Source organism: Quercus suber, unplaced genomic scaffold (assembly GCF_002906115.3).
Source record: "Quercus suber isolate HL8 unplaced genomic scaffold, Cork oak 2.0 scaffold_707, whole genome shotgun sequence".
NCBI lineage: Eukaryota > Viridiplantae > Streptophyta > Magnoliopsida > Fagales > Fagaceae > Quercus > Quercus suber.
The window spans coordinates 221,002-293,090 of NW_027070148.1; the positions used below are offsets into that span (position 1 = coordinate 221,002).

At 33.8% G+C, this 72,089-nt stretch overlaps 3 protein-coding genes and 2 pseudogenes across 5 annotated transcripts; 2 read left to right on the forward strand and 3 right to left on the reverse strand.

The window, feature by feature from the left end:
• Positions 1-3,858: 3,858 nt before the first annotated feature.
• Positions 3,859-5,144, forward strand: LOC136064563 (uncharacterized). Its single transcript, XM_065766464.1, has 3 exons — positions 3,859-4,265; positions 4,433-4,670; positions 4,854-5,144. Exons 1-3 carry the CDS (start codon positions 3,859-3,861, stop codon positions 5,142-5,144), a joined length of 936 nt encoding a protein of 311 aa, XP_065622536.1.
• Positions 5,145-22,713: 17,569 nt separating this feature from the next.
• LOC112004890 (uncharacterized) lies at positions 22,714-26,959 on the reverse strand. Of its 3 annotated transcripts, none has more exons than XR_002882149.2 (5): positions 26,473-26,959; positions 25,880-25,958; positions 25,214-25,282; positions 23,172-23,333; positions 22,714-23,054 (listed from the first exon to the last, which is right to left on the reverse strand). XR_002882149.2 is itself a non-coding variant. In XM_024037128.2 (4 exons), exons 1-4 carry the CDS (start codon positions 26,805-26,807, stop codon positions 23,226-23,228), a joined length of 591 nt encoding a protein of 196 aa, XP_023892896.1. In that variant the 5' UTR covers positions 26,808-26,958; the 3' UTR covers positions 22,714-23,225. The 3 variants fall into 3 exon arrangements, 1 of the variants encoding a protein (XP_023892896.1); XR_002882148.2 differs by having other exon boundaries at positions 22,714-23,075; XM_024037128.2 differs by having other exon boundaries at positions 22,714-23,333; positions 26,473-26,958.
• A 15,576-nt stretch (positions 26,960-42,535) lies between these two features.
• On the reverse strand, positions 42,536-44,373 carry LOC136064564 (7-deoxyloganetin glucosyltransferase-like). Its single transcript, XM_065766467.1, has 2 exons — positions 43,773-44,373; positions 42,536-43,672 (listed from the first exon to the last, which is right to left on the reverse strand). Exons 1-2 carry the CDS (start codon positions 44,356-44,358, stop codon positions 42,732-42,734), a joined length of 1,527 nt encoding a protein of 508 aa, XP_065622539.1. The 5' UTR covers positions 44,359-44,373; the 3' UTR covers positions 42,536-42,731.
• Positions 44,374-57,666: 13,293 nt separating this feature from the next.
• On the forward strand, positions 57,667-59,938 carry LOC112028290 (7-deoxyloganetin glucosyltransferase-like; annotated as a pseudogene).
• A 9,547-nt stretch (positions 59,939-69,485) lies between these two features.
• The window catches only part of LOC111986356 ((R)-mandelonitrile beta-glucosyltransferase-like), a 13,821-nt pseudogene continuing 11,217 nt past the window's right edge, over positions 69,486-72,089 (reverse strand).

A 72,089-nucleotide genomic window follows, 5' to 3' on the forward strand; every position in this document is an offset into this window, starting at 1 on the left:
GTGATAGTTAACCACATACAATCTGCCACGTTAGAATTGTGGTAAAAAAGTTGTGGAATAATTTATAGTCCTATAATTGCTCGATAAAGAATGTCCTTCCCCTTATGGAAATGGGGAAATTATTGTGTACTCCCAGAGTATCATAAATGCGTATTCTCTCCTCTCACATGAATGGTGGGACTACCATTCATATGAGAGAAGGGAGTACGAATTTATGATACTTTGGGAGTACCTAATAATTTTTCATGGAAATTAATAATCTATATACATCTAAAGGTTAAAGTGTAGCATTTATTGTTACTATGCTCCTGTTGAACCACCTTAGTGACCATATTATCCACTTATTTTCTATCTTTTCATTTCTCTTTTTAAAATTTTCTTCTCCCTATTCTCCAAAAAAAAAAAAAAAAAAACTCTTCTTCTCCCTATTAGTTCACATATGTTGTTACACTTCTTCCAACTTTTCCCCTCCCTTTTTCCTTTTTATCTTTCTACTACTTTCTACTTTACTGTTACACTTCATCCTTTTATCTTTCTTATATTATGACTCTTCTTATTCTTTTTATATTTTGACACTTCTTCTCCCTATTTTATTCTATATAAATTTGATGTCATTTTTTTCCATTCAATTCATATTTTTTCCACAGAAAAATTGTGAGTACTCTCTCTCTCTCTCTCTTTCTACTTTGTTTTGGTAGTTTTTTTTTGTTTTTTTCTTATAACTCTAATTTAGGTTGATGGTTCTTTTGTTTTTTTTTTTTTTTGTTATTTTAAAAAATATGTGTTTTGGCATTTTGTGTGCGTGTGTGCGTGTGTTTTAAATTTCCTATTAGAAAGTTTTTTTTTTTTTTCCTTTTATAACTTTGATTGAATTTTGGTTTGGGTTAATATTTAGTTTGTTTTTTTTTTTGTTGGAAATAGGAATTTGAGATTATATTTGTGGGACAATTTTTGCTTCAAAGGCCAAGGGCTAGACCATGGTTGGAACCTCAGGCAATTTTTGTTGTCCCACATAGGAAAGAAAGCCTCATTCTTTGCACCTTATAAGGCATGAACCAATGGTTGAAGAGTACTACTAGTTTGGTTAATGTGGGGACAATTTTTGCTTTAAAGGCCAAGGGCTAGACCATGGTTGGAACCTTAGACAATTTTTGTTCTCCCACATAGGAAAGAAAGCCTCCCTCTTTGCACCTTATAAGGTATGAACCAATGGTTGAAGAGTATCACTAGTTTGGTTAACCAAACTAGTGGTACTCTTCAACCATTGGTTCATTCTCACATAGGAAAGACAACCTCCCTCCTTGCACCTTATAAGGCATGAACCAATGGTTGAAGAGTACCAAGGTTCCAACCATGGTCTAGCCCTTAGCCTTTGAAGCAAAAATTGTCCCCACAATATCAAAACACAATCTACATGACTATGAATTTGAATATGTCTACCAATTGTTTGAGTAATAAATTATTATAAAGTTTGTTTTTTATTTCTTCAGTTTCATTTTAATTTTGGTTAAGATAACATTGTAAATTTGTAATGAGTTTTGATTAATTATTATAATTTCCTTATTCCTTAAGAGATGAGAAATTTGAATAATAAATTTGAAAATTTTAAAGTTTAGTTGTATATCAGGCAAATATAACACACTACAATCAGTGGTGGAACCAGAAAAGTTTTCTAGGGGGCCAAGTTAAATATAATATGGTTCTAAAGTAAAGAAAAAAAATTGCTAAAATACTGTTTGATAGTAAAGAGAAATCATTAAGAGCAGATGCCATATGTTGAAACTACCTCTAAAAAATAAGTTTGTTTTTCATCTCTAAATATTTTTAATACATTCCAATTTATGTGTTTATGTCAATCTCTACTTATTTTGATTGTGACCAAATTGAGTGATGGTGTGATTTTTTAAATTATCAGACCAATTTATTAAAAAAAAAAATGATATCAAATAATTGGTCACATGCATGATAGAAGCAACCAAAAAAATACCCACAGTTTCTTACTAGCAAAATTGAGATAAAAACATCTGATTATAGGTTTAGTACAAAGAATTGATATAAAACCACTGCATAATTTGATTAGTTTCCTTCATTTATCAATAACACTTTCATGTATTTTTGTTTTATTTGGTCACTTCGAATGAAACTAACGAAAATGTGTTAAGTTCTAAAGATTTAGGTTTAAATGTTTAGAATAATGTTTTTTTATTGTGTTGGCAAACCGAGAATAAAATATGTTTAGTCCAGGTGTTAGGCAATGCTTAAAAGTGTTGATTTCAAGTTTCAAGTTCAGTTGATTGCAAAAAAAGGAAGAAAATTTCTGTTAAGCTCGACTGATCAAGAATTAGGCTTGACCGATTGAAAATCACAAGAATTGAATTAAGCCCAAGCCCGCGAAAATGTTTAGGGTTTCATTCCAACTTCTCTACATATAAAATGGAAACCCTAGCCATGTTTTGGAGACTTTTGGAAGACTTGTGTGTTACTCTTTGTGAGATCTAAGAGGTTTTGTATCTTCTAACTACACAAGAATCTACCAGAGCAAGATCTATAATCAAGCGTAGGTAGAACATAGTTGCTGCATCAAGATCATTACTAATGGTGATCTGAAACCTTTGAGTGGGATCTCAAAGTCATAAGCAAGGCTGCTTATGTTGTTGTAAATCCAAGGAGAGAAGGAGTCTGTGGATTCAAAGCTTGCACATGGTTGTGTCAGTAAGTTATTACTGGCGATAGCAATAGATTTAGGATTAAATTTGATTGTAAAAAGTTTAATTCTCTCTAGTGGATTTACTTTACTTTTGAGGATAGCTAGGTCAAATTCTCTCCAAGTTTTTACATTGAAATGATTTATTTCATTAGTTTTCCTGGGTCATCATGTTGTAGTGTTATTTACTTTTTTGCTGTTATGTATGATATGATTTATTTTTGTTTAACTTAGATCTAAATAATTAACCTAAGTAATCACTTGGCTAATATATTAGGTTAAACAATCTGTTTTAAGGGGTCTAAATGAACAAACAAGTGGTATCAGAGCGGGTTTGCTCTTGTTTATAAGTTTCTTAACCTAGAGTTGATCCTTGACCCCTGCTGTCATGGATTCTTTATCTTGTTTCTTGAAAGCAACTATAATGAGAATTGAAGCTATTTCTTCTTGGACTATGGCTTTTTTAAATGTGCTAATCCTATCCTTGAATATTTATATATAACTACTTCTTACAATAATTATGTTTGTTATACTGCTTTAACTGCCTTAAAGGCACGTGATACTTGTCTTTGGTATTTGGATAGTGATTGTTTCAAGCATATGACAGGTAATAAAGCTTTGTTCAAGACTCTTTTTGAAGGAAAGATAGGTATTGTCACATTTGGAGATGGAAACAAATCAATCATCCGAGGTATTGGAACAATAGACATTCCACGGTTGCCCATGTGTGAAGATGTGTGGTTTGTGGATGGGTTGAAGGCAAACCTGCTGAGCATCAGTCAAATCTGTGACATGAGCTGAATGTGTTGTTCACCAAGTATGAATGTGAGATACTTAATGATGGAAGTGACTGCATATGTGTTGGAATAAGAACAGTTGATAATTGTTACTTTATAACATCAAGTATAAATCATAAGTGTTATAATATAAAAATTAATCAAGTGGATTTGTGGCATCAACAGTTAGGACATGCTAGTCATAAGCAAATAGAAAAAATCTCCAAGTGTAAGGCAATTCTTGGGCTACCAAAGTTTGAAAAGATAGAGAAAAGTATTTGTGGACCATGTTAGATTGGTAAACAAGTGAAAGCTAGGCATCCATCAATCAGTGAAGTTTAGGCATCGAGACTCTTGGAGTTGCTACATATAGAGCTTATGGGTCCTGCCAGAGTTCAAAGCTTAGGTGGAATGAAGTACACCCTTGTTATGGTGGATGATTTTACAAGATATGCTTGGGTGGTTCTTCTGAAAGATAAGTTTGAAGCTATTGACAAGATAATTCATCTGTGCAAGAAGTTGCAAGTAGAGAAGAATATTCTGATTGCTTGGATCATAAGTGATTATATAAAAGAGTTTGAGAATTCTAAACTCATATCTTTCTGCAATGATCAAAGAACAAAGCAAGAAATCTTTGCACCCAAAACACCTCAGCAGAATGGGGTTGTGGAAAGAAAGAATAGAGTAATTCAAGAGATGGCTAGAGTCATGCTAAATAACAAAAGCATGCCAAAATCTTTCTGGGGAGAAGCTGTAAACATTGCATGTCATACATTGAATAGAGTGTACTTTCATCTTGATACTAAGAAGGCACCATATGAACTCTAGAAAGGGAAGAAACTAGTGGTGAAATATTTCAGAGTTTTTGGCAGTGATTGTTACATCCTTTGAGATCGAGAGAATCTAGAAAAATTGATAAATGGTTCTTTCTTGGATATTCTACATTGAGCAGAGCATATAGGGTATACAATCTCAGAACTAAAACTCCGATGCAATCTGCTAACGTGGTGATAAATAATGAACAATGTACTGAAACTCATGCTGAAGAGGCTCAAAGTGTTCAAGAGAGATCTATAGAGAATGAAGATACTCTTCCTAGGGAGTATGCTGAAAAGTCTATCGATGAAGAATTGTTGATTTTGAATGATACTGTTTCAAAACCAACAACACCAGTCAGAGAAACCCCACAAGTACAAGATGAGTCAAGTATGCCATCTAGACAAAAGAGTACAACAATTTTTTTGGTGAAAGGTCCATCTACTAGAGTCAAGCATAATCACCCTTCCACCAATATCTTGGGAAGTTTGAATGACAACATGAGATTGAGATCTAAAGCATTAAATGTCATTACACACTTATGCTAACTTTCTCAGGTGGAACCTAAGAAAGTTGACGAAGCCTTGCAAGATGCTGATTGGATTAATTCAATGCATGAAAAACTCCATCAATTTGTTTGGAATGATGTGTGGAAACTTGTTCCAAGACCTGAAGGAGTCAATGCAATTGGCACTAAATGGATCTTCAAAAACAAGTCTGACGAGCAGGGAACAGTCATTAGAAATAAATCAAGACTTGTTGCACAAGGATACACTCAAGTGGAAGGAGTTGACTTTGCTGAGACATTTGCACCTGTAGCGAGATTTGAGTCTATCCGATACTTTTAGCCATTGCTTGTCACTTGAATTTCAAGCTATATCAAATGGATGTAAAAAATGCTTTCTTGAATGGAATGTTGCAAGAAGAAGTGTATGTAGAGCAGCCCAGCAGATTTGTGGATCCTCATAGGCCTGATGATGTCTATAAACTGAAAAGGGCATTGTATGGTCTTAAACAAGCTTCTCGAGCTTGGTATGATAGACTAACCTCTTATCTCATAGGGAATGTATTCAAGAGAGTAAATGATGATACTACTCTCTTCATTCGGAAGAATAAGAATCATTTCGTTATAACTCAAGTCTATGTTGATAATATTTTTTTTGGCTCTACTAATGATTTTCTTGCTAAATCTTTTGTAGATGAAATGAAGATGTTTGAGATGAGCATGGTATGTGAACTTACCTACTTTTTGGGACTGCAAATAAAGCAAACGAACACAGGAACATATATTAACCAAGCAAAATATGTTAGAAACCTTGTCAAAAGACTTGGACTCAAAAAGACTACACATGCTAGAACACCAATGGCTACCAATACAAAGCTTAGGAATGATCCATCAGGTCAGTCTGTTGATATCACTTTATATAGAAGTATGATTGGTAGTTTGTTGTATTTGACTGCTAGTTGACCTGATATAGCTTTCAGTGTTGGTGTATGTGCTAGACTTCAATCTAATCCAAAAGAATCATATCTTAATGCTGTAAAGAGAATAATCAAATATGTTAGTGGTACTTGTGATTTTGGATTGTTTTCTAGTAAAGAGTCAATTGTATCTCTTGCTAGGTATTCTGATGTGGATTGGGTTAGTAATACTGATGATAGGAAAAGCACCACTAGAGGGTGTTTTTATGTGGGAACCACTCTTGTTGCTTGGATGAGCAAAAAGAAAAATTTGACTCTTTGTCAACTGTAGAAGCAGAATATATTGCTGCTGGAAGTTGTTCTTTGGATGAAGAAGCTTATAGGTGATTATGGTCTATCACAAGAAACTATGGTTGTCTACTTTGATAATTCTAGTGCTATTGACATCTCTAAGAATTTGGTACAACATTCTAAGACTAAACATATAGAGATTAGGTATCACTTCACTAGGAATCTTGTTGAAAGAAAGGTTGTTGCTCTTGAATACATTCTTATTGAGCGTCAGAGTGCTGACATCTTTATCAAACCACTCAATAGAAGTAAGTTTGAGTCTCTTTGTCAAGTGATTGGTGTGAACACATGTCCCTAGTCACCTATGAGTTTCATGGTCCTTGTGTCAATTCTTTCAATCTCTTGCGACCAAAATTGTTTTTCTTTAGGATTTGCATTTACTTAACATTCATACATTGCATTTTAGGTTTTTTTTTTTAAATAAAAAAAGAAGGTTTTTGTATTATACATCTTCAAGATATGTAATTGAGGTAGGCCTATGAATTTTACATTTCATGACTGTGTACCTTATTTAGCTTTGATGAGCTCTTTTTCTGCACTTTGTTAGTTTGTGCTATGTAGTGCTTATATTGTGTGAGTTGTTTATGATTTTTAATCACATGCTCCTGATTTTGAAATCACATTCTTTTGATTGTAAAGACCAAAAAATCCTAGGAGAAATGCATAAATAACCATCTCACCACTGTGAACCTTATTTAGCTTTGATGAGCTATTTTTTTGCACTTTGTTAGTTTGTGCTATGTAGTGCTTATATTGTGTGAGTTGTTTATGGTTTTTAATTGCATGCTCCTGATTTTGAAGTCACATTATTTTGATTGTAAAGGCTAAAAAATTCTAGGAGAAAGACATAAATAACCATCTCACCACTGTTACTTGCCAATCATAAACACCTGTGTGCAAATTATAAAAGCCATGCTCGGTAAGGTGTAGCACTTACACAGCAAAATACTTATTGTGTTACTGTACAATAGATAAAAGAAGCAAAGAACAAAGTGAAAAATAAAGAAAAATATGCTTTAAAAGAAAAAGAAAAAGAAAAAGCAATATTAAAAAAAAAAAATGCATGGTTGTAAGTGTGTTTTTTAGGAGATGTGGAAGTTATATGATGTAATTCTTTAGGTGATAGTCACTTTCAAACTTATGTGATGAATAATATAGAAAGTGTGATTACTTTCTGTCTACATATCACCTTGTGAGTATCTCATACAATTGCTAGTTGCACACATTACAAGCAAATCTTTGTTAAACTTTGTACATATGATTGTGTGTCAAGTTTTGTGGCCTTCCAAAATTTTAACTTCTTGATATGTTTAATGCATTTTAGGGAGCGAGGAAAGAAAAGATTGAAGAAATTTGGTAAAGTTTAAATCTTTGTTAGAATTTTTTTTTGGTAAAACATTTGAAATCATGAACATACATCTCATATCTTGAAAACAATTTTTCAAATGCTTCTGCAGAAAAATTTTCCTGATTTTTCAAAATTTCTGTTTCTTCAGGATTCGACCGATCGAGTCTATTTTTTGACCGATCAAAATGGAAAGAGGAAAAATTAAGTTTTCAGCTTAAAGTCTCGGGTTCCTTTGATTCTTTCTCGATTCCCTTCGATTAGTTGAGCCTGTTTTCAAGTGAATTTCAATTCCTTCCAGATTCCTTTTGACCGATTGGATTTTGTATTTTTAAAACATAAAGGAATCATATCAGCTTTTTTTTTTTTAAAAACTATTCCTTTGTCTTTCTCTCTGATTCCTCTCTCATTCCCTTCTCAATTTTTCTTTTCTTTTTCTTGGTCAAAGATTCAAAGGTTTTCTTCATACACTTAAGGTAAGACTCTTTTGACCTTCATTTTTCATCAAATTACATGTTATCATGCATTTTTCATGCATTTTTTTAGGAATTTTCGCACATTTCAAAATTTGAGGTTTTTGATGTTTATCGGATTTTTTTATCAAAACTGAATCATGGGTTTTTCATCATGCATTATTTAAACATGATTCCCATACTTTAATTTCAAAATTTTCATGATTTATAATTTTTTTTTGAAATTAGGGCTCTTAAGTTCTTGAGAAATTTGGAGATTTTGTTAAATTGGGCAAAATTGAGCAAAATTGGCTTCTGTTGTTGATAGATTAAGTGATTATAACTTGTTTTTATACTTTTGTGTTGTTCAATTGATCAATATAAGGATTTTTTAAAATTAGGTTTTTCAAAATTGGGGATTTTCTAAAATTCTTAATTTCCTTAGTCAATTTTCAAGATTGTGATGAAATTGAACAATTTTAGAGCATTAGAGCATGCATCATATGAATTTAAATGTCATGCATTATATAGGTTTTCAAAATTGCATGTTATCTTGTCTCTAACCCTTCTTAATGCAGCCTGCCCTTGGTTTTGTTGTGTTGTGTTGTTTTTGTCCATAGTTATGGCTCCTAAGGTTGGTAGGAAATTTAATACTAGAGCAAATAGGAACCTTGGTTCATATTCTTCTGGTTCAGCTTATGTTGATAGAGATAGGTTTCTCACTGTTAAGTGTGAAGAGACTTATGAGACCTTGACTAATAGGTCTATCTGGGGTGAAAGGGAGATTATCTTAAGTGAGTTAGAAGCCTCAATCCATTGGGAACTTTGTGTCTAGAATCTGGGTATCTTTGTGTACGGTGTCTGATCCTCCTCCTGCAGCTTTGATTAGAGAGTTTTATTTAAATCTCTCTATCTATTCTAAAATGATAGGTGGTTATTATTTGACTTCTTGGATCAGAGGTTAAAAGTTTACTATAAATAAGAAAACAATTTTTGAAACTTTAGGGGTGCCTATAGTTCGCAAACCCACATACCCGTACATTGATTTTCCCTCTGTTGATGACATGATGTCACTTCTTTGTGGTAGACCTGTTTCTTGGGGCACTGAACCAAAAATCAATTCTTGTGAATTCACTGAGCTTAATTCTTTGTATTTGAGGATTTCTTGTCATAACATCTATCCTATTTCTCATGTTCATATTGTTCCCATAGATAGATGTGCTTTTCTTTATGCTCTTGTTATTGATGGTTCTATGTGTTTTCCATAGACGTTTATTCAAACCCATAGATAGGAGTACTAGTAAAGCTCAAAAGTTTTTTATTTTATTTTATTTTATTTTTTTATTGTACATTTATAGGATTTTGAGGTTTTTAGGGTTGTTTGAGTTTTCACCCTTAGAGTTAGTACACATCACTGCCCCCATATGAGCCACATTTCTTAGACAATGACAGGCATAGATAAAGAGTGCTAAGCCAAGCATAAGGACGTTAAAGAGATCATGAGGAGAAGCTTCTAGTACAACTCCTGCCTCTGGTACTATGCCTGTTGCTGAGGAGACTTTTATGCCTCTGATTGCAGCAGTGGATCCTTTTGGTGGTGCTGATGATATAGACCCTACTATTACCCCTCATTTCTCACTTCGTGCTATGATGCAATCCTTCATGACTACACAAGCAGCTCATGAACAGCTTCTAGATGAGTTGTTGACAAAGGTTGCATCCTTGAGAGTAGATTTTACAGAGAATAGGAGTGCTTTTGCACCTCTTCCACCCTTTGATGACTGACTTTGCCTTTGGCAATTCATAACAAAAAGGGGGAGTAGGTTTTAGGACATTTTGTACGTAAGCGGAATAGAGTTTTGATGTTTAGGGGGAGTTTGATGTATTTTCTTTGGTTTTGTTGTTTATAGTTTAGTTTTTATTTTTTATTATTTTTATTATGGTACTTGTATTTTCCACACATGCGTTTATGGTATGTTTTCAGTGTTTCAGGAATTTACAGGTTAATTCTTTCAACAGCTGCTGTCTATACTAGCAACTAATAGTTAGTAGTTGAGTGAGAATTGTATTAGGGAAATATCTTTTATTTGGGTTGGTATTGAATTTAAGCATTGCATTTTTTGTGTGTTTTGTCATGGATTGCCAAAGAGGGAGATTGTTAGCCTCTAAAGATTTAGGTTCAAGTGTTTAGAATCATGTTTTTATTGTGTTGGCAAACCGAGAACAAAACATGCCTAGTCCAAGTGTTGGGCAATGCTTAAAGTGTTGGTTTCAAGTTTGAAGTTCAATTGATTGCAGAAAAAGGAAGAAAATTTCTGTCAACCTCGACTGATCAAGAATTAGGCTCGACCGATCGAAAATCGCAGGAATAGAATTCTGCAGATTTTTAAATTAGGCCTAAGCCCTTGAAAATGTTTAGGGTTTCATTCCAACTTCTCTACATATAAAAGGGAAACCCTAGCTACGTTGTGGAGACTTTTGGAAGACTTGTGTGTTACTCTTTGTGAGATCTAAGAGATTTTGTACCTTCCAACGACACAAGAATCTACCGGAGCAAGATCTACAATCAAGCGTAAGTAGAACATAATTGCTGCATCAAGATCATTATTGATGGTGATCTGAAACCTTTGAGTGAGATCTCAAAGTCACAAGCAAGGCTGCTTGTGTTGTTGTAAATCCAAAGAGAAAATGAGTCTGTGGATTCGAAGTTTGCACGTAGTCATGTCTGTAAGTTACTACTAGAGGTAGTAATAAATTTAGGGTTAAATCTGATTGTAAAAACTTCAATTATTTATAGTGGATTTACTTTACCTTGAGGATAGCTAGGTTAAATCACCTTCAGGTTTTTACTTTGAAACGGTTCGTTTCATCGGTTTTCTTGAGTCATCATATTGTGGTGTTATTTACTTTTCCGCTAATGTGCATGATATGATTTATTTTTGTTTAACCTAGATCTGAATAATTAACCTAAGTAATTACTTGGCCAATATATTAGGTTAAACAATCTGTTTTAAGGGGTCTAAACGAATAGACAAAAGGTAAACAGTGACATCTCTATTACTTAAAATAAAAATAAAAATCTTATGTCAAGTGTGAGCAAGTTGTAAACCACTAGCCTAAAAGATATAATTTTTTTTTAACCTTTTACTAACTTCTAGAAACAACTATAGAACCAAATCAGATAGGTCAATTAAAAAACTTAACAGTAAGTTGCAGATCCTATTCTCAATAAACACAGTCGCAAAAAGAGGGATTGAGAGAAAAATACCATTGCTTCATGCAACACAACATCATGTCTGGAGGGAGTTAGATGGCGCCACCGGTCATTATCTAGAGCTGATTGTATGGCAAGTGATAGATTTGAATGGACAACAAAGAGGCATAAACAACCAATCAGGGTGTTGAGCTAGGGTTGGAGTAGAGTTGTACATTCCTCCGCATGAGGGGAGATTATTTATTTTTTTTAGTAAAGGAAAGTTATGAGCTATATATGTATATTGAATAGGGATTTGCTTTTGTAGGGTTTTTTTTTTTTTTTCATATGGAAATTTTTTTACGGAATGTACTTGGATGGACTATGGGCACATGCTAATTTTTTTTATTGGATTCTTTGTATCAAAATTTTCTTTTGGGTTTTTTTTTTAATTAATTTTCAAATTTGAGGAAGCCCAAAATGAATTTGGAGAGGAATTATTTTTTCCCAAAATCTTAGGAGGGGTCAGTAAGTAGATTTAAGGCTCATTTATAATTTATTACCTCTGTTAAGGGGAGTTTCAAAAACTCAGGGGAGTGCCCCCTTAGCTTTGATGCTGACTACAATTGAAGTCAAGAAGAATATGGATCACCTTAAAAAAAAATAAAAAAATAAAAATGATATATTTGTAGAGATAAAAAGAAAAAAAAAATACGTGTAGAAATATTTTAAAAAAATAGACAATATTTCACCATTAAAAAAATTTATCAAGCGCAATGCGTGAATTTGCGACTAGTTACATGTAACATGCAATGTGTTCTCTATTGACTTGGAAATGTTCAAATTATGGCAAAGTAACTCAACAACTTATCCAAAAATGTAAAATACTGTTGCGGACCATATGAGTATGCAATCTAAAACTTTTTATTCCATTTATTCTAAATGAATGATATTATACTGTAAAAAATAAGGCAAACTAGGAACACTTTCAAATTGTAGATATGCTATACTTAACCTACTCAATCTATATTTATATATATCTAAAAGCTGAAGCGTAGCATTTATTATTGCTACGCTTCAGTTGAGCTACACCAGTATCCACGTAATTATATTTTTTCTTTCCAATTTTCTTATAATTGTTTTTAACAATTTTTTTTTTTAATATTTACATTTTTCTAACCTTTCTTCTTTCCTTACCTTTTCATCTCCCCACTACTTCTCCAACCTTTCTCCCCTCCCATACCTTTTCATCTCCCTACTACCCTCTACATTAATATCATTCTTCCTATTTCCCTTCATCTTCTTCTATTTTTGTCTTTTCTTATTTACACCCTCTACTATAAATTTGTCACTATCTTTTCCATTTTACGCATAGTTTTCCCTCACAATAAAAAGGCTCTCTCTCTCTCTCTCTCTCTCTCTCTCTCTCTCTCTCTTTTTATTTTTATTATTTTTCTTACATCTCTACTTTAGGTTGATAATTTTTTATATTATTTAAAACTCTACTTTGGGTTAATGCGATTTAGTTTAGTTTTTTAAATTGCTTTTGTTGTTGTTGTTGTTGTTGTTGTTGTTTTTTTTTTTTTTTTTTTTTTTTTTTTTTGGGTTAAATGTTATCCTATTGCATTATAAAGAATTAAATGTAGCATATAAAAACATAGCATGATTTGGATAATTTGGTATTTATCGTAATTTGGTCTTTATTCTATTATATAGCATGATTTTTTATAGTCCTCAATTTAGATGTTAAACTATAAAACTTATCTAATTATTTATTTATTTTTTAATCCTTTGTCGTGGACAAAGTACTCTTAATAGTTGTATTAGAAATACACTATAATACCATTTATTTAGAGAAAAGCAAAAGGTAGTCAAACGAAAATAATAGGATGGGTGACAAATTTTAGCTTTTGCAGTTTTATTTTATTTTTTTATTATTATTATTTTATAACAATGCATATATAGAAATTTCAATTATTAGATTTTGCTAATAATTGTTTATCTAATAATATGTTTGGGTGGATGAAATTAAAATTTCTACAAAAAAATAACTTTAATAGATTATCAACAGCAAATTGTTTTCCTAATTAGTCCAATTAATCATTGTTAAGTTTTATTAATTTTTTTAGTTACGTTTTTCGGTATTTTGGATTGTAGGTAGAAAAAATAAAGTTTGAAAAAGTTTGTTTAAAAGTAAAAGAATAATTTTCAAATTTTATGTTCTTTTTAATGATTTACAAAATGTTATAAATAACTTTTATAAAAAAAATGAATATTTTTGTTAACTTCCCTTTTGAATTTCTAAGAAAATTTTATTGTTTTCATTTTGGCACGACAAAATTTATATTTATAATTTATGATTATTCCTGTAGGGACACAAAAATCAAACAATACAAGTCCACTTCGAATAGCAAGGCTTGTACAGTTCAACCAGGCCCAAATCAATATATTTGTAGGAGAATGGATTGAATAACAAGAGAGAGCTTCGCGAGGACAAGAATGAATGAAAAAAGACTTATTAATGTAGATTATGTATGTGAAAGGCTTGTTATGAGCTTTCTCGAGGAGGCCAATATTACACAAAAAGATACACTGTTCACATTCTTCTCTCAATCTTCTAGTTTCACTCTTCTATTTCTGATACTTTTGTCTGGCCCTTTCTCTCTAGAAACTTTCTTTTTTTATATACTATCCCCCTTTTCACATCTTGACCCCTCATCCTTACCTAACTAGATTCTCATTGTGACACCTCCCCCTTTAAACATCTGATGAAGGTAGTAGAAGGAACTGCTTAGCTGTGAATTACATTGTTTAGGTCATTTCTTCATTAATGCAGCTGATAAAACTATTGCCCACCATTTAATGCGCAGGTAACAGGCTACTTCTTGTTGATAACTTCCCCTACCCTTCATGACTCTCTCTCCTCAACTAGTCCTACCCACCTGAAGCTCCTAAGAATCTTTCGTCTATTCTCCTCTTTTACTCAGATGAATACCCTCCTTAGGTAGGTGGTGCCCCAACACCAACAGTAACGGTTCACCAATCCCTTCCTCAGTCCTCGGGCCCTTACTGTTCCTATATTACATTTATGAGTGTTCCTAATATTACTCTTTATTATATCAGTTTAAATTGTAAAAAAAAAAATAATAATAATAAAACCACCATAAAAATAATTATCACGTGCAACGTGCGGGTTCATGGCTAGTGTATATTATACTCCTTCACAAAATATTTAAATTTTTCTTTGTATTGCACAAGTTTGTGACTAGTATATCATGGGTGTGTCTATTGTGTTGTGTGTGTGCATAATGTGTATCTATGTATGTCAGTAACCATATGAAGACATATTAAAATTTTTTCCCCGTAAATCTGTAAAGTTGTAATTTTCAACTATGTTTTGTTGGCTTTAATTCTGTGTCAAATTTGATTATATTTTGTTAATATTTTCTCTATATGTTTGTGGGATTTAATGTAAGGGTTGAGTGTGAGAGTTTGGTGAAGATTTGTGAAGTTTGCGACTAGCTCGCAACTAGCTCGCAAGTGGACAACCCACTTTTGCAGTTTTATTTTATTTTTTTATTATTATTATTTTATAACAATGCATATATAGAAATTTCAATTATTAGATTTTGCTAATAATTGTTTATCTAATAATATGTTTGGGTGGATGAAATTAAAATTTCTACAAAAAAATAACTTTAATAGATTATCAACAGCAAATTGTTTTCCTAATTAGTCCAATTAATCATTGTTAAGTTTTATTAATTTTTTTAGTTACGTTTTTCGGTATTTTGGATTGTAGGTAGAAAAAATAAAGTTTGAAAAAGTTTGTTTAAAAGTAAAAGAATAATTTTCAAATTTTATGTTCTTTTTAATGATTTACAAAATGTTATAAATAACTTTTATAAAAAAAATGAATATTTTTGTTAACTTCCCTTTTGAATTTCTAAGAAAATTTTATTGTTTTCATTTTGGCACGACAAAATTTATATTTATAATTTATGATTATTCCTGTAGGGACACAAAAATCAAACAATACAAGTCCACTTCGAATAGCAAGGCTTGTACAGTTCAACCAGGCCCAAATCAATATATTTGTAGGAGAATGGATTGAATAACAAGAGAGAGCTTCGCGAGGACAAGAATGAATGAAAAAAGACTTATTAATGTAGATTATGTATGTGAAAGGCTTGTTATGAGCTTTCTCGAGGAGGCCAATATTACACAAAAAGATACACTGTTCACATTCTTCTCTCAATCTTCTAGTTTCACTCTTCTATTTCTGATACTTTTGTCTGGCCCTTTCTCTCTAGAAACTTTCTTTTTTTATATACTATCCCCCTTTTCACATCTTGACCCCTCATCCTTACCTAACTAGATTCTCATTGTGACACCTCCCCCTTTAAACATCTGATGAAGGTAGTAGAAGGAACTGCTTAGCTGTGAATTACATTGTTTAGGTCATTTCTTCATTAATGCAGCTGATAAAACTATTGCCCACCATTTAATGCGCAGGTAACAGGCTACTTCTTGTTGATAACTTCCCCTACCCTTCATGACTCTCTCTCCTCAACTAGTCCTACCCACCTGAAGCTCCTAAGAATCTTTCGTCTATTCTCCTCTTTTACTCAGATGAATACCCTCCTTAGGTAGGTGGTGCCCCAACACCAACAGTAACGGTTCACCAATCCCTTCCTCAGTCCTCGGGCCCTTACTGTTCCTATATTACATTTATGAGTGTTCCTAATATTACTCTTTATTATATCAGTTTAAATTGTAAAAAAAAAAATAATAATAATAAAACCACCATAAAAATAATTATCACGTGCAACGTGCGGGTTCATGGCTAGTATATATTATACTCCTTCACAAAATATTTAAATTTTTCTTTGTATTGCACAAGTTTGTGACTAGTATATCATGGGTGTGTCTATTGTGTTGTGTGTGTGCATAATGTGTATCTATGTATGTCAGTAACCATATGAAGACATATTAAAATTTTTTCCCCGTAAATCTGTAAAGTTGTAATTTTCAACTATGTTTTGTTGGCTTTAATTCTGTGTCAAATTTGATTATATTTTGTTAATATTTTCTCTATATGTTTGTGGGATTTAATGTAAGGGTTGAGTGTGAGAGTTTGGTGAAGATTTGTGAAGTTTGCGACTAGCTCGCAACTAGCTCGCAAGTGGACAACCCACGAAAGGCCACGTGTAAAGCACATGTTGGAAGCTAAATAGTTAAGTGCTAGGAGGCATTTCATAATTGTAAGGATACTTTTTTGAGAGAAAATCCTAGCAATACACTTGAGAGTTAGAGATTGTAAACCACAATCATCTACATAATTTCTCTTAGTTTTCCTCTACTCCTACCTCTCCAATTACAAATTCTTGAGAGGTTCCTAACCCAAACACTTACCTTACCCAATTTGAGTATTGAGAGAAGTTTTGGTGCATGTGGGAAGTATTGGAAGAAGCCATTGATTGACGGATGCAATTTGAAGCTAATTGTGGGATCCAGATAACTAGTGAAGACATGACTTGGTAAAGTCCGTTGGGAGCTAAAACTTGGATGGTTCAAGTACATTGGGTAAATTAAGCTTAAAGGGAATTTTGGTTATCCTTGTACTCCAACTTTATTCACTAGTGGATCATTTCGGCTTGGAGGGCCGCGAAGAGGTTTTCGCCAAGTTTTTCGGTTTCCTCTTCGATTATATGTCTCAATGTTATCTTGTGTTTGCATCCCTCTTCCCTTACCCTTTGTGCTTTACATTTATTGTTTATTGTTTATGTTTATGCACTAGAGAGTTGTTCCGGTTTATTGCACTTTATTTACTCTTATACTGCACTTAGTTAAGTAGAATAATAGCAATTATCCGCTAATTTAAAATTAGAGGTCTAAATAAGTAATAGTGTTTAACACTATTTGAGTTTTCAAAATCAAATCCTGACGGCCCACTTGTTATAATACCCCAAAAAATAAGGTACATAACATTGTAATATTACTAGAACTTTGGGGGAGGTATATATGACCATAATTTACCCAAAAGATAGATAATAAAAAATCTACATTTTGTAGATTCCTTTCTTCAATCAAGTCCAATTGGGGTGCGACATTTTCGATCTTTAGCTAGGAAGGCTCATATCCAATAGCCCTTAGATGATAAATCAGAGATATCATATATATATATATATATATATAAGTCTTGGACTCGAACACAAGACCTCAAGTTATAACACTACTGAAGATTCCCTTGGAGACAAAAACCACAGCCATCACCTAGCCCATCTTTGTAAGCTGAGATGCATTAATTGGCAGTGGAAGCATTAAGTATTTTGTCAACTTTGAATTTCATCCCAATATATATGTTCCTGTATCACCTTATGATTATGATGTTGTAAATGTGCATACATAACGCAATCCAACAACTATAATTATGTACGAGTTGACAAAATTAAAATACTACCTAATTTTCTAAAATAAAATTGCCATGATGTTGTGACTACACAACAATACAGCTTAAAGATGAACATGCACCAATATGAAATGCAATTGATTGCAGTGCACCTAGTTGGATGGATTAGATACGTAACTGAGATGGTTGATGCAGACCTGGACCATAAATGGATTAATGCATGGCCGTAATGATTGATGCATGTTAACTATGTCAAATGGTTTGTATTTTTGGACAGACCAATTCAGGACACTCGAAGAGGGAGGAGAAGAACTAGAAAGAATTTCATTTCTTTGTTGACTAGTGCACCTATACCTCATCCCTCATTTTTAGTAGTAGCAGCAGCAGTAAAAGAAGATATAAGTGAAGGTTTGAGTGGTTCTAATCCTCTTGAAATGGATCATTCTTCAACATTCAAAACAAAATCATTAGGTTTCGAGTGCATATGCACTTCCATAGTCACGTATTCGTCCATTCATATATATGCCATATATTCGTGTTATTACACTCACAGTGTGTCAAACTTTGTTGAGTCTTTTTATCCTTTTTATTATGCAATCACTCCGTCTTTGGTGGTATAACATGACAATGTAATTTCTTTCCTTATGAGTTCAAAGTTTTCCTCTCAATTGGATTGGAGGAATCTCTTCCAACTCATTATGTAATTGTTGATAGGACCGTCCACATGTATTAAATTCTATGATTTATGAAACCATCTAAATCACATGACTATTAAACAATACTTATTATTAGTCATGTGACTAAAAGTACATATAAATACTTATTTTTTTATAGGACATAAATATTTATTTGATTGGCCATATAGAACCTTTACATAATACTAAGCCATACAAGTGAAACCTTAAAAAGGTTATATTATTCTCCAAGAATAAAATGGACAAAATATTTATGTATTGTTGCTATCAAAAAAATTTCTGCACCAAATAATTGCTAGATTAGTGGATCATGATCCAATTGTAGCGAAGCAGTAGCACTTGTATACAGAGGAAACTATTGAATTTGTCAACCATGAATAAGCAGTTTCTGCAACAAATCATGGATTAGGGGATCCTGGAACATGCACTTAATAGCACATGAAATAGGGGTAACGCTACTGATAATTTGAATTCATTAATCATTTATAAGCAATACAAAAAGTCACAGGGAGTTGAGGTTATAAGCAAATTAATAAAAATCTTTTGTCTAAGTTTTTATATTTCACTTTACACTTCATCAATTATAGTACATCATGTGTCTGATTTTTTCCTCCCCATTTTAACTTTGGTTATTTTTATAAGAAAAGATAAAAGACATGTGACATGTTGCAATTGGTGGAGTATAAAATAGAATATAAAGAGTAAAGCAATTCATTTTTATTCTACACCTCATATGTGGACGTGGGTTAGACTTTCCCTCAATTAGTGACACCCAGTACCTGAAATTTTCAACTTTATATGGCAGTAGAAATAGAATGAAGAAAAAAAAAAAAAAAGAACTCAAGACCATAAACGATACATATGTGGTAGAATGAAGAAAGAGTTTAAACTCAAGACCTTCTAGTCTAATACATAATAGACTACCACTTGTCTTAAACCTTAATCAAGCTAATGGAACATGGTGAATTTGTTCACTTTAATCAATATTTTAACAGTGACGAACTGAAGATTCCTTAAGGGAAGAATGTGCTTTCTAGAGAAACAAGATTTAACATCTAATCGGTGGAAATTGAACGAGATAAGTCTAGTATTTCACACATTACCTTTGACAATTTTCCCATCCCTTTGAAAAATAAGAAAATTAAGAAAAAGCTCATTAGCTCAGAACTAGGATCATCGTGAAGATCTAGATGCATACAAAGTCACACATTCACATCGCCATCATCATCATGTTCGTTCATCTCTTCTCAAACTTGGAGATAATTAAAGAGGATGATGGGGTTTCCAGGTCCTCAATATAGCATTTGACTCTTATATATTTGTGTTCAAACTGAGTATAATGAGAGAAATAAAAGGTGCAACAAGGGTAGGGTGGGATTTGGAGATGCCAACCCCCCCTGCTAATGGTCCACCAAGCCACACAAAGCTTATAAATCCATTAGAGAGAGAGAGAGAAAATGGACAATCTACTACAGAGTTGCAATTCTCACGCTTCTATGGGCCCCTAAGCTAAGGTGATGCCACTGAGCAATTTGTGAAAGCCTTATCCATTACCATTTATGCCAACCGTAACAAGGGTCTCATTCCAATGCATCATCACAATGCTAGATGACATGCTTGAATTTGAGATAGCATAAAACGAATAAGGACATGGTGGGGGTAATTATGTGCCACATTGCAGAGCTGAAAGTTACAATGCCCAGTGAAATATAGCAGTACATGTAGACCGTGCCAAGCAAATCATAATTTCAACGTGATAGACAATAAAGCGGCTTGAGGTTTAAACAATGCCAAGTTACCAAGAAAGGGTTTTGTAATTGATAACTTGAGAAAACTTCTTATTATAGTAGTGAGTGAATTCGTATTGTCTGTGCAAATCAAGTGGAAAAATAACAAATTATAGTTAATTTTTGAATGTGAAATAGACATATTCAGCCAAAAAAAAAAACAAGGAAGTGACATAGACATAGAGAATTGAGGTAATTAGCGTTTGGCCTGCTTGGTATTTTGTGAGTCATACCTAAAAGGTTGATCATTTGCCGGCGTGTTGGAAGGGATAGAAGGAGAGACATACTATTGGCAAAATTTGCAAGATATTTCTATTTGTGTATCTTGTGGTGTATACTGTTTTTACAGAGAATGAAACATGAGTACTTTAGGAATGTGAATTGCCCGTGCTAAAATCAAAGTAGTTAATTTTACACACTCTATGATTGGACATTCCTCCCAAGTTGTTTTTCCTATCGAAATTTGTAGTAGTTCTTCAAATTTTTACTATAGAGATTAGATTTAAAAAAAAAAAAAAAAAACTTTATGAGTATTTCTCGTGTACTTCCTCTATAGTCTATACTATATTTGCGTACTCTTATAGCTGTTTTTCCTATTAATGAATTACTTGTTGAAAAAATGTCTTCATTCATGTAAATGTAGCAACTTGTTTGAAATGATGAGAGCAATCGAAATTTCAACACAAACTCAAATCCTCTGGGTTATATGGACATTTAGTCACCCCTTACAATGCCAACATCCTTCCATCTTAAGGGCTTTTTCTTCCTCATCGTTTGATACCGGGTTCTGACCTCTACCATCACGAGTCCACCTGCCATCATTACCAGAAGAGAAAACTCTCTCTCTCTCTCTCATTAACATGCCAACCACAAAAATAAAATAAAACTAGCAATGCAAACCCATCAATATTTATAGGAGCTCGCAACTCACTCTTCTATCAATTTCCACTCATTCACCTCAAACTTCATAATTTTCTACTCCAACAAAATTTAAAACAAAATGTGTACCGGCAACACCGAGAAGAAGATTCCATCTGGTCGAGTCCGTTCTTTTGAAAGAAAGCAAAGATCAAAGCGGTCCAGAGTTGAAGTTCACAGGCATACCAGGTGTGTTTCATAGCATAGAATAGAACCCCAGTATCTCTTATGAAACAATTAATCCTTCTCTGTTCAATGTTTTGATGTCTCTCTTCCATTATGATTGTCCATATTTTACATGAACCTAATGTGTGAACTCTTACAGAAGATGTGAAGAAGAGGAGGAGAAGGATTTGGAACTAAAGAACCTGAAGCTATATTTGGAGAACAAAAGTATAATTGAAGAGAATGAAAAGCTGAGGAGAAAGGCTTGTCTTCTTCACCAAGAGAACTTAGCCTTAATGAATGAGTTTCAGAAGAAATTCCCCCATTGGGAACGTTCCTCCTCCACCCTTATTTCTTCTTCACAAACACTGATATCACACGAAAACAAGTGATACACAGTCTCTCTCTCTCTTTCTCTCTCTTTTTGTGTTATCCTTTAGTTGTTTTCGAATTATGTTATTTCCTTATCGGAGAATAAGGATTAATAAATTGCTAGGGATGATTGTTGTTATAAATTCATGATCAAAGATGAAAAAAATGACTTTCTGTGATATGTTAATGGGCTGCTATAAACAAAATATTGACACAAATGGTACGCTCTGATGAATGTCTCTATTTAGACCAAAAAAGGATTCAATATATCCTTTCAAGGCATAAGTCAGTAGTGTTAAATAATATATTTTTTAAAAAAAATAAATTAAAAATTGATATTTTCATTTTGGGAAATTTGGATTATACATTATTTGATTTCCCGTAGTTTTTTAGCCATCGATGCATAGGGGAACATCAAGCATTTTCCCATGCCTGGTTAATACTCAGGCAGCGATGCTTGGTTGAACCATGAATGCTTTGTTATGTCACCTACGCGGACTTAGGCCTTTTGGAGAAGATGTTAATTGGCCCTTGGCTGCTTATGGGTTGTAAGAATAAACCAAACAATCAAACCTTTTGAAAAGCTACTAGAAATTAAGCAACATTAGTAAAGAGGGTTGAATTTTTTGTGCAATAGAAAGCTACCTACAATGCTGTGGAAGAGTTCATAATTCTGTACGCATTGGAGTAGGTTTCAATTGATACTATTCAAAGAACAGACAGATCAAAAACCGAGAAGTGTTTATTAAGTAAATTATTACAGCTAGGTTTTTCTTTGAACAAGGAAGGTTCACATGTTACGGGACATTAACGAGGCTTCCCTTCTTCTTCTTCTTCTTCTTCTTCCTTTTTTTTTTTTTTTTTTTTTTGGATGGCATTTTCCATTATTAACAATAGAAGATCAACGTTTAAATTCTATCTGTTATTTAGAAGAGAAATATTGCAAATGAAAGTCCACATGGTTTTAGTTATAATCCGGAGTTCTTTTCTCACCATTGTCCTTGAATATTCCCATGTCAAGAGCCCTTGATTGCAATTTTTAAATAGTTGATGTCATTAAAAAAAAAAAAAAAAGAGTTTCTTTTGAGATAGCCGACACCTTTCTCTTACAGCATGTATGCATCCCGCATGCTGTGAGAACTACATCACAGAGTTCACATTCCTGTATGTACCAAGGAAATTTCATGCCAATTTAGGCTGATCAGATGCTTTACTTATCAAAACCCCGCTCCCTCCCAAAAAAGATGCAATACTTATCAGTCAAAGCAGCAATTATCGACACGACAATCATAAAAGTAAACCAGCTTACCCAAAAAACATATATGGTAAAATTTTGAAAGTCTACAGATGCGGCGATTCTATAATGATTAGTTTAGACTTTGAAAAATTTTTAGTATATATATACATGTTAATCCAACGAGAGAGGCTTAGGTCAATCCACTTGGTTGACAAAACTCACCAGGCACAATAGGGAGAACTTACATGATCATAGATTCAACTCCAAAAAATTAGAGATTGGCTGAAAATATGCTGGCCCCGTGAGACTCATTCCAGCTTTGGCAAAACCTCTTATATCCATAATTTTATTTAAGTCAATCTGATCTCATCATGAATGTGGAAGCTTCCGGCATTTTGTGTCCAGTTTCCTGACACACATGCAACACATCCTGAAGAAAACTACTATTACTAATTCTATAGATTGGTCCTATTCTCTTAGCACATCTATTTACCAGATGAATGCCCTTGAAGAAGAGTAATATTACCAACCCAGAAGGCAGAACACAGTGAGAGATTGATTATGTGCAGGTAGAGAGACATCAGAGACTCTTGGAGCTTTTCTCTGATGATTTGTATATGCGGTAGGCAGCAATACACATCGTGGCATTACCTATTACTGTTAGTGCCGCCTGAAGAGCCACTAATACCTGCAAACCAAGGAGAACATCTGAGTCATTCTACAAATTCTATCTCTCATCTCATTCACATCATATTCGAAAAAAGATGGAGGAATGAATTTTGGAATTAATATATTGGTCCAAGACATCAGGAGTTTATGATTATGGTCATTGAATGCTTAAATAAAAATATTGCCTGGCATAATGAACTTATTCGACTAAATAGACAGAGTAACCAAAATGAGAATGGCTCAAGCAGATGCCAAAAACAATAAAAAGAATTTCATTCCAATCTGTGGCATGCATGCACCATGTGTTAATTCAAAGAGGAAGCATTTCTAAGTGAGCTTGCAAAATACACAAACTCACCAAACTCAAACCCATGTGCAAATTTCTTAGGTAGGCTTGGTTATAACATAATTATAAGTGCGGCCATTAAACGAAGTTGGTTATTTCTGAAAGCTCGAATTTGTGTGAAAACACAAGAGCTGTTTAAACTCCCAAATTAAAATTATGGCTTGGTTGATTTTACTCTAACTTAAACCAAGTGCGGAATAGAGTAAATGCGAGCAAATAAACAATATAACTACTCTAAGCCATATTTATCAAATCACAGTAGTAAAATGAAAGTTAAAAGAGTAAGGAAGAAGAATGCAAACACAAGATAAACACGCCAATGTGTTGTCAAAGAGGAAACCGAAGAACTCAGCGAAAAATCTCTCTGCCGCCCTCCAAGAGGTAAATCAATTCACTAGAGAATGAGTTGGAGTACACGAATAACAAAAGACCCTCCAAGTCTAGTTTACCCCATGTATTTGAGTCCTTCAAGCTCCTGCTACCAATTGACTTAACGAAGTCTTGTCTTCTCTAACTCTCCGGATCACATAATTCAGCCCGATTGCATCTACCAAACAAATGGCTTCTTCTAATGCTTCCCAACAGCACTAAAACCTCACTTTACACTCAGGATGGGTGTAGTAAATGTTTGGGCTATCAACCTCTCAAAGATTTGAAAATTGAGAGGTAGGAGTTGAGGAAAACCACATTGGATTGTATAGAGAATTATGGGTATGACAATCTCTCACTCTCAAGGGTAATGGATAGAGTTTTCTCTCTTAAAAGCACTCCTCTCAATATATAGGTAATGTGGGTATATATAATATGGGTAGAGACCTGGTGTAACAGATATGACAATTTGACAAAACAGAATGTTTCGTGGGTATCTCGCAGGGGAAGGCCTTACCTGCGAGACACTCGTGAAAACCAGCAGTACCATCTGTCATGACTTTTTGTATTCCAATCAAGTGCTAGGCATATGCTTCACTTCGCATGAAGGCTTCTTGTGAGCTACCCGCGAAAACATCTTTGATCTTCAATGAGTCTTGAGTCTTCACATTCTCTCTCATACACAACTCTTACAATAAAATCCCACATAACATACAGAGTACAAAAGATTGAACAGAATTGCAATCAAATTTGGCATGAAATTAAAGCCAACACAAATTAGTTATAAATCACAACTTTACAATTTCAAAATTACTTTTAAGTAGGGTTATCTTCACTTCAGGTACAAGTTGCAAATACCTTGCTGGTGCAACAACTTGTGCCAGAACACATATACTCGCAATCTATGTAAGTCACTGCATGTTAGGAATCGGTGATGTGGAAGAGGGAGTGAAATAAACCCACAGAGTGAATCAACAGCTATTCTTAAGCTCACAATATATATCCACAAAAGTTTCACATATTTTTCTATCAGGCTGATGTATGTCTAAGAGTTCAATTCCTGTTCATCAATCATCAGAATCTAAGTATTGCATAACACTAATTCAACAGTAATAATATGTTCCTCAGTTTCAATTATATCCTTTTGTACCTAATAATTGTCAAATTATGTAACCCTTTCTTACCTCAAGAGACTCAGAATTATAAAAGAAATGCCAAGTGCATGCACAAAATGCTCCACCAAGAAGGGGTACCTGAACCAATCAATTGTCAATCGTATAACTAATGAATCTATAAAAGAAACAAGTGTGAGTTAAAATTTGGAAAAAGAAGAAAGATTTGCTTGATGATAATAAAACAAAAAGCATGTTTCATAAGGATAAAGGAGTCACACAGATCAAATCCCTACATTTGATTAGTTATACTAAAATTGGGCCAATTTGGATGTCCTCTGAGTAAAATCATCCCAACTGTGATATGCATATGAATTGGAATCCATCCACTTTGTTCCTCACAGAAACTATTCTAAGTTTAATTCTATTCATGTTATTAGATTAAGACCTTGTTGAGTTGAGCTGAGTACCAAAGCTTCAGCAACAGCAAAAATAACAACAAAACACTCAATGTTATATCCTTCATGACACTAAAATATTAGCATGGCCTTTCATTAAACGCCATCAATATATGTTTGGAATATAAACTGATTGAAAAAAGCACATCATAGATATTATCATCACAATGTCAAACTTCATCAAAGACAAATTGTTCATACAACAAGTACAAAATCACTTAATGTCTATCATAATCTAAGTGGCTACTAAGAATTTGCAAGAATCGGAAGAAAAACTCACCATACCCCAGGAGAGTCCTTTCCAAGACTCATACCCAGATTGCTCCCCATATTGCCACACCAAAGCCATTGCTGTAATCCTTTAAACAAACAAAAAAAGTCTACCATCAGTGAATCTCATCCAAATAAAACACAATTTTCCCAACAACAACAACAACCAACAAGGGTCAGCCACATATATTATTTTCTTCCATTCTATCATATCTAAAGTCACATTTAATATACTGTGTTTTCTTTTTCTTAGCAGGAAAACTTGAAGTAACTTGAAGATAGTTCTTGAATTCAATATCTTAAAATATCAGAATTTTCATAACAAAATTCCCTCCTACAAAAGCCTAAATAGAACTACTTCTGTATCTTAAAATATCAAAATTTTCATTACAAAAAATAAAGCCTAATAGAACTATTTGACTCAGTTAACTCACATTTAGTTCATCTTTAGGAATGAGACCACAAAAAACACAAACCTCAATACATTGAAATAGACTTTCTTTTTTCTTTTCCATCATTTTCTGACCAAACAAGTTCATAGAAATCAAAATTAAGACAAAATCTACGAAATTGAAAGCAACAACACCCAATAATAAAGAGTACCATTCAACCACACTGGACACGTGTATAGCCCAGGTGGGCAAGGACAGAGCATTGGTGGGCTCACTGAGTTGCATAGAAGTAGAACCCAGCAGCAGCAAGGACGGTAACTCCGCAGCTGAGGTGGGTCCCACGAGGGTCAAGGTCAAACCAGCTCCTAACAGAGCAGCGGCCATGGTGGTCTTCGGATTCTGGATGGTACCGTGATTGATGGAATTCCGGGTACGGGTCTGAATTTGGGTTTGGGTCTTTGAATGTGGGGTAGAAGAAGAAACTTGTCTTGTGGGTCTGTGAGGAAAGCTGAGTTTTGGAGGGTAGAATAAGGTGGTGATAGCCATAACTGAGTTTTGAGGATTTATCAGTGACAGTCGCAGACTGTGGTGGTTTGGTCTGTTAACTGTAACTGTAGTCTGATGCTACGAAGGCAGGGTCGTAGACCGGGTAGATTGGTAAATTCATTTAAGATAAGACCCATTTTTGTTTTTTTTTTTTTTTTTTTTTTTGAAATTTACAAAGACCTTCCAAAAATTTATCTGAACTAAGATAAAATACAAAATTCCACCGTTGAGGTTTGGCTTAATATAAGCTACTGTCAAGAATTTGAAAATATCAAATTTAATCCATTTGGAGGTTTCTTCATTCTTGCTTGTTCAAGTCCTTTACTTTGTTTCAACATCTTGTCTTGACTACAAACGTCTCATCATGATAGTGATATGCTTAAAAGAGTTTTTGGGTAGTAAATAATAGATAAGTCATAGCGAGAGATGGAGATCGAAAGAAGGAAAAAAGGGAGAATTTTGAACAAAGTTAAGTGACCTTCATGATAAGAGAGTTAATTGGATATTTTTGAAAAAAAATGGTAGCAACCATCATAGTTGTAATAGCATTGCCAAAGAATGAATTTGGTTCATTTTATCACTTAACCCAAATGAGTTGCCCTTTGTTAGACAACCCTAACCCACCTCTCCCATTTCCATTACAAAATCACCCTTACTATATAACCCAAAAATAGAAATACAATTAGAACAACAAATTCTCTCTCTCTCTCTCTCTCTCTCTCTCTCTCTCTCTCTTATCTTAGACTCCCTAAATCTTCAAACCCAAATCCCTTTACTCTTTATCTCATTCGATTGACACAAAAATAGGATTCCTCTACTGATTGCGAGCAAAAAGATATACACAAGTTGCCAATCTCACGGATCTAACAAGTACAGCACTTTTTCTAGGGTTTATTTGAATAGTTCTTGATGTTGTCCAACAATTTTTGCTATTTAAGTGTCCATGGGTAATGTTTGATGTTTGTACTTAGGGTTTCAGGTTGTTGGATATCTCACCATGTCTTCATCAAGTTTTTACTCGAGTTCCACTCATTGTTTATGTTTTAGTGAGCATTGTCAGTTGCAGACAACTTTAACATTGAGAAATTTTGGGAGGAGGTTTTATGGTTGTTGCTATTATAATGTGGTGAGTAACAATTAGGTTTGTTTAAATTGATCTTGATTTAAAAACTCATAGTATGTTTGAAACGTTTGATTTTGTTTGCAGGATGATGAACCTACTTGTTAATACTTTAAGTAGTTAACAATGAAACTTGTAAGTGTGGGTTTGAAGTTGCACCAATTGTCCATGCAAAATTTAGGAGGTTGGAGAATGAGGCAAAGCATGCGAATGAGAAGAAAAAAATAGCTAATGAGAGAGAAAAAATAGCTACTAAGAAGGAAATAATATCTTGTGCAATTGAAGAAGAAGTAAGGGGGAGGGAACTAGTAGCCAAGCGAAGGGAATAAAAATTTAGGGTAAAAGAAAGGATAGCTCAAGAGAAAGTACACAACTATAGGGTTGCACTTGTTGTGTCATGAGTCCTATTTGCTTTTTCCTTTGTGTTTTCTGGTAGGGTGTGAAAAGTTGGATTGAAGCCATTAAGTCTGCTTTAAAGCAAGATGTTGTCATTGTTGTGTAATTTTGGGTAGTATGTAATGTATGTCATTTTTCTTGGGACAAGCTTTAATGGCTTGGAGATAATATGTAGTGTATGCCATTTATTTAACAATATTTTGTAATTGAATAAAGTATCTCTATTTTGACCATTCACAATCACTTGGCAATATTTTTTGTAATTGATTAGAGTACGCAATATCCAACTTTAAAAAAGCATAAGTTTATGCACATTGAAACAAACAAAGTATATCAACATCAAAAGTATCATTTCATTCATATAGATATTGTTGGTTTAAGATAGATTGACCTTAGTTAATTAATTTAATTACCCAAGTTGATTAATTAGGTCAAATTACATGCAAATCGTGGAGGCACCAACAAATCACCAAATAAACTAAATGCAGTGAAAATTAAATTGACACGGAGATTTGTTGATAAATGGGAAAAACCTTTCGTAAGGCAAAAACCCTATTGGGTGAATTTAAGGTCATCACTCCCAAGAATCCACTAATCAATAATTAAGAGGTTACAAGTATGAGAAATTTTACCACTACATTGGCCTATCCCAAAATACCAACATACAGTTGAACCTTTGCTTCAACACCCAATTGAATTTGATATTGTAGTAGCCTTCTTTCCTTTGTTGCACAAATCTCTAATCTGTGATTAATTCTTTTGCACGAATCCCAATACGTGACTAACTCTAGAAACTTGATTGATTGCTGTTGGCAGCAAAGTTCTTCACTTCTTAAACGATGAAGATCAGGAAGCACTTGGTTACAAAATTCTAAGACGTACAAACATAGTAGCTTCACATAGAGTATATGAGTTCTAGGTTTCTGTTTTTGTGTTTGATGACTTTTAAAATAAGCCTTATATATGACTGGGGTTGTAAGAAAAGAAACCCTAATCATCCAAGTCATCATGGGCCAAATTTCAGATTTGAAAATTTTGAAATCGTAGATCTCAATAAATTGAGCTTGTGTTGAGCTTCTCCATTAAACTTTGATAGCAGCATCTGTTGAGATTTTGTTGAGACTTAATGAAACGGCTTTTTTTCACTTGTTTCTTGGATCAACCTTCATGTATTTAATGATACCACTTGATATGTTTGAACAACATACTTCTTGATATATTAAACCCAACTTAGATTTACCGAACTACAAGTAAAGTGCGTTTTGTCTAAGGATTAACCAATTACATAGAAAATATGACCCTAACAGATACTAGCAACAAAAGTATATCAATATACATAACTATATCTACATCAAAATTGTCTTTTAATTCATACATATAATAGCAACATCACACAATATGTTTGACAAAAGTGGAGACCACTTAATAATAATGACAAATAATGCTTGCATGAGTCCAAAAAAAAAAAAAAAAAAAAGCTTAGGGACTAAATTATTCAANTGGGGGTGGTGGGGGGGGGGGGGGATCCATCCCTATTTATACTTATGAAGGCATTCTTCCCACCATCCACCTATAGGGCGGATATGGAAGTGGAGTGATACTTGTCCCATCCTTTATTTCCCCCTTCTTTTGAGGTAGAGATGGTGGAAAATAGGTTGTCTAGCACTAGTCTTTTGTGTTATTCAACCATAAATGTGGCACTGCTGACAGGTGAGGCGGATTAAATGTGGAGGGGATGGTTGCTTCCTCTAGAAGCTTCATTCTTCAAACTTTTAGTCTTATCTACCTTCTAGCTTGCCTGAATCCTTGTCTGTGTTATGGGCATTGGGTGGATTTCGTAGATTTCATGCATGCCTCCAAGGATGGGATACTCCTCAGATACCTTCAAAGGAACATATCCTCATTGGATTGCTCTTCTCGAAATTCATGATGATTGTTTCTTCCCTTTTAGAATCTCCTCCATTGGAGAAGGCCATTAGGGCTTGCTTTTAGTTAGGCACAATTTGGCAGGCCCAAGGTTTCTCCTTTATTTTGGCCCTTTAGGCCTATAGGCCCAAGCTCGTTTGCCATAGCTGATGTACATTAATAATAGTTTAATTTTGCATATTTATATCATTATTAGAAAGCATTGTCATACTTATTTTGAGTTAATTCATGCATTTTATATTTGGTTTTGGAATATTGTTGAATAATCAATTTTGTGCTTCATTGAATCTTATTGCGTGAATTTGTCTTTTGTAGAAAAATGGAATTAAATAAATTAATTTGTGCAAAGAAAAAAGCTTGTGGACTTTATTTTTACAAGGGCCATGATGAAGTTAAAGAAGTCCAACCCAATTAAATTTAAGTCCAATTGAAGCAAGGAATCAAAGGAAATTTGCACTGAATCCAAGTCAAATTTAGATTAGGATTCTAGCCTACACATCAATTAGTATTTTTGGCATAACTTTCGACTCAAATGTCCAATTGAGATGATTCAAGTTGGGTTGGAAATTTAACTTAAAGGGATACAATTTTGTAATTTACCAAAAGTCCGAATTTTGATGTTAAATGTGCCAAAATTGTATGTTAAGTGAAGCCTAAAAATCTAGGATTTTCTCCAAATGGGAATTCAACTTGTAATAGAATTCCTTGACCTATTTAAAGGCTCTTTAGGGCAAAATTCAGAGGCTGAGGCTAGTGCTAGGGTTGAGATGCTAAACAAAAAATTGGAACAAGTGGCAGTGCCGCATGTGGCTTCTTTGTAGCTTTTCTCTATAATAGCATTGTGACTATTTCTTTCTCTATATTATTTGTTAGTTTAATGTTTAGTATTTTATTCTTGTGTTTTATTTCAATTACCATGAGTAGCTAAATTTATAATTAGGGTTAAGGATGAAACCTTGTTAAGGATTATTAGTAATATTTATGTGATTTGATTTTTCCCACAATAGTTGTTCTTTAATGATTTAAATTGTTCTTACTTCATATCAATTGGCTAAGATGGGATTCTAGATTTGAGTTCAATCATGTTTTTCTCATAATTTAGGATTCATCTTAATTAATTGAATGCTTGGTTTATTATTTCTTGATTATAAAATTGGATATCTTCTGTGATTTATTTGTCAACGGATACAATTGATGATTTGATTTGATGCTTAAGAAGTGAAGAAGAACATGTTTTTGATTTTTAAAACATGGATTTTAATGAGAATATTTTCCATGATAGTAAGATTGATTTCTAGATTATCATGCAGTAGTTAAGAAAAATTAATAATTATAAATATTCACTGATATGAATTAATAAGGCAGATTCCAAAACCTTAATTCATTGCTCTAGATTGTTTGCATCTCTTTACTGCTTTATATTATATCTTTACTTAGTTTAATTATTTTCTTAGTATATTTAATTGCAAACAATCAATTTATATTAAACTAGATTAGGATTAATTTGGTTAAGGTTTAATTAATTTTTCTATATTCATTCAAGTTCCTGTAGGTTCGACTTCGTTCTTGTCAAACTATATTTTGGTATGGTTCGTACACTTGCAAGTACTTTAAAATTTCACAACAATAACTAAATTCTTCTCCCATAATTCCAAATACAAAAAACAAGTATTGTCACTTCTCCAAACTAACCAACACATAATTATTTATGTATGCCACTTATCCAAACCAACCTAATAATAACAAGTGGTTTTTTTCCCCTAAGACACATAAATACACAACATAATAATTATACAACTTTTGTCTATGAAAAGACCAACATGTGCACTGCCACTAGCAGTCATGCACATTGACAAAAAACAATACAAAAAACAAAATCAAATGTTTCATTTTTCAATGACTTTGCCCTTGCCCTGGACCTTACCTTTACCCTTGCCATTGACATTGCCTCAAGTTGAGAATATCACACCCTTTGTGAGAGGCCTTAATCCACCGCTTCCAGTTAGGAACACTTCATTAGCCCTTAGTACCTGTTTTGGAGCTCTATCAGTTTCAGATTGCAAAATATATCCAAAGCTTCATGTTAATGTCATAAGAAAAGTAATAATACAAAAATGGATGTTGCCTAAGTAGATACTTGAGATAATTGTTGTCTTGTGTCTCATGTTTCTTTAGGAGTATGAGAGATAGGTTGGCTACATGAGAATCATTGATAAATTTCAAACTACTGGTAGGCTTAGTTAAAAACGGCCAAACCACAATGTTAACAGCAATTAACCCCAAAAAAAAAAATTAATGGCTTGGAGATACAATGAAGTCGTTTTCCTTATATAATATTTGTCCATACATTTGAGTTACTAAGGGATTACTGCAAATTTGTCTCAAGACACAATTGCGTTCTACAAATAGCAATTTTAGTAAAAACTCAGAGAATATCTTATATTTTTTGATAAATCAATATGTTAATAGTTGGAATTTAAACAATACATATAAACCATGAAAAGTAAAAAAATAAAGTGTTATAATTGTTGGAAAACTATTAGAAACATTTTCCCAACGTTTACAAACAAGTGAATATCAAGTGATGCAACTCTTGGCCATAAATTCTGCAGAAACCACAATTTCACATAATCTCCCTTGAAATTTGGTCGACCTAATTTCAAGTGAAAACAATAAAACTATCAAACGGAAACAAACAAAAACATTAACTACATTCGCTTAACATTCGGATGACCTAATGTGAGGCTAAAATCCAATGAAGTCACAAATACATTTTCCACTTGATTTTTCTATTGCTTATCCCCCTCTCTTCTAAAGAGATAAAACACTCGTCCACTTCCAAAGTGGGATTAAAAAAATATTCTTCCACTACCAAAGTGGGATCAAACTTATATTACAACTTACTATATATATATATATATATTTGCTTTGATAAGATATTACAACTTACTTGGATATACAAAATATTTCAACAATCCCCCACTAGTTACTTGTAATACACACTCTCATTTACAAAGTTAGTTGACACTCTATCATGCATAATTAAAGGAAGGTCTCTGTCAACTTAAACCTCCCTTTAGTATAGTTGCTTCAAGACTTCAAAAGAATTAATGGTGGCTTGCTTCAACATACACATAAGAACGTCCACAACCTTTTATGAAATACACGTTATTAGCACCATTGTCCCCATGTGATTTTCTTGGTTTAGTAATATTCAAAAGAGAAAACTCTTTTACGGGGAACCACTCCTATGTTGATAAAGTTGAAGTCCCTTCTTTAAGTCTCTATTTTTCACAAACATTTACTCGTCTATAATCTTCGTTAAGAGTATTAAACATATCCTACTAAATGTAAGAGATTGCACTAATAATGGTTTTTCTTTTGGAGATTGCCTATCAGTTTTGTACGTTTTTAGACCCCTTAAAACACAACAAGATTAACCTAGTTAATTAGCTAAGTGATTATTTACTCAAATTATCAGATCTAGGTTAACACAAATATATCATACCAACGTAAAGTGCGGAAAATAAAGAACACAAAGATATGATGACCCAGGAAAACCAAACCGGTAAAAAACTTGGGGAAGATTTAACTTAGATATCCTCAAGGTAAATTGAATTCACTATAAAAGAATTGAAGTTTACACAATAGTGACTTAGACCACTAACATCCTATTGCTACCTTGAGTAGGAAACTTACTACCATGACCACGTGATAGCTTCGAGTCTACGAATTACTTCTTTCTTGGATTCCTAGCAAGCACAAGCACTCCTGCTTGTATATCTTTAAGCTCTTGAATCAGCAACTAAAATGATCATTAAGTTCTTGACATAGTCTTGATTCTTGATAACCCTAAGTATGTGTGAAGGAAAACACCTTTAGATCTCACAAAAGATTCACACATAGAGCATAAAGAACAACCTTAAAACGTAGCTAGGGTTTTCCCTTTTATACTTAAGACAAAATCTAAAACCCTACATGGCAAACAGGCTTGGGCTGAGTTGGGAAAATTCTGCTGAAAAACAATTTGCACGACTTTCGATCGATCAAGCCTAATTTTTGATCGATTGAGCCAGACAGATTTGCACAGTAAATCATATAGAACACTCGATTCCAATTTTACATATAAATACACTTTAAGCAAGTCTAAACAAGACTAAAACGTTTTGATCATGGTTTGCCAACATTACAAATTGAAGTTCTAATACATTAGTTCCTAATTCCTTAGAACCTAACAAACTCCCCATTTGGCAATCCGTAACAAAACACAAACTTAAGAAAATGCTCATAGTTTACATAAAAACAGCCCATTACAAAAACATAGCCCAACATAACAAATTCAACCTAACTACTATCTATTAGTTGCAAGTGTATAAAGCAACACAATTGAATCAACATGTATATTTCCTAAAACATTCAACAAATGCATAAACGCATGTGTGGAAAATACAAGTAAAACAAAATAACTTCTTGATTTCACATAATACAAAATAAAGACATATATCATGAATAACCTCATAAATATAAATTAATAAATAATGTGAAACAAGAAACATATACAATCAATGTATCTCCCCCTATCATGAACAACCCAAACAAAATACATCATGAGCCAAAAAGATAAATACAGAATGAAGCAACTAAATACAATCTATAGCTCCACAGCTCCAAAACACAAAAAATCTCCCCCTAACAACAAAATCTCCTTTACAAATGTACTCTCCCTTTTTGTGAAGAATTGCCAAAGGGCAATCAAAACTCATCATCAAAAGGAGGTGGCAGAGGCGACCGTCTAAAATGCTCCAAATCCACTTGCAAAGCGCAAAACTTATCAAGCATGTCTACCAAAATCTAATCATGAGCCGCCTAAACGGTCATGATAGTCTCCAACATACGACGAATGTCTGAATCATCTGAAGTAGAAGCTGGGGGAACAGTAGCAGTGGAAGTAGGATTGACAGATGCCTCAGCAGAAGTATCACCTATAGAAGAGGGATGAGGAGCTGCGACACTGGAAGACTCAATCCTAGGATGTTTAGAGCTCGCTTTCATCTGAGCAGCCTTCTGCCTAAGTAAGGTGGCACTTATGGGAGCAACTATATGGACAGGCTCAGATGTGGGAAAGTGCTCTAATCTTAAATGCAAAAGAATTCGATGAATAAAAACCGGAAAGAAAAGAGCATGAGCAGTAGAACTACTCTTATGAACCTCAATCAAAGAACAAATGAAAAAAATAAGGAAAGCTCATAGGAGCATTAGTAACAAGAGTATATAAAAATGCACGTCTCTATAGGAATGGTATGCAAATGAGAGATGGGCCAGATGGAATGAAAAGAAATCCAAAAAAAAGAGATAATGAGTCTTGGTCAACTCGTGAGAGGTGATCTGAGGATCAGAACCCCACTGGATAGTAGTACTAATAATAAATGACATAATGTCATCAAGGGGTGGAGACTCATCATAAGGATAGACAGGATGCTGGACTAGTGTCACCCCTAGAGCATTAGCTACTACTAAAGGAGTAATAGTGTACTCATCACCCCGCATCCAACTCCTTACAAGAGTGTTGGAATCATAGGCGTGGACAAAGAGGTTCGAGTAGAACTCTCTGATCAAGGTAGCCGGAGGAGGATGATCAATATCCAACAGAAGAAGCCAATCCATACGCTCGAAGTTTCTCCGTATCTCACCATCTAACTCATCTAACAAAACCTTTCTCTCAGCCCAAATATTCTTACGAAGGTTCAACTTTTCATAGGTCTCTTGATGTTTCTCACTCAGAAATCTACCACTCTCAAAGGTAGGAGTAAAGGGTGAGGGGGCAGACCTATTAGCTCTAGTCTTCCTAGGCATGATACTAAGGATCAAAGGGACAGGCACAAAAGAGATAGAGATAAAGAAAAATAGAAAAACCAAAAGTAGACTACAAGATCACAAAATTGGCTTGGGCATAGAGTTTACATTAAAAACCCCCAAATTTGAAAAGCCCATTTTCACAAAAACCAAAAATTGATCAAATGACCATTACACAAGAGAGATAACACATTATAATGATCAATTGAATCAATCTAACAAGCCAATTTCATCAAATTAAGCTCAATTGAACAAAATCCCCAATTCGGGTAGTTTCAAGCCCTAGAAATTTCAAATCTTCCTAAATCAACAAATTGATCAAATTAAGCACCAAGGAATAGTTTAATAACATCCCATAACAAAAACCCAATGACCAATTTTGAAAGAAAAGACCTAAAACAACAAAAATCCCAAATTCCCTTAGGTTTGAAAATATCCCCAAATGCATGACAAAAATGCATGAAAGCTGAAAATAAATGAAAAATGAGGGGCAATAAGGTCTTACCGGCCTTAAATGACAAAAACCTTGTAAAAGATTCGGAGGAAAATGACAAAATTTTGCTTTGACTCCTTGACCGATCGAAGTGAGAGAGAATAGAGTTTGAAAAGTTTTGAAAAAGTGATGAACACGTAAAAACTCAAAGTTTTAAAAAACTCTCTATGCGATTTTCGATTGATCAAAAATTATATTCGATTGATCAAAAATTACATTCGATTGATCCAAAACCAATCAAGCAACGACCAAAACAATCAGATTCAAACCAAAAATTTAATTGCAACTTCGATCGGTCGAAAAACAGATTCGATTGATTGAAAATTTGGAAAACATATATATTTTTTTAAAAAGAGCAATTTTATGTAGAAACTCCTCAAAGCACAGTATTTTATGAATAAAATACATGAGTATGAGATGAAATGCTCTTCAAAAAACACTTGTATTGAACCCAGTTTTCCCAAAAATAAGATTTTCAATCAATTATCTTTAAATTCTCAAACAACAAACATGTTTTGCATAAAACTCAAGGAATTTTCAAACTTGGTTGGCCAAACCAAAATCACATAGAATAACATGTATAAAGTTTAGTAAAGAATAACTTGTATAATATGTACAACTAGCAAAAGCTTGAGATACATATGAGGTGAAATGTGAATATTAATCAACCACAATCTCTACAAAATTCATCACATAAATTTGAAAGAGACTATTACCTAAAGAGTTAAATCATATAACTCCCACATCTCCTAGAATAAAAGCTTGCAATCATATAAGTTTCTTGATTTGCCTCATAATGTACATACCAATTTTATTTAATCAGAAAATTATTAAAGATAGCCAGTATAATGTACACACTAATTTTATTTGATTTAAAGTTATAATAGCCTAATAATGTACACATCAATTTTAGCATTTAAATCAAAGCTACACCTTATGTTCTTTTTGTGCATGTACTACACTTTTTCGAGTACAAAATCTTACGATATGCATTAAGGTGTTTATGATTAGCTAGTAAACAGTGGTGAGATGATTATTTATACTTTTCTCAATAAGTTCAAGTCTGTCAATCAAATGTATGTGACTTCAAGATCAAGATCATGTGATTAAAAACTATAAATAACTCCCACACAACATGCACTACAAAGCTCAAACTAGTAAAGTGCAAGAAATAAGCTTATCAAAGCTAAAAAAAAGTACATAAACATGTTATGTAAAAATAAATTGGCCAACCTTGATTTCAAAACCAAGAAAAATATTGCAAAAAACATTTTGCTACCTACCTTTTTTTTTTCTTTTTTTTTTTTAAAACAAAAAGAAAAACAATCCTAGAATGAAATGTATGAATGTTATGCAATACAAATCCTAGAAGAACAAAGGAAACAAAAACAACAAAGAACAATGGTTACAAAGAGTAGAGTGATGAAGCACAAAGATCATGTCAGAAAAACTCAATTAGATTAGTCTTTTGCATCCAAAATTTTTTAGATGCAACTCTAGTATTGGAGTTATTATTCACATTAGAATTCTAAGCAACTCTAGAATTGGAATAAAAATTTAAAGCTTTTACCAACTCATCAATAAGTACCATAAGATCTTATGCTTGAGGTACAAGTACTTTTGGCTTATTCGCTCGCTTAGCAGCTTGCAACTTAAAATAGTTTGGACGAATGTGTCCAAGCTTTCTACAAAAATAACAAACACATGCAGGCTTATCATGTAACTTGCCCTTAGGAGGGTTAGAAGCCTTAGGTTTAGACTCTTGAAGATCAGCCCTAATCTTCCTAAGAGGTGTAACTTTTACAAATTTAGCAGCCTCACTCATAGAGGGTTTAACAACCTCACTCATAGGGGGTTCAGAAGAAGGAACAAAATTTGTGGAACTAGTTTCAGGCACAGAAGTTTGGAGCTTGTAGACCTATTAGATTGTTCTCTAGCAACAGTTAATTCAAGTTCCAAATTCTTAATTTTATCAAGTAAAAGCATGTTCTCAGTTTTCACATTATTCAACAATTTATTAGTATCAAACAGTTTCACAAGCAAATTTTTCTTTTCAAGTTCAAGAGATGCAATTTTCTTTAAGCCTAAATTAACAATCATAGCATCCTTTGCAGCAACTTTGTAAAGTTTATTGTAGGCTTCTTGTAAATCTGCATCCTCAGAGAGTTCCCCATCAGAAGGGTTCTCTTTAATAGTAACACTTTCATTAATTACAGAAATAGCAGTGAAAGTAATGAAATTTCCATTCTCATCACTGCCAGACTCATTGTCAAAAACTTCATCATCACTAAGGGTTACAGCCATAGTTTTATCCTTAGACCTCAAGAATATTAGGCATTCAGATCTCACATGACCATACCCTTGACACCGAAAACATTGTTGACTCATAGAATTATTGGAAGGTTGACTTACTTTCTTTTTAGCCTTTTCAGCGTTGTTCACCTTAGTGGGATCATTCCTCCTAAAATTTCTAGGTTCAACATTGTTCTTACCTCTTACTCTTCTGTTGTTGTTCCTAAGAAAATTTCTAAAGTTCTTAACAAGATAGACAATCGTTGTAACAGAGAGCTCATCATCAAATCTATTCACATCAACATCATCAACAGACTTAAGAGCCATTAATTTGGATTTGCTAGTCTTAGGTAGGTCCAACTCATAGGACTAAAGAGATCCTACAAGTTCATCAACAAGGATGGAGTCCACATCCTTGTTTTCTATGATGGCAGTCACTTTGGGTCTAAAATCTTCAGTCAAAGATCAAAGAATCTTCCTAAAAATTTTAGGTTGATCATAGATTTTACCTAAATTATATGCAGAATTAACAACGCCATTAAGTTTAGCATAGAATTCATCAAAAGATTCATCATCAGACATACTAATACTTTCAAATCTAGTTTTTAATTGCTGCAACTTATTGATTTTAACTGCCTTTGTGCCTTCATGCACAGTGTGAAGGATATTCCAAGCAATATGAGCAAACTCAACATTAGAGATTCTCTTAAATTCCTCCATAGAAACAGCATTAAAGATAGCATTCATAGCCTTGCTATTAAAAGCAGTTGCTTCTTTCTGAGAAGTTTGCCACTCACTCACAGGAGTAATGAGCTTCTTCCATCCATATTCAACGGAGTTCCCAACTTTCTCATCAATAGATTTCAAGAATGCTTTCATCCTTACTTATCCTTACTTTCTAATAAGTATAATTATTCCCATCATAGTGAGGTGTAATAACAAGAGAGTGTCCGTGTTCCATGACAACTAGGGTGACAACTAGGGTCAAGGATCTACTCTTAGATCAAAAGATTTACAACAAGAGAGCTACCTGCTCTGATACCACTTGTACGTTTTTAGACCCTTTAAAACACAACCAGATTAACCTAGTTAATTAGCCAAGTGATTACTTATTCAAATTATCAGATCTAGGTTAACACATATATATATCATATCAATGTAAAGTGCAAAAAAATAAAGAACACAAAGATATGATGACCTAGGAAAACCAAACTAATAAAAAACATGGGGAGGATTTATATAGCTATCCTCAAGGTAAACTGAATCTACTATGAAAGAATTAAAATTTACACAATAGCGACTTAGACCACTAACATCCTATTGCTACCTTGAGTAGGAAACTTACTATCACAACCACGTGATAGCTTTGAATCCACAGACTACTTCTTTCTTGGATTCCCAACAAGCACAAGCACTCCTGCTTGTATATCTTTAAGCTCTTGAATCAACAACTGAAACGATCATCAAGTTCTTGACATAGTCTTGGTTCATGATAACCCTAAGTATGTGTGAAGGCAAACACCTTTAGATCTCACAAAAGATTCACACACACAGCATAAAGAACAACCTCAAAACGCGGTTAGAATTTTCTCTTTTATACTTAAGACAAAACCTAAAACCTTACATGTCAAACGGGCTTGGGCTGAGTTGGAAAAATTTTGCAGAAAAACAATCTGCACCACTTTCAATTGATCGAGCCTAATTTTCGATCGATCGAGCTAGACATATTTATATAGTAAATCTTGTAGAACACTCGATTCCAACTTTACATATAAATACACTTTAAGCAAGTCTAAATAAGACTAAAACGTTTTGATCATGATTTGCCAACATTACAAATTGAAGTTCTAATACATTAGTTCTTAATTCCTTATAACCTAACAAGTTTTTCAGTTCATCACTATATTCTGTGTTAATTACTATATGGTTTATTGCTTTTTATATTGTGACATGCTTGTGATAATTAACCCATGATTATATTGAATAATAATATATTAATTGGATCAAATTAATTAATTCACTTAAAATCAACCAAAGACTTTAATGGTCAATTTGGATTAAGGGCAACTCAATTCTACTCTACTCTCTATCCCTTCCTCTCAATCCAAACTAACCATAAAGTTTATGTTCATCGGTATTTGGAGATACCCAAGTTGAAATTTAGTGGTTGTAAGTGAATTTCAAATTCTAGGTTATTTATTTGACATGGTTTCAACTTTCAAGCACTGATTCCATGATAAAGCAAGGCCACATATTTTAGAGATATCTCCCTTAAAATAATTTTAGAAATTTTTCTTTAATTATTTTAAGAAACTAGAAACGTGATCAATTCAATTTAGTGCTCTTAGGACAAATTTGAGTAAAATCTTAATCCCATCATTGTCTCATGGTAAACTATAACTTTGGATGTATAATAAGTGTTCTAATAGTAGGTTTCAGATAGTTCAACTAGTAAAATTTTTTGTCATTGAATAAATAAATATGGAGTTCAAAACCTTGCTTGTACAAAAAATCGATTGGTGTCTTGCCTTGATAATAAAATACAACTATCATGTAAAGAACATCATATATTAAAATTCTATCGTATCTATATATATTTTTTAAAAAAGTGTCATGATTCATTTTAATTTAATTGTGTTTTTTGGGTAAATTATATTTTTAGTTCTTGAAATATATGGTAAATTCAATTTTAGCCCTTAAAAAGATTGGTCTTAAAAAGATTTAAAAGGTAATAATTTAGTCAATTCGTTAATATATTTTTTTTTTAATTTTTTTTTTATAACAACATGGTAAATGAACTGCTGATGCAACATCTTATATGACCTAATATACCATTCTTTAGTTGAGGTGACACCATTAAACATCATTTCTTTCTCCTTCTCTCTCTTTTTTCTCACAAAGTTTTGTGCTACCAAATTTTTTTAATAGTTGCAAATGCCACATATTATTTCTGATGTACAGTAAATATGATATATGTGATATAGCCATCTGAAAGTATGATATACTACTCATAGCTTGATATTTCAATAAATTGTAAAATAAGTTTTTTTTTTCTTTTTTTGAGAAAAAAAAAAGTTGTGTCCATTGTTGTTATTGTTTTTTGTTTTAATTTTTTTTATGTGGAATTTTTTTATTCATTAAAATGGTAACGTGGTTTTTGTTTCTGTTTTTGTTGTCACAGAGATTACAATAAGATCCAAAATGAAAATTTATTGAAAAACTCAAGAATTAAATTAAAATTTTCAAAATATATAAACTAAAATAAAACACCCAAAATATTGGAATTAAAAAAAGTGTTTTTTTTCTCCTAAAAGTTTGCATAATAAATTCACCAAAAAAAAAAATAATAATAATTCTTATTGTCCAATTTCTAAAAGCAACCTAACAAAGAATCCAGTTAATTTCTATAACTTCGATTCTAAGATTATATCTGAACTTAAACCTAAAACAATATTGAAACGAAATGGTATAATTAGCATCTTACAACACAACAACCCGAAGCTTCAATTAGCTAAGTTTTTATGGGTCTTTTGATGGCCCGTTGGTGGTGGGGTCGATGTGTTTTAACTTGGGTGATTTGGCTGGCTACGTTAGTTGGATTTTTATTTTTATTTTTTATTTTTTTCCTTAATGTGTGCTTGGCGTCGGTGTGATGGAAATCCAGGCATGGTTGTATCAACAGTGGATTACAGTGGACGTGAAAATAAGCCATCATCATCATGGGTGTCTCATGCTGGAGACGAAAAGAAGAAGAAGAAAAGAAGAAAGGGAGAAGAACAAAGAGAAGACAAACAAATTGAACAAATACAACACAAGACATTTTATTATTATTATCATTATTTCCCTAAAACATTTGGCCTTTTGATAAAAGCACTTCACTCACAAGATTATTTAAATTGATGGATGAAGAACCAAGTGGATCAGTTGCATCTTCGGCCAATTTTTTCCACTCCAAGGCCTTTTTCTTCATTTTTTTACCCTTGTCTCCTTCCATCAACTCTCTTACATTCTTCTCCACTTCTTCTCTCTTGACATCATTATTGATCTCCATGCCAATGCCCCATTCATTGCAAGTATACTTGCAAGTTGTTTGTTGATCTGCAATGAATGGACAACAAAGTATTGGCACTCCAGCACACAAACTTTCAATAATTGAATTCCACCCACAATGTGTTAAGAACCCTCCAACTGAAGGGTGGTTTAGTACTTCTTCTTGGGGGCACCAACTAATTATTAGAGATCTTTCTTTAGTTTCTATCTCAAATTCAAGTGGCAAAGTCCCGGATTCTCCAACAACTAAATCAGGCCTAATCACCCACAAAAAAGGTTGTTTACTATTTGCAAGTCCCCAACCAAACTCAATTAACTGTAATGATGTCATAACAGTTACACTACCAAAATTCACATATAACACTGAGTTAGGTGCCTTAGAATTAAGCCAATTGAGGCAATGAGTTTCTTCCTTCCATAAACTATACCCAATTGATTCCAAAGGGTCATTGGGCAATTGATTGAGTAGTGGTTGGAGAGGACCAATGGCATATACATGAGAAAACATGGTTGAGAGAGCATCCAAAACTTCTTGCTCTAACACGTTGAATGTTTGAACAATAACTTTTGAAGCTTCAAGGGCTCTCTTTGCTGTTTCGATCAAAAGATTAAGGATAATATCATTTGGATCTATGGTTCGAAGATTGCTTGGAAGATCCTTTAGACAAATGTCTCTCATACCTGGAATCCAATCTATAACAGTGTCTAGATACCCATTTGTTAAATAGCTTTCATCTACAAGATAAAGATTAACGAATGTTTTTAGCTCAAAAATATGTGATCGATATTAATAAAATAATGCAAAAATTTTATAGGGTTTTGCATTCTTTTTTACCTTTAAGTGGTATGACACCTTTGTCCTTGAGGGCAGGAAAACACATATAACTCATTACACTGCAAGCAGCCATAGAGAAGCACATTACAATAGGGACTTTGAGTTCCTGAGCAGCCGTAACGGTGAAGGGCATGAAACCATCTGAGATAATACAAGTCACTGGAGGAATGTTAGATGTTGCATTGTTGAGTTTTGAAAGTAGGTGAGAAAATGGAGCTAAAAGGTTTTTCATAATGGAATCACAAAGAGAATGAAGGTCTTGGGTGGCATCGGGATCCATGGGAGGGAGGCTGTCTGGAATAGTTTTGAATTGAAAGTCAGACAAGCCATCTAAGGAGTTAGGACCATAAGTTTTCAGAAAACGTTGGTGATTAAACTCAGTGTTAACAAAGGTTACGTGAAAACCTCTATGGCGGAGAAGCTTTGAAAACTTTAGCATTGCCTTTATGTGGCTTTGAGCTGGGAATGGAATACAAACTACATGAGGCTTATCTGCTACAACTGTCTTCATATCCATTTTCTTTTCTGTTATGTGTGTGCGCATATGCATTTTTGTATATGTGTATCTAAACTGACCCAATTTCATCTTAAATAGTAAATACTGAATATTTCTGTCAACTTTTAAATTTGTAAAGTGGTCCACTGACCCACTTCTTTAATATAGTAGCCATTTGGGTACAATTTTGGCTACAAGCAAAGACGACCTCTGGACTTTGGACCAACTATCATTCTCTTTAATTTCCTTGACGATTAGGTGTATGGTCGAATCAAACATTATCATGTCCAACTCGACATTATGTTAGAATCACTTTTGTTCGCAATAGGCTATGGGCTTTAGGCCCGTCTTAGTCGTCTAATTTTTTTTTAATAGAAATATCATAGTCATTTTATGTAGCACACATAATTATACTGCATACTGTACCTCCTAATAAAAATACTCATATATGTTTTATTACTTGAAAAATACAATACATTTTTTCATTATTTCTAACCATACCAATTAACATAAAATCTATTCCTCTCTCTTGGTTAATCACAATCACCATTATTATCCTTGTCGTTGGGCTTGGGCATGGGTATGGGTATGGGCATGGCTGAGTCTAGCTGCCAGTGGATTGGCCTTGTTTTGAGTATGTCCAATAAGATTGGGATGGGATTCAACGTTAAATGATTTACTAGAGGTTAGCTAGCAATGGTTATTTAGCATAGGCTAAGCTTGCTTTAAATTTCCTTTCCCTTGCAAGTCTCTAATAGCAAGATTGTCCTATTAAGACTAGTTGAAAATTGTGACTTGAAGTCATGATTTTAGTTCAAATTTTACATATGTGTACTATTATGTAAAAGAGTGTGTAATAAACATTGCTTTTAAAAAAAATATTTATTTATTTCATATCTGTATGTTTATGTACTTATTTATTATTTTTTTGTGCGAGTGTAAGTAATATATATATATATATATATATAGGAACGTATGTGATATGAATGTGTTACATGCTTTTTTTTTTTTTTTAATAATTTGACTAATTATTTATATTTTTATAATAAAAATTATGTTTAACTTTTAAATGCATCTATGCGTTTGCATAAGTTACATGCTAGTAATATTAATTGTCAGACTAAATCATTAATTGCAAATTGTTGTGAAATAAAATGACTATCAACCTATCACCGTAAGACAAGGAAATTCAAGGATGGGATAAATCACCGCGCACCTTTGGTGCGGTGATCACTCCACAAGTATAAGTGCTTGTAGGGTGTGGGGGTAAGAGCTGAGATTCAAGTCTCCAAAAGGAAGTTTAACATACATATACACTTAGATTAGATTAGAGTAAAAATTTTATCTTATAAAAAGAAGGATAATTAATTAGTAATTAATATATATATATATATAGCTTGTGGATTCAATACAAAATGGCAAAGTACAGAGCTACTTATTTGTTATAACTTGCATATCTATCAAATATCAAGTAATAATTGTAGTATCCACTTCTAAAAAATAATAAATGTGGAGCCAGAAAAAGTAATAAATGTAGTACCTTTCATTAGAGCATCAGCATTTGGGTTTCTAAATGCCAAATGTTAAGAACATTTGGCATTTAAGCCCCAAAATCCATCAGCAATGGGAATGCCATATCTCAAATGCTAAAAAAAATTTGGGATTTTGCTACAGTGCCATCTCAAATGTAAGATGGCACTGTAGCTGGGTTGTAAAAAAAAAATAATTTTTTAATGCTTTTTTACCGGGTAGTTTCTCTCTCCTCTCTCATTTTATCTCTTTCTTTTCTCTCTCTTCCTTCTCTCTTTCTCATCCCCTCTCTCTCTCGCCATTGTCAATCTTCTCTCTTTTGTCTGTGCCAGATTGAAGCCCACGCCGAATCACCAAGCCAGATCGGCGTGGTGGCGAGGCTTCTAGATCGGAGCTCCCTCCTATTTTTATTAAATAATGATATCACTCTCTCTCTCGTTTACTCTTCTCTCATCCTTCTCTCTTCAGACCCAAAACCCATAGCTTTTGTGCTTTGTCTGCTCTCTTCCTTCTCTCTTTCTCGGTGCAGATCGGTTGGCTGACGGATGCGATCGAGTGTGGTGGTTGATCGGTGCGGATTGGTTGATCGAGTGTGGCGGTGTGGGTTTGGGTTCGGCGTGGTGGTGTGGGTTTGGTTCGGCGTGGTGGTTGATCGAGTGTGGTGGTGGTGTGGTGGTTGATCGGTGCAGATTGGTTGATCGGTGCGGTGGTGGCGTGGTGGTTGATCGGTGCGGATTGGTTGATCGAGTGTGGTGGTGTGGGTTTGGGTTCGGCGTGGTGGTTGATCGAGTGTGGTGGTGGTGTGGTGGTTGATCGGTGCAGATTGGTTGATCGGTGCGGTGGTGGCGTGGTGGTTGATCGGTGCGGATTGGTTGATCGAGTGTGGCGGTGTGGGTTTGGGTTCAGCGTGGTGGTTGATCGAGTGTGGTGGTGGTGTGGTGGTTGATCGGTGCAGTGGTGGCGTGGTGATTGATCGGTGCGGATTAGTTGGTTTGGTGGTGGTGTGGTGATTGATGATGGTGGAGCCGTGGAGGTGGGGTTGCCATGTGTGTGTGTGTATGTGGTGATGGGTTTGGCTGTGTGTGTGTGTGTGTGTGTGTGTGTGTGGCTGGGTTGAAACCGGTAATGAGGGAGAAAGAGAGGAAGAGAAATAGAAAAAGGGAAAAAAAAAAAAAAAAAAGAATAAAATAGAATATTTAAATAAAATGGGATAAGAAATAGAATTTTGGAATGCTGGGTGTATTGTAAATGGTATGGTATAATTGAAAAAGTAAATTTTTGAGATGGTAAAATAGGATGAGATATAGGATTGGGATGTGGATGCTCTTAGGTTCCAATTTGATTATTAGGGAACGCCACTTGGCCACGTATGGGCCAAATGCTTCACCTAGTCTACGATCAGATTGGTTAGAGACAGGGACGGAGCTATTGATGGGCATGGGTCCCCAAATTTATTCCAAAAATTTAGTATAAAAATAGTATATATATATATATATTAATTTCAGCAATTTGATTCAATAAAATTTAACTTAGCCCCTCCTAACAATATTATTAGCACTCTAGAAGGCCATAAAAAAAATTTATGGAACTCATCTATAAAAAAATTTAGCAAGCCCAAAAAATTTAGCACAACAACAAAAATCACAAATAATGTATTGTAAATCTGATTTAAAGCACTAAAATTAATATTTTCGTGTGTGTTCTAATAAATATTAATGTTTACTAAAAAAAAGGATGTTTATCTTACATTGATTATATGTGTCTAGTGTCCGCTGGTTAAAACCTAGTCTATAACTACAAATGTTAAGTCATTTTATAGTTATATTCTAGTTAAATAATGTATTATAAACCTGGTTTAAAATGCTAATATTACTATTTTGTGTGTGTTCTAATAAGTATTACTGTTTACTAAAAAAAAAAGTTAAAGAAAATATAACCCAATCAACTAAATTTACCAAAAACAAATAGTCCGACCTTTCGAAAATATAAAACAAAACAAATCTGTCATTCATCAAAAATAAAAAATAAAAATAAAAAACAAGAAACCCCACAAACAAAGAAACAAAACCCTAAGCCTAACCTAGAGGCATAGTGAGCGTTTGGTTTCAGCTGAAAGTGGCGTCCATATTTTGCGTTTTCAAAATTTTTTTTCCCCCTGTGCGTGAACAGTAACATCACATGGGTTCACTATGTAGGGGACAAAAATTACTGTTCACGCACTGTTCATCACTGTTCACACACTAAAAAATATTAAACATGGGTCATATGGTACTATTCACACATTTAAAAATTATTTTGCTACAGTGTTTTCAGTTTTCAGTTTCAACAATAATAAGTTCAATCCAAACGAACCCATAGAGGCTGAGTGTGGGTTTGGATACCACGTTTTCCAAACCCACATCTGCGTTTCTGTCCCTTTTTTTTTTTTTTCCAGCACATGAACAGTACAATCACATGGATGTACTGTGCGAGAGACAATTTTCACAGTAGTAGAACTGTTCATGTGCTGTAGCATCATTGTTCATGCATTTAAAAATATTAAAAATGGGTTCCACGGTACTATTTACGCATTCTAAAATTATTTTGCTACAATGTTCTCAGTTTTCAATTTGCAGTTTAAGCAAATAAGTTCAATCCAAACGGACCCTCCAATGGCTGAACTAAAACAGTGATGGCAGAGGTAGTAGCAACAGCACGGCAGTAGAAGAGCCGCTAGATTCACCCCAGCCCCAACTCACTAGATCTGGTATTTCTCTTTCTCTCTCTCTCTCTCTCTCTCTCTCTCTCTCTCTCTCTCTCTCTCTCTCTCTCTCTCTNCTCTCTCTCCCTCTCTCACTTAAGCAAGATCAACGAGCAAAAAAAAAAAAAAAAAGTCTCTTTGTTATTGTCTTTGTTACTATCTAAACAGGAACAAAGAGAGCTATTTCTCTTTTTAAGAAACTGAATAATGACTATAAAATAAGGGTTGGTTATGTGTGCTCCTAAAAAAATTGAAAAAATTGTCAAAACAGTTAATTACTTTTTATTTTTCCATAATTTTTTTTTTAAATGGTTTACAATATTGCTTTAAGACACATGTTTGTAAATCCCTCAAATAATAGCAGAAGTGACTAGTAATGGATTGATCATTGACATCCACTCATGTGTGTCATTGTGAGTGAATTTTGTCTTTTTGTGCTTGTATAAATTGAATTTTTTTTAATAGTTAATAGTTATGTTTTTCTGTTAGTGTTTGTTCTTCTTCAAAAGTAAAAGTTAGTTTGTTTGAAACTTTGAAATTAATTGGGACTTAGATTAAAAAATCAATGGATTGTAATGTTGTGTTGTGTACATAGTGCGACAACTTTTTTATTTTTCTGTTGTGCCTTTATTTCTTTGTTCACTTGTTTATTTTGTTTGCCTATTTGTGATTTTGATTTGTCCTTTTATATGTGTGTGTGTTTATATATACACACTAAATAGAAAATTTATTTAAGTTTCATAATGAGTTTTTTTTTTTTTTTTTTTCTTCCCCTAATACCAAGTTCTGGCTCCGTCCCTGTTAGAGAAATGACCACTTAGACGAAATAATAGTTATAAACTTACTTCAACAAAACAAAAGAATTTATTTACAAAACATTCTAATACCACAAACAATTTTAAACTTTTTTGCTTATGATATGGAGTGTGAGTAATGGAGAAAAAATAGTAAATTTACATTTAAGTAAAATAGATATCAACTCAGGTTGGTCATGTTAGAATTGTAGCAAATAGGTTGTGAAATAGTTTATATTCCAAGAACCAAAATAAGAGAAAAGAAGGTCCATTATTTTAAGAAAAAAGTAGGTGCAACTATAGTCCAGTGATTTGCAAGTTTCTTGTAACATTTTGGTCCTATTACAATAAATTGAATGAGTGACTCATGCTTCTTAAGGTCTCATGAGATTTTGAAATTTTGATTTAAAACCTCTAATTAGTATTTTTGAAGTTATTTCAAGGATTTCTCCTTATAATTATTTAGTGTGTGTGATATGAGTGACTAATACACCTAAAGGAATAGTGATATGTCGACAAGCTCTAAACACCGTGCCCTAAAGAAAAATAAATAAATACATAAAACATTGCTACAGTTTACTTAGCTATTAAAATATTATATGAAATAAATGAAACAGGTTTTATTCTTATTATCCATACCACATATTATCAAAGAGGTTTAACATATCTGATTCCAACTTTCTTAGGTCTAACCTTGGCTAACTCTCAAATTCACACCTCTCAGCCTACTTCACCTATTAGTCTACTGTCCACCTCTATTATTCTTGCTACCAAATCTTCACAAGTACTTTTCACACAACAATCAATGAGAGAAACAAAGGGCTAGAAAACTCATAAAAGGAGAACATATATTATTTAAGCACTTTGTGTATGAGAAGTTGCTAATTTAGCCACAAGGCTCATCCTTTAATTTAGCCAAAACATCCACATAGAGGATTATCTATATCATTGTGTTCTCCACCGATCTTTAATTTGCTTAGAAAGAAGACCCTGTCCTTTTTTCTTTTTCTTTTTAAATGTTGTCAACTCTTTAGAAAAACAAGTAAATTGCTACCCCAAAAAAAAAAAAAAAATCAACCTTAACCAATACACTACACTCACTAATTAGACCTTTAATTAAATTGAATGAGTCAAGCATGTACCTCCACCTAGGTTCGGGTTTTTTTTTTTTTTTTTTTTTTTTTTTCCACGCATGAACAGTTCAATCACATGGATGTACTGTGCGAGAGAAAATTTTCACTGTAGCAGAGCTGTTTATGTACTGTAGTGTCACTGTGCATGCATTTCAAAATATTAAAAATGGGTCCCACGGTACTATTTACACATTTTAAAATTATTTTGCTACAATATTTTCAGTTTTCAATTTTCAATTTTAGCAAATAAGTTCAATCCAAACGGACCCTCCAATGGCCGAACTAAAACAGTGATGGGAGAGGTAGTAGCAGCAGCATGGCAGTAGATGAGCCGCTGGATTCACCCCATCCCCAACTCACAAGATCTGATATTTCTCTCTATCTCTGTCTCTCTCTCTGTCTTTGTCTCTCTCTCTCTCTCTCTCTCCCTCTCTCACTTAAGCAAGATCAACGAGCAAAAAAAAAAAAAAAAGTCTCTTTGTTATTGTCTTTGTTACTATCTGAAACAGGAGACAAAGAGAGCTATTTCTCTTTTTAAGAAACTTGAATAGTGACTATAAAATAAGGGTGTTGTTAATGTGTGCTCCTAGAAAAATTGAAAAAATTGTCAAAACAGTTAATTACTTTTTTATTTTTCCATAATTTTCTTTTTTTAAATGGTTTACTAATATGTGCTTTAAGAACACATGTTTGTAAATCCCTCCAAATAATAGCAGAAGTGACTAGTAATGGATTGATCATTGACATCCACTCATGTGTTGTGCATTGTGAGTTGAATTTTGTCTTTTTGTGCTTGTATAAATTGAATTTTTTTTAATAGTTAATAGTTATGTTTTTCTGTTAGTGTTTGTCTCTTCTTCAAAAGTAAAAGTTAGTTTGTTTGAAACTTTGAAATTAATTGGGACTTCAGATGTAATAAAATCAATGGATTGTAATGTTGTGTTGTGTACATAGTGCGACAACTTTTTTTTTATTTTTTCTGTTTGTGCCTTTATTTCTTTGTTCACTTGTTTATTTTGTTTGCCTATTTGTGATTTTGATTTGTCCTTTTATATGTGTGTGTGTGTGTATATATACACACTATATAGAAAATTTATTTAGAGTTTCATAATGAGTTTTTTTTTTTTTTTTTTCCTTCCCCTAATACCAAGTTCTGGCTCCGTCCCTAGTTAGAGAAATGACCACTTAGACGAAATAATAGTTATAAACTGTACTTACAACAAAACAGAAGAATTTATTTACAAAACATTCTAATACCACAAACAATTTTAGAACTTTTTTGCTTATGATATGGTGAGTGTGAGTAATGGAGAAAAAATAGTAAATTTACATGTAAGTAAGAACTAGATATCAACTCAGGTTGGTCATGTTAGAATTGTAGCAAATAGGTTGTGAAATAGTTTATATTCCAAGAACCAAATATAAGAGAAAAGAAGGTCCATTATTTTAAGAAAAAAGTAGGTGCAACTATAGTCCATGTGATTTGCAAGTTTCTTGTAACATTTTGGTCCTATTACAATAAATTGAATGAGTGACCTCATGCTTCTTAAGGTCTCATGAGATTTTTGAAATTTTGTATTTAAAACCTCTAATTAGTATTTTTGAAGTTATTTCAAAAGGATTTCTCCTTATAATTATTTAGTGTGTGTGATATGAGTGACTATATACACCTAAAGGAATAGTGATATGTCAGACAAGCTCTAAACACCGTGCCCTAAATAGAAAAATAAATAAATACATAAAACATTGCTACAGTTTACTTAGCTATTAAAATATTATATGAAATAAATGAAACAGGGTTTTATTCTTATTATCCATACCACATATTATCAAAGAGGTTTAACATATCTGATTCCAACTTTCTTAGGTCTAACCTTGGCTAACTCTCAAATTCACCACCTCTCAGCCTACTTCACCTATCAGTCTACTGTCCACCTCTATTATCCTTGCTACCAAATCTTCACAAGTACTTTTCACACAACAGTCAATGAGAGAAACAAAGGGCTAGAAAACTCATAAAAGGAGAACATATATTATTTAAGCACTTTGTGTATGAGAAGTTGCTAATTTAGCCACAAGGCTCATCCTTTAATTTAGCCAAAACATCCACATAGAGGATTATCTATATCATTTGTGTTTCTCCACCGATCTTTAATTTGCTTAGAAAGAAGACCCTGTCCTTTTTTCTTTTTCTTTTTAAATGTTGTACAACTCTTTAGAAAAACAAGTAAATTGCTACCCCCCCCCCCCCCCCATTTTTTTTTTTTTGAATCCTATATTAGTTATTTAAATGAGATTTACAACTAACCAAAAGCCAGCCACCACATCCCACCTGTAGCTTAATTTCTACATATAATCTGCAATCATTTTAATACCTCACTTGGTTATGAGCTCTAGAAGTTACAAGGTTAGTTTTCATTAATAATTTCAATAGTTCTTATTATGGGTAACTTTAATAGTTTTATTGCTTATATCAATTATTAACCAAAAAGCATCTACTGCTCTGAGCAGGGAAATCACACTGAATGATAGCTCTAAAATAATTAATTAATAGATAATTTGTGAACTTATATACCTCATATTGACACAATAAACTCTATCATATGTACTTAAGGATAATGCACAAAGTGTAGCCATCCCATAATGCAAGTGGTACTTTTTTTTTAATGAAAATTTACGGAAAGTCGTTAGGGCATTTCCTCTATATCAATCATATTGCTAGAGTTGGTGATCTACTTGTTTGTCGAATTCGGAAAAAAAAAATTTAATTATGTAGTTATTAAAAACCTAAAATGTCAAATCTTGTATCTTTGAGCGTTTTTTCTTGCTATTATTTTATGTTTCCCTTACTAATTGAAATTTGAATGATAATCCTAGATAGCAATGCTTTTGTTATTTTGGCCACAGTCATACATGGCACGCAGTCATCTAACCTTTATTTATGTCCAAAAAAAGTATTGTTTGTTTATTATTATAAGAATAGAACCGGGCAGGTTCAACCTGCAAGCACTATGGCGAGGAATCTAACATGGGGAAATAAAATACTGGTGTTTGGTGAATCATAGCTTTTTATGTGTTTGACACAAGGATATAAAAGTGGAGATAAAAATAAAACATATTGTATTTTTTATTATATTTTTCTATTGGATTACATGTTTATCTTTCTTGCGATGATTAATTCACTCACATCTTCACGACTCCATTGATTTTTTTTTTTTTTTTATCGATTTCAGTTTCTACTCAACAAATTGGAGCAGATGATAATAATAAACGTCAAACAAGAGAAAATCAAATCAAGATATCATAAAAATAATCAAGTGTATCTAGATACAAAAAATGGTGAAACTCAACAATGCAACTTCAAACGTTCCTCCAGTAACTTGTATTATCTCAGACGATTTCATGCAATTCACAATTTCACCATCAACATTGTTCAGGATCTCGGAATCCCAATTCTAATGTTCTTCACTATCTCCGCTTGTAGCTTAATGGGTTACGTGTAGATTCCTCCTCTCAAGGATAAAGGCATCATTCCACTTAAGGGTGTGAAACAAAAAATGCGGACTCCATTGAAATCTTGCATTAATTTATTAGAGCAATTGCACTTTTGGATTATTAATTATTATTTTTTTTTTTGGAGAAGAATTATGAATTATGAATTATTATTATTATTATAATAGTTACAAACTTACAATATCCATCTTTACTTCTTTAGTTTAAAATGTAGCAATATCCTATTTTATTGTACTGTACTGATTCTACTGAACACTTTACTCCTCTATTATCATTTTACATTAAAAACTCAATTTTTTGTTAGTTGAAAATGGGTCTGAACCAACATGTTAATGACTTTTATATCCTCTTAGAGCATTTTCATCAGGTGTGTCAAATGTCAAATATTTGGCATTTGACATACCAAACACCACTATTCAAGTCTTATGAGGTGTTTCAAATGTGTCAAAATTTTGCAACATACTACAGTATCGTCTCAAATATGAGACGGTACGGACATCAATACCAAAAATATTTTGGCTTATTTAATTATTTTCTCTCTCCTCCCATCAGATATCTCTCTCTCCATCTACAACACATCTCTCTCTCTGTGTCTGGTTCTCTCATCGCCGATCTCACCACGCCACGCCATTGACCATTGCGCCACTAACCACCACACCACGCCACGCTGATCTCATCATGCCATGCCAATTTTTTTGATTTGGTGGATTTGATCTCATCACGCCACGCCGGTTTGATCTCATCATGCCATGCCGATCTCATCACGCCATTGACCACCACCACCCCACGCCGATTTGTTTGACCACCACATCACGCAATGCCAATCTCTGTTTGGTTCAAAGATGCAAGTTTGTGCTAGTAGATGTGGGTTTGTTTGATTTGGTGGGTGTGGGTTTATGCTGGTGGTGGATTTGGGAAGCGGGTTTGTTTGATTTGGTGGATTTGGTATGTGGTTTTTTTTTTTTTTTTTTATAGCTTAATTCCCACATATAATCTTCAATCGTTTTAATACCTCACTTGGTTACGAGTTCAAGAAATTAACTAGGTTCGTTTTCCTTAATTTCAATAGTTCTTAATTCTTATTATTTGTAACTTCAATAGTCTTTATTGGTTATATCAATTATGAACCAAAAAGCATCCACTGCTCCCGTACGGCAAGGAATATCACATTGAGTAGCTCTCAAATAGATAATATGTGAACTTCTTACATATCTCATATCTCATATTGAATAAACCCTATCATATATGTACATAAGGATAATGGACAAAGTGTAACCATCCCATAATGCAAGTGGTCTTTTTTTTTTTTTTTAATGAAATCTTCCGGAAAGTGGTTAGGGCCTTCCTCTTTATTAATCTTATCTCTAGAGTTGGTGATCTATTTTTTTGTCGAATTCGAAAAAAAATTAATTATGCTGTTATTAAAAATACCTCTGAATAGGCCAAGTGCATGTACCCAGCGGCTGTTTCTTCAAAGAATAGGCCACTTGAAGACATGTGGCTTGAAATAACGCCACTTGGAATAATGCCACAGGCTCGGTTATATCGTTTTACTGTGTATGGTTTGAATTAGTCTAGATGTCCCTCATTGTTTTTAAAGTTTTTGTAAAGTTTCGCCTTTTAATTAATTAATTATTATTGTTTAGTGTGTGTTTGGCAAAATTAAAAAGTTAGTTTATTTTATAATTCAGTTTATTTTTGTTACTATTTATGAGTTTTACTGTACTTTTTTGTACTATTTATGAGTCTTATTGTATTATTTCAGCTAACTTTTACCTTTATTTACAGTACTTTCAGCAAAAAGTTCTCAATTTTAATAAAATATTTTCAATTTTAGTAAAATAAGCGAATTCTACATAGGCCCTTAATAAGGGTGTGCCGCATATCAGCTAGTGTGAGACGGAAATGCAAATTCTTTATTCTATTTTTTGTGTTCTACTTAATGTTCTAGCAAACACAATGATGTCGCCTTTAGTATTTGGTATGGTTCTTAGCTCTCTTGGACGTGTGGTGTAAGGGTTTGTGTGGTTTCCATGTAGAGCTTGGCTTTTATTATTAGTCTGTGGGTGGGGCTCTAGATATCTCTGCCACGCGTTTACTGTCAATCTCTTTAATTTGACAGTGCATTTAAGATACAACGAAAGTGCATTTAATTAATTAATTACCTACACCCAAATTAAGGTCACAAGTTATGTAGCAATATTGGTTTTCATCGCATAATGTTTTTAGCAAAGACATCTAGGGTTTGTACTCCACTTCAACTATTGAATTACTAAAAATATTATATATACCCTGCTTTGTAGTTTTATTAAAAATAGAATGTCATTTCCAAGTGAAAAAGTATGTGCAAATGGATATTGCTTATGAAAGTTGTTAAGGACATATTTTATGTAATTGACTAATTCTTTGACAAAATACACTTTACTTGTAATTGGGTAAATCCAGGATGAGTTTAGTATTTCAAGAAACAAGAGTTCAAGTGAAGTATTAAAGTCATGAAGATTGAATCAAGAAACAAGTGAAGAAAATCTATTCATTAAAGCTCAACAGAAATAGTATCTATCGAGATTTAAGAACGAAGCTCGACAAAAGCTCGATAGAAGTTGAATCTATCGAGATCTAAGAAATCATAATTTCCAAATTTGATTTTCGACTCATGCTGACATGTATGTGTAGAGTTTTTTTTTTTTTTTTTTTTTTCTCACAATCCTAGACATATATAAGGCTTATTTTAAATGCCATTATATATGGAGAACACATGCAGAAAGTGACCTAGTGTCTTATTCTCTTTGCAAGAAGTTACTGCGTCTTTTGTGACTTAGGGTTTTGTAGCCAAGTACTTTTTGATCTTTATTGTTGATGAAGTGAAGAACTTTGCAGCCAACAACATTTTTAAGTTACTGGAGTTAGTCATGTACTGGGATTCGTGCAAAAGGGTGACGTTCATATATTGAAGAGTTGAGATGTTCTGAAGTGGTAGAAGGTTTCTGCTATAAGATTATCTATGAGAATTGTAGAGTTTAGGGACAAAGATTTTGTACTAGATCTAAAACTTCTCTTTATTATAGTAAATTGCTTTTCAGGAAGGTTTCCTCCTAGGTTTTTTACTGTAAAACTAGTTTGTTTTATTGTTTTTCCTGGGTCATCACATCTTGTCTGATTTACTATTCTGCTGTGCATGATATTGACATGATATTAATGTTTATTTGTTTTAACAAGATTTATTCATAATAAATCTAATTAATAACTTGGGTTTAAAACTTGCTAATTCTATCAATCGAGGTCTAAATTTCTCAACAAAAGTAAATCAGACACAATTTTTCTCTAAATTAATTTAACAAAATCTCATCCAATTTACTGTGTGATAATTTATAAAACTATTAACACGTAGTTTTATTCATTTAAGCTATTTAACTATTGAAGGTAATCTTTTTCACAAAAAAATGGTGATGTTATATATATACAAGAATTTCCAAGGGGAAAAAAGTAGTATACACAGTCTAGGGATGATTCATTAACATCGGAAATATAAAAGCAAAACAGGAATTGTCTCCTTCTTTGACCAAGTGGGCGTTTGTGGCCAAATTTGACACGAAATTGCTAGACTGAAACAGTGGGTCATTAATCATTTTATAAGATATATTGAAACTTGGAAAGTGCATATTCACACACGCAACACATAATAGAAAGAAGTAAAAATGGATTCCAAGACACTAAAGGCCGATAAGCCTCATGCAGTTTGTATTCCATTTCCAATTCAAAGCCACATAAAAGCAATGCTCAAGTTTTCAAAGCTTCTCCACCATAAAGGCTTTCACATAACCTTTGTTAACACTAAGTTCAACCATCAGCGTTTTCTGAAATTTAGAGGTCCCAACTCCTTAGATGGTTTGTCTGACTTCCGATTCGAAACCATTCCAGATAACCTTCCTCCATCGGATCTAAATGCCACCCAAGACCTCTCTTCTCTTGGCAACTCCATTATGAAAAACTTCTTGGCCTCATTTTCTAACCTTCTTGTGAAACTCAACAGTGCAATTTCAAATGTTCCTCCAGTGACTTGTATTATCTCAGACGGTTTCATGCAATTCACCATCAACGCTGCTCAAGAACTCGGAATCCCAATTCTAATGTTCTTCACTATCTCCGCTTGTAGCTTAATGGGTTACATGCAGATTCCTCCTCTCAAGGATAAAGGCATCATTCCACTTAAAGGTGTGTAACAAAAAATGCGTAACTCCATTGAAATCTTGCATTAATTTATTAGAGCAATTGCACTTTTGGATTATTAATTATTATTATTTTTTGGAGAAGAATTATGAATTATGAATTATTATTATTATCATAGTTACAATTTACAAACTTACAATATCCATCTTTACTTCTTTAGTTTAAAATGTAGCAATATCCTATTTTATTTTATTGTACTGATCATTCTAATGAACACTTTACTCCTCTATTATCATTTTATATTAAAAACTCAATTTTTTTGTTAGTTGAAAATGGGCATGAACCAACATTTTAATGACTTTTATACCCTCTTATAACAAACATATCGCATGCGCGCGGTAATACACAATTGACAATTTGAAGGATTATAGTTGTGCATATGTGACGTGTTTGTTATGGGAACGTATTAAGACCATCATTGTGTTTGTTATTGGATGGTAAATATTAATACCATTAAAGTGTGGGTCTGGCCATGTATTTTTTTTTTTTTAAATTGAATTAATTTTTTTATTTGACAAAAACACTAACCTATGGGGAAAGAAAAATGTTCATTACAACATTGCAATGTTTAAACTAAAATGAGAACATTGCAATTTTCTTATAGTATTAAGGGGGATGAAGTGTAATTTTTCTGTTTTATTATGGTTAAAAATAAATTTAATTTTAAGCTGAAAATATTTTGTCTTTTTGCAGATAAGAGCTATCTAACTATGGGTATTTGGACACAGTTATAGATTGGATTCCAGGTATGAGAGGCATTCGACTCAAGGATCTCCCAAGTGAGGCTCGAACCATAGATCCAAATGATGCTATCTTTAAATTTGTGGTCGAAACAGCAGAGAGAGCTCCTACGGCTTCAGGAATTGTTATTCAAAAATTTGATGCATTAGAGCAAGAAGTTTTGGATGCTCTCTTGACCATGTTTCCTCATGTATATGCCATTGGCCCTCTCCAACCACTACTCAATCACTTACCCAATGACCCTTTAAAATCAATTGGATATAGTTTATGGGAGGAAGAAATTGAGTGCCTCTAATGGCTTAACTCTAAGGCGCCCAACTCTATAATATATGTGAATTTTGGCAGCATAGTTGTCATGACACCAACACAGTTGGTTGAGTTTGGTTGGGGACTTGCAAATAGTAAATATTTATTTTTGTGGATAATTAGACCTGATTTAGTTGTTGGTGAATCAGCAATATTGCCACCTAAGTTCAAGTTAGAAACTAAAGAAAGGGGTCTGATAGCTAGTTGGTGCCCTCAAGAAGAAGTGTTGAACCACCCCTCCATTGGAGGGTTCATAACACATAGTGGGTGGAATTCAACTATTGAAAGTATGTGTGCAGGATTACCAATGCTTTGTTGGCTATTCTTGGGAGATCAACAAACAAACTGTAAGTATACTTGCAATGAATGGGGCATTGGCATGGAGATTGATAATGATGTCAAGAGAGAGGAAGTGGAAAAGATTGTGAAAGAGTTGATGGAAGGAGAAAAGGGTAAGAAAATGAAGAAAAAAGCCATGGAGTGGAAAAAGTTAGCTGCAGAGGCCACTGAGCCACTTGGTTCTTCATCCATTAACGTGAACAATTTGGTGAATGAAGTGCTTTTATCAAAATGATAGATATTTTAGGAATAAAAGTGATAAAAAATTTATTATAATTTGTGAAGATTTATTATAATAGCAAGAATGTAACAATAACGCATTATATAATTATGTTAAGTGAATTTTAGGCCTTGTTTGGATTCCTTTTTTTCATCGCTCAATTTCTGTCACTCATCACTCATCAATCATCACTTAAAATACCCTACTTGTTTGGCACCATCACTCACTTGCCATCACTCAATATTTTTCACACTATTTGTGGGTCCCATACATGTCACTTGGTGCAGCGTTTTTTTTTTTCTTTTTTTTTTTAGTACCCTAACTCACTGAACCCAGAAAAAAAAAATTTCACCGAACCTAATGGAAGAAGAAGAAGAAGAAGAAAAAAAAAAAAAAACCCGAACCTAGTGAAAGAAAAAGGAAAAAAAAAAAAAACCCAGAAACCGCACGCAATGAAGGAAGAAGAAGAAGCCACCTAGTGTGAAAGGAAAAAGAAAAAAAAGAAGATGAAGAAACGCACGCACCGAACCTAGCGAAGAAAAAAAAGAGAGATGGTCAAAAGTTGCAGCTGAGTTGATAATGGGTCCCTCCATGTAGTGTTATTTACGAAAATGCCATTGAAAACAGAGTTATGGAAATTGAAAACAACTAAAATGTGTTTTCAGTTTCCATAACTCATCATTCAAAAATCAGAGAATTGAGTGATGAAAACTGAGTCACGGAATATGAGTCACAGAATCCAAACAACTGCTCTTCCGTGGGCCCCACTAGTATTGGATCATGAGTTATGAAAACAGGATGATATCACTCAGTTTGTGGGTTTCCAAACAACAACTTACTAATCATGATTCAAATTTATTATAGCCTTTTGTAAATCCAATTAAAATTAATGCCACTTTAGATTCTAATTACTATTATACTTTTTTATATAAAATGTATAATTCATTCCTGCTATTCATCAATCTCTTATTTTAGGCTTAAAAAAATCTCTTAATTTTATATTCAATTTAGAAACTCATATTTGATTATTGTATTTTGATTAATCTATACTTTATTTGTGTTTAAAAAAAATCATTTTTTTATTTGCATCAAATATGTCAAATTTATTTGCTTATTGTGATAAATATATTGAGATCCTATCAATCATGCTTTGTCCAAACTTTTTCTTTTAATAAATCTTCCTCTTTGATAAATATATATACATATATATATATATATATACATATATATATATATATATATATATTTTTTTATAAGCTTTGATAAATATATTGCGGTCCTACCATCACGGGGAAAAAATATTTCGATGGTCCAGAGTTCAGCTTTCTGGCCCAAATTTTGACGAAATAGTTAGGTTGAAAAAAATGGTTCATTTATAGGATACAATAAAGTGCATATATAGGTCGGCTTCACAGCCCAAATTGTCCCCAATTAAATAGCTAGCTAGATTGAAACAGTGGGTCATTATAAAAATATTAATTTAAAAAAAAAAAAAAACAAAGAAAATACTGCGTCATTTTACATATAAGACAAATTAAGGGTGCATATACCCTTGCAAACATAAATGACAAAACCATTTTCACACAAAACCCTAACTCTACATACCATAGGTTACTTCCTGCTTGCGCATGCGGTATGCCTAATTATGTTTACATATATAGGTTGGTCCATGAGTGCGCATGAGGCCGCTAGAAGAACAATTTGTGGAAGTATTTTTCAAAAGAAAAGATGCAAAACCTAATCCTACGTTATTGAGGGACTGTTTTTGCACCCCAATTTTAAACTATAAAAAGGGCCTTCTAGACTGTTGCAAAGCATTAAACAAACACTTGGAGAAAAACACTCTAAAAGACTGCATACAAGCACTCAAAGACTCAACTGGTAAAGTCTCTGATGGTTGTATAAGAGATCTGAGGTTCAATCCCCGCCTACACCAAAAACTGATTGGTATTTTGGTCTGATGATAAAGAGCTATCATCAGGAGCGGACACCATAGGTTGAAACTCTTTTTCTCTCAAAAAAAAAAAAAAAAAAGTCTTCAAAAGAAAGAAAAGAAATCGATTCCAGCATGTTTGTAGCTGATAAACCTCATGCAGTTTGTATTCCATTCCCAATTCAAAGCCACATAAAGGCAATGCTAAAGTTTTCAAAGTTTCTCCACCATATGCATAAAGGTTTTCACATCAACTTTGTCAACATTTGTAGACATTGTATTTTGTACTCGTTAATAAATTTTGGTCCCCGGCCCCAATGATGAGCTTGACATATGTCAACCAAGAGTAATTAAAGAGTTCACAATAGTTTGGAAATAATCACAACTCAAAAGTGCTCAAGCCACTTTGAAATTGATACTGAAAAATGACCTTTGCTCACTTTTTTTACCATAACTTTTGATCCACAAAGAATATTTGAGTGAAGTTTCTTTCATTGGAAATTAGACATTCTGGGCTTCAATTTAAACATAAATTTTGCCTAATTTGGAATTATATCAAGTAAGTTATGACCATTTGAAATTTGGCCAACTGGGCAGTCCAATTTTCTGGGTTTTGAAACTTCATTTTAAGGGCTCAAAACATCATGCTTTGATGTGGGCTGGCCCATAGACCCTTGGAACGTCCAAAGAAAATTAAAAAGCCTCAAAAACACTAATTTTAACTTATAAATACTCATTTTATGTCTCAAATCAAAACCCTAGCTAGGGAGAGTTATTTTTAAGCCTCCATCTTCTTTAAAACCCTAATTCTCTTTTCTAAAACACACACACAGCCCCTTAGCATGTTTTTTTACAAATTAAAAACCTCTCTTTAGTTAGTTCTAAGGCAGAAACTATTTTTCAAAATTGATTTCTCAAAAACCTTTTTCAATTAAGGTTTGTTCTTGAGTTGTGATTATCTAAACTATTGTATTCTTTTGATTATTCTTGTCCTCAATCTAATCTTTGTGTTGTAGTCATTGAGGGGTCGGTTAAACAACTTCAAATCTATGATTTTAAAGCAATGTGAGCTTCTTTTCCATAGTTTCCCACTTTGTTTAATGTGATTCACATGTTTTTCTCGATATAGTTTCTCCATTCATTATATTTGTTTGTTTGATGTTTTTAATTATGTTTGATATGTTTTAATATGCTTTTTTAGTTTAGGTTTATGTAATTTTCACGTTTTAAAGCATGTTAGGTTGTTAGTTTATGTAATTTTCACATTTTAAAGCATGTTAGGTTGTTAGTTTCCTTAGTTTTTGTTTTTTCTTTGTTTTTGTGTTTATGAGTTTCTTCTAGGTTAGGGTTTCTGGGGGCATGTCTACACACGCATAATTCTGTATGCGCATGCAGGCTTGAAGTATGTGTGCGCATGCAGGCTTGAAGTATGTGTACGCATACAACTAGCACACGTATGCAGGCTCATGTATGCGCATGCATACTTTAGCTTAGAAACCCTAATCCGAGGCTTTCTGCCTCTTTTTCTTTATTTCCCTGTGTCATATGCCTCTGTTTTGGCTCCTTTTTATGTTTTTGGATCTCTGTTCCTCTGTTTAATTGTTTGTTTGCCTTGAACATGCTAGATTAGTGTTTTCTTTTCTTTTATTGTTTTAATGCCATGAACATGCATTCATATGTCCATTCATTGATGCATAGGTGCTGAGATGCAATAAGGTAAGTCATGCATCGACATGAACATGCATTGGATATACTTAATGATGAGTTGAACATGCTTGGTTGGATGATGTGTTCTTCATGTCGAGAATGCAATCACATGTTTCTTTGATGTTGCCATGTTTATGCTTCTGCCTTTGTGATATCTTGTTGTTTGCTACCTTAGATAAGATAATAGGATATGCATGATAGATGTATGCTAGGCTTGATGTGAGTTGCTATGATAAATGTATGTTAGGGTTTTGAGATGATTGATTGCTAGATGTATGCTAATGTGTGTACGAGTATAGATAAAAATATTGAATGAGCCCTTAATAAGATTAAGACATAAGACACAATGAATGGAAGTTGACCTACGGGTCAGGTAGGGTTGAGTGCCTAACACCTTCCCATCTCCATACCTAAACTTTGAACCCATACTTTGGTAGTAAGATCAGTCATTCCACCTACGGGTACTATATTTATGGTTCCTAGACCTAATCTAGGTGGCGAATCCATCTTTTCTCTACCCCGGTCCACTCGGTCGAGGTGTACTCCCCTTTCCTTATGGAAAAAACCGCTGCGACCATAACACTGAGTTCAACCACCAACGTTTTCTGGAATCTAGAGGTCCAAACTCCTTGGATGGCTTACCTGACTTTCGATTTGAAACCAGTCCAGATAGCCTCCCTCCATCGAATTCCAACACCACCCAAGACGTTGCTTCTCTTTGTGCTTCCATTATGAAAAACTTCTTGGTTCCCTTTTATGAAATTTTTATAAAACTCAATAGTGAAACTTCAAACGTTCCTATAATGACTTGCATTATCTCAAATATTTTAATGCAATTCACCATTATTCCTGCTCAAGAACTCAGAACCCTAATTATAACTGATGATGCATGAAAATCAGTAGGCCGAATGTTTTGGGCTACAACGATGGTTTGATGATCTGAAGAGAAAGAAAAAGACTGCTAGGGGTGACCGGGGTGAACTAGCTAGGGGTGTAATCGGTTCAGTTTGGTCGGTGTTGGAGGAAATTTTTGCACCGAACCAAGAATTTCGATTATAACATATTCAACATTGAAACCGATTTGTAAGGGATGAACACTGGACTGACCGATTGCAATAGGTTTCGGTTTAGCTCAGTCGAGTTTCAGCATTTAGGACGTGAGAAACAAAAGCAAGAAAAAAAGAAGAAGAAGAAGACGGGTGGTTTGGGATAAAAATAGAAGACAAACTCATAGCAAAAATTCTAGAAGCTGATAGGGTCGTTTTGCCAGAACTACAAAGACTCAAATAAAAAAAAAAAAAAACTTCAATAAATGATTAAAAACTAAAACTTGGGAAATAGTTATGGGGTTGTGATGGAATTTTTTGACTCACTGTTATTGGTGAAAAGCGTGTTTTCTCATCTTCATGCCCTTTGGGTCCTAAAAAATTAAACCAAAAAACAAAAAATCATTATTAGTTACCATCTATAAGAACAAAGCAATTCTTCTTTATCTTTTTGGGATTTTGAGACTTACATGGCCTTGGACTCTGACCATGACAGCGAAATTGCGAGTGAATTCAATGACATCCGACTAAGCCACGTGTTGGGTTGGATTAGCGTTTTTTGAAGCTTAGGATTAAGACTTTAGAGAGAGGAAAAGAAAAGAATGAGGGTGAAGGCGTGAGGCACTGAGGCGGCTGAAGTGAAATGTAAAGAGTAGGGTTTTTTTTTTTTTTTTTTTAAAAAAAAAAAAAAAAAAAAAAAAAAAAAAAAAAAAATGTTTTAAGTTGATGTATAAAATGACATATTTTTTTGTTATAAGGAGAGAAAAAATTAAAATGTTTTTAGCAAGGTTTGAACCTGGGCGAAGTATAGTCACACACATGTCTTACCACTAAACTAGTGGTACTCACTTTAAAATATTTTATACATTCAATGCCCTGCTATTGAAGTTTTCTACCTTGATCTTAGCATTATCCCAGTTGGCTGGCGCTTCTATAGGCTTAGTCCAGCCTATCTCCATAGCTTGCCACACTTTCTCATCTAAAGACTACAAGAAAGCTCTCACGTATACTTTCTAGTATGCATAGTAAGTGCCATCAAATAAAAGAGGTATAATATGAGACTGTCCTCTATCCATGACAAACAGGGGTCAACGGATCACACAACAAAGATTAAAACCTAATCAGAGTGTGCCTGCTCTGATACCACTTGATATGCCAAAATCATATTGACCCCTTGTGATGAATTAATTGATTAATTAGCCAAGTTTATTAATTAATCAAATTAACATGCAATATGCGTGGTAGCACAAACAAATCACCAATTAACTAAAGTATGCAATTGAAAATAAATTGACACGGTGATTTGTTTACAAATGGGGAAAACTTACATGACAAAAACCCCACCGGGTGATTTTAAGATCACCACTCTCGAGAATCCACTATTATTAAAAAAAATGGTTACAAGTAAAGGAATCCCAGTACCTTATACCAACCTACAGTTGAACCCTTATCCCAATATCCAATTGGACTTGTTTTGTAGTGACAATCTCTTCTTTTTAATGCACGGCTCCCAGTACGTGACTAACCAATTAGCGGATCCCAGTACGTGACTTGATTACCATCTTGAGAAGAATGTTGGCTGCAAAGTTTTTTAGTTCATCCAGTCGATGAAGATCATGAAGTTGCTTGGTCACAAAACCCTACGGTGTATAAACATAGCAGCTTCTTCAAGAAGTAGGGCAAATTAGGTTTTCGGTCACACTCTTCTTCACACTCGTGGAATTGTGCTCTTGTGCAACTTGTCTCCTTCTTCAGCTCTTAAAATAATCCTTATATATGTTTAGGGTTGTGAGAAAAGAAAACCCAAACATATACCCACGGATTGGATTGAAATTAGCTCTGAAAAACTGAATTTCATAAACCTCAATAGATAGCCATCTATCGAGCTAGCTGTCGAGCCACGGGCTTTAGCAGCTTTTAAACCTCAATAGATGCTAGCTGTCAAGCTTTAAAATCTAGCCCTTCTTCACTTGATTCTTGGATAGATTTGCATGACTTTAACACTTGAACTTGAAACATTGTTTCTTAAAACAATAAACACATCGTAGATCTACCAAATTACAAGTAAAGTGCGTTTTGTCAAAGGATTAGCCAATTACATAAAGAAGAAGAAGGGAGAGGAGCCTGACGCGGTTTGAATAGGGTGAGGCTTGGGTCCAGTACATGTAATACACTGAACCCATTAAGATAATGACATGTGTTCAAAAGTGGACATGTATTATAATCTCAACGGGTCCAGTGCAACTGGTGCAACTGGATACTAGACCCAAACCTCACTCGTTTAAATAAATGACGATATCCATCAAATGCAACCCCACAATCACATACAACACTTTTAAAACACAAATTTTATTGAAAAATTCAAAAACTAAGCCCAATCATGAAAGATTGAAAAGATGCCCAAAAATTCGGAACCTTATAATAGGAAAATTGCATAAAATTGGAACAAAGAGAGGAGTTGGATAATGAAAATCTGCACGCGATTTGATGAATTTTTTTCTTAGAAATACTCAAATGAGATTAAGAGAGGAGTTGCAAAAAAGAAAGTGCTCAATCGAAGTGAAAATAAATGGTAAAAGTAATGGATTTAAAATTACTTATGATACGTTTGATGTATTAAGTGTGCGTTTGGCATGGATGAAATTTGCCAGTTTATTTTACTATTTAGTTTATTTTTGCTATTATTTATGGGTTCCACTGCACTTTTTTGCACTATTCATGGGTCTTATTATACTAATAATTATGGACATAGAGATAGTTTGTATTTTTGGAAATATAACAATTTCTAAAATTATTATATGTATTAAGAAATAACTATCACATCCATTTTAGAAAAAAATATTGCTATTCTTCAATTTAAGAAATTAAAAAATAGCTATATATTCATAAGGAATAATTAACACTTGTAATAAAAATACAACCAAATAATTAAATAGCTATTCCACATTAATAATCATTCCATTACATGACCTATTATAGCATACTGAACATATCCAGGACCGGGGAATCTGGGTAACTAAGCATAAATATCAAACTTTATAGTTAGTTGACCCGGTTCAAAAAGTAAATAACATAGTAGCATCTCGAGCATAAGAGGGTCGATTTTGGGCCTATAAATCGAGTTTTTGAGAACCGATTTTCATAGGTTGATGTGGCATTTTTTTTACGTGGCAACCACGTGGAAATCGAGTCTCAAAAGACTCGATTTCTAAACCAAAAAAATTTCAAAAAATTTCAAGTCTCAGCCGCGCCTCACCTCACCAGATCAGAGAGGGAGAGAAAGACCAGACCAGATCAGGGAGAGATCAGATCAGAGAGAAAGAGAAAGACACCTCACCAGATCAGATCAGAGAGGGAGAGAAAGACCAGATCAGAGAGAGATCAGATCAGAGAGAGAGAAAGAGGCCGCGCGGCCTGGGCTCGCGCGCGGCCAGGCCTCGCGCAGCCTGGGTGCGCGGCCAGGCCTCGCGCAGCCTGGGTTGCGCGGCCAGGCCTCGCGCGACCCAGGCGGCAGGCTCGCGCGACCCAGGCCGCGCGACCAGGCCTCGCGCGAGCCCAGGCCGCGCGACCAGGCCTCGCGCGAGCCCAGGCCGCGCGACCCAGGCTCGCGCGCCGCCTGCCTCGCGCGACCCAGGCGGCGCGCGAGCTTGGGTCGCGAGGCCTGGTCGCGCCGCCTGGTCACCGCTGCCTGCCCTGGGTCGCCGCTGCCTGGGGCTTTCTTCTTCAGCTTTTTTTTTTTTTTTTTTTTTCTCTGATTTCTGATTTGTTTCTTTGCTGTGGTGGGCTGGAAGTATATATGGGCTTATAAATCGAGTCTTTGAAACTCGATTTTCATGTGGACACCACGTGAAAAAAATGCCAACTCAGATCCGATCAAGACATGAAAATCGACCCTTTAAAACTCGATTTATAGTCCCTAAATTGAGTCTCTTAGACTCGAAATGTTAGTAAAAAATATAGTTTGAAACTAGTGACTATTAACTACATAGTTGGGTTTTTATGGTTAATTTCCAATTTCGTTCTCCAGGACCTATTATTAGTTTTAAAATTGCTCAACGCTATTGAGCGAGACTTACGTGTAGGTTGTACGAAATCACTGTTAAGAGGTTTCACTTGAGCGACACTCCAGCAAGTACCTAGCAAACTTCAGTGCTGAGCTGAAGTCTGCTCAAGTAGTATAAGCAGGGGACTTCTAAGATGATGTTTGATTTTCACTTGTGCGAGTAACTTGCAACTGTTTGAGCGAACTTTTTATGTGAGGCCTGCTCGAGCAAGTGACTCACTAGGTAACTCTCTTGATGCACTTTATTTCCCTAAATGGCATAACCAACCAGGAAGCATAGTGCCAGACTCCTACGCATGTGAATGAGTATATATGATCCATGCCAAAACACAATTTACAAGTATTTCATTAGTTTGACCTTTGACTCTACTTAAAAATCAACTTTGGTTAGACACAGAAAATGGATCCATCGCTAGTGAAGAAGATGCAGACATAAAATTATGTGTACCATGTGATCTTTTGTTCATGAGTCAATTTAAGGCCTTAAAATTTTTGAGGGGGTAACTTCGCATATTAACATATGAGTGAACCACAACCAGACAGGACTGAGATTCTTTTTTTTTGGGTAAAAAAAAAAAAAAAAAATCCCATAGCAGCAAACCTCAAAATGTAGATATAAACTTTGGATATAATCCCCCTACCCTGAGGAATTCACTTGGAGTTGCCACTGAATTTGCTGTAGAAAAATTTAATAAAACGCTCAAAATTAATTTCATTTCATTAACAAATATTAAAAATTACATGGAATGTCAAAGAAAATCAAATTATATGGCTCCGATCCTTTTGTAGTGATCCTTGAAGTGACAAAGGATAAAAAATCAATCTTTAAATCTCCACCAAATCGACTAAATTTATTCATTCTAAGACAAAAATTTTTTGACTAAATTTATTCATTGTTCTTATTAACAAAAATATCACACCTTTATTTTTTTAAAAACATATCACCATTTGATAAAAGCACTTCACTTACTAAATTATTCAAGTTAATGGATGAAGAACCAATAAGATTAGCAGCCTTTTCAGCCAATTTTTTTCCATTCCATAGCCTTTGTCTTCATTTTCTTGCCCCTTGCTTCTTTCCATCAACTCTCTCACAAGGTTCTCCACTTTCTCTTTCTTGACATCATTGTCAATCTCTATGCCAATGCTCCATTCATTACAAGTATACTTGTAGTTTATTTGTTGATCTGCAAAGAATGGCCAACAAAGCATTGGCACTCCAACACACAAACTTTCAAGGGTTGAATTCTGCCCACAATGTGTTAAAAAACCTCCAATCGAGGGGTGGTTAAGAACTTCCTCTTGAGGACACCAATTAACTATTAAACCCCTTTCTTTAGTTTCTAACTCAAGCTCAGGTGGCAAAATCATTGGTTCACCGAAAACTAAATTAGGCCTAATTACTTACAAAAACAGGTTCTTACTATTTGCAAGTTCCCATGCAAACTCAACCAACTGTGATGGCATCATGACAGTTAGAGCACTAGAATTGGGGGGTGTTACACCCCCCCAGTTGCTATTTTACATCCAAAACCTCAAAAATGTTGCTCCATTTAGGTATGGGTTCTTAAAAAATTTTAGAACTTGTGAATAGTTTGTTCTTATATATAGAACCAACTGTTCACTTGGATGTAAAAAAAAAAAACTATTATTTTAATTGAGAAATGTGAAGAGAGAAAAAAGAAATGGAGGAGAGAAAAACATGATTTTTTATTATTTGATATTGTAGTTTATATTATTTTAATGAGTTGTGTAGGAGCACAATTTGGTTCCTAAGTCCAAAAGGTAAAAGGATTTAGGCCCAAAGAGCCCAATACAACGAATTTGTAGAGAGTGGGTTAGAAAACTAGGTTCTACTGAGTTGGATAACAATTATAGTGGATCCAGATCACAAGAAAGCAAAGATAAACTAGTTTTACCCAAAGAAATCGTCCTCGGCCCAATCCGAGGAGATTAGTTCTTGTATATACTTCTTTTTGATTTGATTACAAGTCTAGTTCTTGTTGTTATAGTATTTTTCCCTCAATTCCTTGATCCCCCTCCCTCAGGGTCTTCTTTCTCTTTTATACCATCCTCCTTCTTTCATCTCCACCCTCCACGTGTAAACCAAATTGTTGATTTTGATCCTTGTCCCATCAACACCTTCTTGAAGTCTCTAGGAGTAGCTATAAGGCTGAAAATTACTGTTTAGGTATCACTCCCACATTAATGCGACCAGAGAGTTAGCTGTAAAGTATTCAATGCAGTGGTAGCAGTTTTCTCTTAGATATTTCATAGCTTCCCTTTGTCCTGTGCTTTCATGATGTGTATCTTTATCAATAGAATCTCCTGGAACGTTGCACTGGATGGCAGACCACACCTTCTGACCTATGCTTTACTTAGCAGAGGAGGCATTTCTCCTCGGACCACCTTCTTGAACCCTCATGGCTAGACCCCTTTCTTCATTCACTAATACAGACTTTCATGATAATGTTTACCCGTCCTTGAACTATTAGGTGTCCTCGGATAGAGCTCACGGCCCAATATATATATATATATATATATATACACACATACTATTGGACCTATCATTCCCAAAAGTTGTATATAAAAATAGAAACTGAGATATTGGGTGAGTTGTGAAATGAAATGGTAAAATAGGTAAAGTAGATTTTGAGGTTGTAAAATATAACTTTTTTAGAATCCCGGATGGGAATGCTCTTATGCTACCAAAATTCACATATATCACAGAGTTGGGTGCCTTAGAGTTAAGCCATTGGAGGCGCTCAACTTCTTCTTTTCATAAACTATAGCCACTTGATTTCAAAGGGTCATTGGGTGAGTGATTGACTGGTGGTTGGAGTGGGCCAATGACATATGCATGAGGAAACATGGTAGAGAGAGCATCCAAAACTTCTTGCTCTAACACGTTGAATGTTTGAATAACAAGTCCTGAAGCTTTAGTAGCTCTCTTGACTACTTCAAGCAAAAAAATAAAGATAACATCATTTGGATCTGTGGTTTGAAGAGAGGTCGGGAGATCCCTTAAGCAGATGCTTCTCATACCTGGAATCCAATCTATAAAAGTGTCCAAATACCTATTTGTTAAATAACTCTCATCTACAAAGATAAAACAAAACTAGCCTCAGACAAGTTCGGAGTGGGATATACCAGAAGGAGTAGCTTCTCAGCTAATGTCACCAAAGAAGTGAAGTTTGTGAAGGCCAAAGAGCCAATTGTAGAAGTGTCTATTCCTGATAAAGTTAAGACTGAAAAGAAGAAGAATGTGGCTGATCAACGAGTGTTATATACATTTTGTAATCAATCAGAAGCCAGACATGAAGCTAGAGGAAGATCACTTCCAAGATCACAACGGGGTCTTAGAACGAATCATATTTGTCACTATTACGGATTGCAAGGACATACCAGACCCAACTGTCATAAGCTAAGAGCGTTAAACAATGCAAGCGCTCCTCGATCATGAGAAAGAAGAAATGACAAGAGGTCTTGGGGTGGTGAGCAACCAAGAAGTCAAAACCGTGATCCC

Excerpts from the sequence above, each read along its gene's own strand:
- LOC112004890 (XM_024037128.2), bottom strand. The coding sequence starts at position 26,807 with ATGGCTATCACCACCTTATTCTACCCTCCAAAACTCAGCTTTCCTCAC. Across the intron at positions 25,959-26,472 it reads GTGTCCAGTGTGGTTGAATG|GATTACAGCAATGGCTTTGG; the intron begins GTACTCTTTATT and ends GTTTGTTTAAAG. Across the intron at positions 25,283-25,879 it reads AAGGACTCTCCTGGGGTATG|GTACCCCTTCTTGGTGGAGC; the intron begins GTGAGTTTTTCT and ends TGATTGGTTCAG.
- LOC136064564 (XM_065766467.1), bottom strand. The coding sequence starts at position 44,358 with ATGAAATTGGGTCAGTTTAGATACACATATACAAAAATGCATATGCGC. Across the intron at positions 43,673-43,772 it reads AGGTGTCATACCACTTAAAG|ATGAAAGCTATTTAACAAAT; the intron begins GTAAAAAAGAAT and ends TTTATCTTGTAG.
- LOC136064563 (XM_065766464.1), top strand. The coding sequence starts at position 3,859 with ATGGGTCCTGCCAGAGTTCAAAGCTTAGGTGGAATGAAGTACACCCTT. Across the intron at positions 4,266-4,432 it reads TGTCATACATTGAATAGAGT|AGCATATAGGGTATACAATC; the intron begins GTACTTTCATCT and ends TACATTGAGCAG. Across the intron at positions 4,671-4,853 it reads CAGTCAGAGAAACCCCACAA|GTGGAACCTAAGAAAGTTGA; the intron begins GTACAAGATGAG and ends TAACTTTCTCAG.